Source organism: Sciurus vulgaris, assembly GCF_902686455.1.
Source record: "Sciurus vulgaris genome assembly, chromosome: 14".
NCBI lineage: Eukaryota > Metazoa > Chordata > Mammalia > Rodentia > Sciuridae > Sciurus > Sciurus vulgaris.
This window is the reverse complement of record NC_136475.1, coordinates 17,724,938-17,797,026: the sequence shown is the minus strand read 5'-3', so window position 1 is coordinate 17,797,026 and position 72,089 is coordinate 17,724,938. Positions and strand designations below refer to the sequence as shown.

At 37.2% G+C, this 72,089-nt stretch overlaps 1 protein-coding gene across 1 annotated transcript; it reads left to right on the top strand.

Moving 5' to 3' along the window:
• Positions 1-23,649: 23,649 nt before the first annotated feature.
• Positions 23,650-49,228, top strand: SLC5A7 (solute carrier family 5 member 7). Its single transcript, XM_079109990.1, has 8 exons — positions 23,650-23,870; positions 26,850-26,963; positions 27,735-27,890; positions 34,197-34,345; positions 38,010-38,153; positions 41,217-41,370; positions 43,774-43,991; positions 45,517-49,228. Exons 1-8 carry the CDS (start codon positions 23,693-23,695, stop codon positions 46,144-46,146), a joined length of 1,743 nt encoding a protein of 580 aa, XP_078966116.1. The 5' UTR covers positions 23,650-23,692; the 3' UTR covers positions 46,147-49,228.
• Positions 49,229-72,089: the final 22,861 nt, after the last annotated feature.

Sequence of the window (72,089 nt, the reverse complement as noted above, 5' to 3'; positions counted from 1 at the left end):
AAGAAAAAGAAAACTTAGGTGCTTAAACTAAATACTATGAAATGAAGTATACAATTTGGGCAATTTTTTCTTACAGTTATTTTAATAGATTTCTTTTGTATTGCACTATGACTTTAAAAGGTAAAAAAAAAAATCAAATAATAATCCACAAAATACTTGTTCCAGGTATCATATTTGCCTTCAATTAAATTATGTAAACCAGAAACCCTGAAGCATAAAATTAAAATCAAGTAGAACATTTTAAAATTTCATCCTACAGAAGTCTACATCATTTGCTACTACCACAGTCTTCTTTTTTCCATAATTAATCTGAAACTCTGGACATTCAGTATCACAATACTAAGTTCTTAATGGTTTAAGTAAAAGCATTGCACAAGATACTGGGTGGTATCAAAGATTTTGTAGAAATTAAAAAGTGGATCCATCTCACAAATGGAAATATCCCTGCATTCTTCAAATATGTTAAGGGATAAATGTGTCTTAAATACAATTTCCTGACAAACTACCAATTACTATTAGTGGGAGCATCTCTGTTGAATTCTGTTCCACCTCCATTTTGTTCTGAGAACATTCAAAGACACAGATGAATAGAAAAAAAATCTGTAGTGTTGGGTTATTTTTACCCAATAATTTATTATAAAAATATTTAAAGTTCATAGATAAATTGAAAGAACTTGTTTTAATCAGCTATTGCACTGTTGTGACTAAAAGATCTGACCAGCACAGTTGCAGAGGAAAACTTTTTTACAGGGCTCATGGTCTCAGAGGTCTTCATCCATAGAAGGCTGGCTCCATTCCTCAGGGCCCAAGATGAGGCTGAACATCATGTTAGAGGGAAGCAACTCACATCATGGTGATCAGGAAGCAGAGAGAAAAAGACTTCACTCTCCAGATGCAAAATATATTTCCAAAGCCATGCCCTGATTCCTACCTCGTCCAGCCACACTCCAGCACTTCAGTTACTACTCAGTTAATCTCTATCAGGGAATTAACTCACTGATTTGGTTAAGATTATGACAACTCAATCATTTCTCCTCAAACCTTCTTACATTGACTCATATGTGAGCTTTTGGGGGACACCATATCTAAACCATAGCAGAATTCATTGGATTTTATAATTAGCATTTCATGTTATTTGCAGTTCCACATACCTGCTCATTTATCTATCCCTGTATCAATTATCTACTTTATTTTTTCCAGATCTCAAAGTAAGTTATAAACATCAGCACATTTCACCCATAAACATATCTTTATGCATATCGTTAACTTCAATTCAATATTTGTTTATGCATTTTGAGGTATATTTTACAGAGTAAAATATACAAATGTCCAGTGTGCATTTGCAAAGTTTTAGTAAATCCATATTCACAAACTACTAGCTACCTATTGTCAAGATATCAAATACTTCCACTTTTCCAGAAAATAACTTCATTCTTTTGCCCAGTCAATATCTACTTTATCCTAATAAAGCTGCTATGCTGACATTTTCCACTGTAAAGCAATTTCACTAGAACTTCATACAACTGCACTCATAAATTCTTTCATCCTTTTCAAAATCAAAATGCTTTTTGATATTTTCAATATGGCTTGCTTTCATTGAATATAATATTTTCACAGCCAATTCATGTTGCAGAATGTATCAGTAATTCATTTTTTTTATTGCTGAGTATTATTGCATTGTATAGTTTTAGCAAAGATTGTTAATTCAGTTAACAGGTGGTTGTTTCTTCTTTTAGAATGTTAATAATAATGCTGTCATAAGCATTTGTAAATAAACCTTTGTGGAAACCTATTTTTAGTTTCTTTCAGAAGATACTTAAATATGAATTATAGCTAGGTTTATGTTATGATTATTCTTAAAGTTTTAAGAAACTGCCACACTATTTTTCTGAAGTGGCTATATCACTTTACATTCCTGCCAGTAATACACAAAAGTACCAGTTTCCACAGAACCTTGCCAATACTTACTGTTGTTTGTCTTTCTAAATTTATAGCCACTCTAGTCTCTGCATAGTGGTATATCATTGAGGTTTTAATTTGTACTCTTTAAATGATAAATTATGCAGAACATTTTTCATGATATTATTAGTTTTACATTCCTTGATTTTCTTTGATGAAATTTCTGTTCAAACATTTTGCCAATTTAAAAATACTTTTTCATTGAAATTTTAGTAAGACAATTGTACATTTACTTGCAGTTGTAAGAAACAATGAAGGGAAATCTATGTCCCAATTTTCCAGTTTATTCCTATGATAATTCTTTGTAAAACTGCAGTATAGATGCTAATATTCCCATGTCACAACTAGGACATTGACCATGACAGAATCTACTAATCTTAATCAGATTTTAGATTTACCCACTCCTACTTGTACTCGTTTGTATGCATTCACCAACAGAACCAAGACAACAGAGGACAGGTCCCTTACACCAAGGATTCCTCAAGTTACCTTTTACCAATACCCACCTTTCCTCGGCCTACAAACCCCCAACCCCAGAATCTGGCAACCTCTACTTTTCTCCCCATTTCTAAAACTTTATCATTGAAAATGTGATAGAATTAAATAATACTTTAACCCTTAAGAACTGGATTTTTTCTACATGAAATTTTCTGAGAATTCACCCAATTTACTACATTTTTTAGTGAATTTTTTTTGGTTTTTCATTATTGTGGTATCATTATTGTGGTATGTGTGTTTATACATTTAGCTGTTGAAAGAAATATGGGTGATTTATAGTTCAGACCTTGTACATAGCTACTATGAAAACTCTTGTCCAGGTGTCATATACACGTTTTCTGTGAGATAAATATCCAAGAGTGCAAATGCTTGGATATAAAACAATGACATATAAACTTTATAGGAAACTTTCGTCTCTTTTCCAAGATGAACATTTTACCACAAATGTGGAAATTTTAAGTTTTAAAATTTGGCCATTTTAGGACAGTGTGTGAGGTCTAATGTTTCCCCAGTCTTGCAGGATTTCTTGTAACAGAATTTCTTAGACATTCTATTGGCTGTGTAGTTTTCATTTGCATTTCTCTAATGGCAAGTGATGCTGAACATCTTTTCATATGCTTACTTGCATGCACATATCCTCTTTAATGAAATGATCTTCACTTCCAATTAGATTCTTTGTATTTTTAGTTTAGTTTTTAATACATTCTACAGATTGGTCCTTAGATGGGTATGGTCTCTAAATATTCTCTCCTGGTCTGCAGATTGATTTCTCATTCTATAACACAGTCTTTCATGGAGAAGAAAAATTGCTTACTCTCATTTGGTGAAGCCCAACTTACCTGTTGTGGTCCATGTTTTGATGTCAAGTCTAAGAACTCTTTGTTTAGTTTTGCATCTTGAAGATTTTCTCATATGCACAATAAACATTTCCAGAGATTTTTCAGTTTTAAATTAGTCATTTTAATTGTCTACTAGGGAAAAAGATAGATGTAGGGAAAAAAATATGTCAGCAGAATTATATAATGGATAGATCCAAATTCCTGTCAAGCACAAGAAGAAATCATCAGAAAAAAATTGTCAGAAGTCTGGAAGACAAAAGTTAACAATGATCAAGTAAATGCTGTACAAAGAAAAATTTGCAATTTTGATTTTTTTTATAACTCCACTTTTTATTATTTTAGCTACATAAGAACAAAACTTTTGCATTGTATTGAAGACAAGTTATATTATTTCAAGGCAGATTATTATAAATTTAAAATGTTAATTGATATTCCCAGGAAATCACCAGAAAATAACTAAAACATATGTATAGAAAGAGGAGTCAAAATTCTAAACTAGAAAAAAGAAAGCAGGTATGGAGAAACTGAGGAAGAAATAAGACTTACATGGAAAATTAATACAGGCTAGGCATCTGTAATGCAAAGGTACAAAGTTCAAAATGGTCCAAAACCTGAAACTTTTTGAGTGCCAACATAATGCTCAAGTGGAAAAATTCTGCACCATATAATTTTGTTTCACAAACAAAATTATTGAAATATTGTATAAAATTACCTTCAGACTATGTGGGAAAAAAGTGTGTATCATATATAAATAAATTTCATGCTTAGACTTAGGTTTCATCGCCAAGATTTCTCATTATGTATATGAAAAGATTCAAAAAAAATAAAAATAAAAATAAAAATTCAAAACATTTCAATTAAGTACCCTCACTCTTTCACAAAACCACCAAGGTAAGTTTTCCTTATCCTTTATATTTAACATATAGATAGATTAAACTTAATTAAAATACAGAGATTAGCAGAACAAACTTCTTGAAAGCTTAATCCAATAATATGCTATCTACAGCAGACACAATTGAAATCCAAAGTTACAAGTAGTGTGAAAGACACAGGATGGAAGAAGCTGTTGTAACCATGCATATTTTAACCAAAAGAGATGAAGGTAATACACTGTCACACAAAATAGACCTTAAGTCAAAAACTAGTACAAGGGTCAAAAAGACTTAAAATATTGTCAATTTGCCAAGAAAATATAAAAGTTATTAGCATATATCTGGGCACAGTGGTGCACACCTATAATTCCAGCAACTCCAAAGGCTGAAGCAGGAGGATGAGAAGTTCAAGACCAGCCTCAACAAGTTAGGGAGTCCCTAAGCAGCTTAGCAAGCTCTTGTCTCAAAACAAAAAATAAAAAGTTCTGGGGATGTGGCTCAGTGGCTAAGTGCCCCTGGCTTCAATTCCCACTGCCAAGAAAAACAAAAACAAAAAAACAGAAGTGTGATAAACACAAGCATGCCATAAAAATAGCATTCCAAATCATAGAAAGAAAATATCAATGCAACTGAAGGGAGAAATAAAAGAATGTAGACTCCAATAGTCCTTTTACAATAATGAGTGTAATAGTAAGATTAATAAAGAGAACTTAAACATCATCATAGACAAATTTAACCAAAAAGACCTGCATAGAACTTCCACTCAATAGGAGCAGAACACACATTGTTCTCCAGGCAAAAGTGTCTCTCCCTCTTCCTCTCCTCTCCCTCTTCCATACTTTCATCTTTGTTAATTTTTGTTTGTTTGATTGCTTGCTTTCGACGTTCAAATAAATCTCTGACAAAACATTAGCTGAAAGTAATTTAAAGTTACAGAAACATCCATAATGAGAAATAGTGTTGAAAAATAGTTTGGAAGAGAGAAAATTCAGGGTTGCCACAGGCTAATCACCATCAACTGCCCAATTTTTGACAAACGATCACATGGCATACAGTGAAACCGGAAATTGTGGGTCATTTGAAGGAAAAAAATCAAAATGACAGAAAATGCCCTTAAAGAGGCCAGGATATGTGAACTACTAGACAAGAGCTTTTCAAACAACGCAGAGTTAGAGGAAAGCATGGACAAAGAACTAAAGGAAACCAGAAAAATCATACGCAACAGAAATATCTTCAGGTGTAGAAATTCTAAAAAGGAACTGAAGCAAAATATGAAGTTGAAAACTAATAATTGAAACAAAAGTTCAATAGAGAGGTCCAACAGCAGATTTAAATAGAAGAATCAGTAAACTTGAAGATGAAAATTGAAATTTCAAAGTCTGAAAAACAGATATAAAATAATTAATAAAAGTAAACAGAGCTCCATCTGGTAACAGTGGTCCACTTTATGCTTTGAATATAACCCTTGTGCTGTGCCCCAGCAACTTTACTTTTAAAATGGACATGTTTCTTTCTCTTCCTCTCTCCCTCCTCCTCCCTAATCTCTCCCCTTCCTAATCTCAGAGGGAACGGGATTACCATTCTTCCCCATCCCAGGCAGAATTATCTGTCCCTGAGTACACACCCGCCAGAGTAAGTGACACAGGCTTTGCAGCTGGTACCAGAAGACCTCAGAAATGACTACCTCCCAAATTAACAAATTAATTACAACTCCAGACAGGGAACACTTGGAATGTAGCTTTTGAGTCACCTCTTTAAAAGCCCCCGTTCCTGCTGATGGGCAGAATTCCAGCCTCTGGGACAGGAGTCCCCTGTGTTTCTCCTTTGCTAGCAAAGCAATAAGTTTTCTTTTTCTGTTTGCTCAAAACCTTGTCCTCATTATTGGATTGGCACCAAGGACAAGGACTGAGCTTTCAGCAACAGTCTGACACCATCAAATGAATTAAAATATGCACAGTATAAATCCAAGAAGAAGAGGGAGATAAAGGACCAGAAAAGTTATTAGAATAAATAATGGCTGAAACATCCCAAACTTGATGATAATCTATTCATTCATGAGGCTCAATGGACACCAAATAGTTTAAACTCAAAGAGATCAACAGAAAGACAAACTACAAAGCAACTCTGTTGAAAACCAAAGACACTCTTGAAAGTGGCAAGAAACAACAGCTCATCAGGTACAAGAGAAACTCAATTGGTTTCTTAGCTGATTTCTCGGCTGAAAACTTGGAAACTAGCAAGTGTTTTGACCATAGGTTTAAAGTGCTGAAAGAAAAAAAGATCATTCTATATTCTGCAAACTGTCCTTAACAATGATAGAAAAATTGAGATCTTCCTAGGTAAACCAAAACTGAAGAAATTCACCACAAAGAAATGCCCTGCAAAAGTGTTGAAGAATACAATACAGGTGAGAATTTGAAGATATGAGGATCTCCTTCAATAATAACCACATTGGTAAATAAGTGCATTATTATAATTTTATTCTATGGCTCTACTGTTTGTATTCTACAGGATTTAAAGTACCAATATATAAAAATAATTATAAATCTTTGTTATTGGGCAGATAATGTGTAATAATTTAATTTGTGATTCAGTAACATAAAAGAGAGAAGAGCTGACTGGTACCAACTAAAGTTGTTACCAATTAAAATTAGATAATTAGGACTTTAGACTATTGTGTTATTCCCAAGATAATCACAAAGTAAATAACATTTATTAGTCTGCTCAGGAAGGCATAGCAAAATACCACAAACTGGCTTATATATATATATATATATATATATATATATATATATATATTTCTCTTTCTCACTTCTCTCATGCTAATAGCCTATATATATATATTTTTTTTTTTTTTTTCTTCACAGTTGTAGATATTGAAATTCTAATGCCAAGGTGCCAACAGGTTTGATTTCTGGTGGGCCTCTCTTTCACTCTTGTAGATGTTTGTTCTCTTGCTTTGTTCTCACTCTCTTTTCTCTGTGCATTTGCAGAGAGACAGAGTTCTGGTTTCTACTTTTTTCCTATGGACAATGGACCTGACATAATAGGATCCCACTGTATGACACTATTTAATTTTAATTACCACCTAACAGGTCTGTTTACAAGTATAGTTACATTGGGTGTTGAGGCTGCATCATATGATTTTTAGAGGGACACAATTCAATCCATTGTCCGCCCCAATCCATGCTAAATACATGGCCTTCTCACACTCTCCCCTGTCTAATACCCCCAGATACTTTGTACATGCTATCATTAATTCTAAATCCCGTGTCTTACTAGTAATGACGTGATCAGGTATGAGCAGGACTTGAAGTGTAATTCATCTCCAAGCAAAATTCCTTCCCAGCTGTGGAACTGTGAAAACAAACAACTTCCATGCTTTTAAAATACAATGGTGGTACAAACAGAAGGCAGGCATTTCCATTACAAAAAAGAAGAAACTGGAATGAAGAGAGGGTGATGGGTCCCAAGCAAATCCAAAACCTAGCAAGGCAAATTCCACTAGCTCTTAAGGATTAAGAATAATCTGAAGGAGGATCGAAGATGGTCAACTAGAGGGAGGCTGCATTCCTTGTCTCTCTGGGACTAGGACTCACACAGAGGAAACACTGTTTCCCTGCAAGAAAGTCCTCACTGCCCACTGATGCCTTGCTCTCTGCCCCGTTGGTCCGCAGCAATCACCAGCCCTTTGCCAGTATGTCATCCGCCTTTCAAGTGCAGATTGCTCACTGACAGTGGCCAACTACTAACCAGTTGCCCACTTGCCTGCCTTTTGCCTGCCATTGCCCACCTTTAGCCTGCACATTGACCACCACCAGACGTCTATCCAGTGAGTGCCTGCCATTTGTCTGTAGACCTTCTGCCTGTGGAGTGCCCACTGCCTGTTACTGCCTTGAAGTCCAGTGACAGGGTACCCCTAGGTTTGGTTACACACAGCTGCCACCATCTTGGGACACCAGCCAGGGCCTGAGAGTTCAGGGTCAAGGGGTCTGTAGATTTGCTGCTGTCATCCCTGCCATCTTGGGGAATGGCTGCCTCAGTCTGGGGACACTGGCCATGGTCTGGAAATACATTGTGGGGTACCCCCAGGTCTGCTTGCACCTGAGGTCTTCCTGCTGGGTGTGCTCATGGCTGCCATCTGGCTGCCTCTTTGCAGGGTTGCTCCTTTGTGTGAGCATTATCACTGGTGTCTCCCTGCAAGTCACAACAGCATTGAGATCTTGGGACTGCAGCAAGGCAGAGCCTGGGGAATCTGAAGCCCCGGTCCATCAGATGGCAGCTGGTTCTATGTGGTCTGGTCTGGGCCTGACAAGCCTGTGGAAAGCTGGAAACTGGGGTCAGTTCCCTGGTGGGGTGGAGCACAGGTTAGAGAAACTGGAGAAAACGGGGCTCTTTCCAGCTCAGTGAGTCCTGAAGTGCACAGGGATGGAAGGGACTGGCTACAGTGTATGGTAAGACTGGAAGAGGGCATGAAGGCATCTTGCTGTCTGTTTACCCAGCCAACTGGTCCAGCACCCCCAGACTGGAGCTACCATTAAACTTCATACAACCCTTCCTCAGTGGAGAAGGGAAGCTGAGAAAATTTTTTGAAAATCAATGGAAACAATGGTCAATTTTCCATAGATGTTTTCTCCCCCACCTCACATCTCTACCCTCTTTAGATCCAAATATTTTTCATGCATCAATTTATTGAACAGTGGAATGTCTGAATAGTATATGACAGTTTGGTTGTATATTCTTGTAGTTTTACTTTTTAAAAAAAAAATCTGTATGTATATTTTCTCTCATTTATCTGTCCCCTGAATTCTCTTTCTCACTTCTCTCATGCTAATAGCCAAACTTTTACTCCTTTGCTCTTACTACACATTTTACCTCTGTCCTCCTCCCTCATAAACATCACATCCTACACTACTTCTGAATCTCATTGTTCATCATTTGAAACAGTAAATCCTTTTCAGCATACTTGCTGTTTATATTGTAGACAACAACTGAACACATCATTTCCGTCTATTGTGACAAAACCGTAGACACGTTAATAGGAGATATTTGGTTTAAGGTTGTATATCGTTTGCATAAAGTGCTGTTAATATTGGTTTTCCCCTCAATGGTGAGGTACTGCAAGTCTTCAGGAAGACTATAAGATTGCAGGGTAGAAACTGTACTGCCTCAGATCAAAACCACTAGATGGGAAGACACACAAACAATATGAAAAAACAAGAGAACAAAGCACCTCAAACAAACCAAGATGCTCCAACAATAGAATCAGTAGACAACACAGTAGAAGAAATGTCAGAGAGGGAGTTTAGAATCTACATAGTTCAGCTGCTCTGTGAAGTATAGTATAAGGAGGGAAATCAAAGAGCAAATGAAGGAAGTGAAAGATCACTGCAATAAAGAGTTAGAGATTCTGAAAAAGAAAAAGCAGAAATCCTCAAAATGAAGGATTCAATAAACCAAATTACAAATTCAATAGAAAGTATCACCAACAGACTAGACCACTTGGAAGACAGAACTTCAGACAATGAAGACCAAATACATACTCTTGAAAATAAAGTCAACCATAAAGAGATAGTAAGAAACCATGAACAGAGCTTCCAAGAAATATGGGATAACATGTAAAGACCAAATTTAAGATTTATCAGAATAGATGAAGGCATGGAGATACAAACCAAAAGAATACACAATCTTTTCAATGATATAATATTAGAAAATTTACTAAATCTAAAGAATGAAATGGAAAATCATCACAAGAGGCTTATAGGACCCCAAATGTACAAAATTACAGCAGACCCACACCAAGGCATATATGACAAGAATGACTAACATACAGAATAAGAATAGAAGTTTAAAGGTTGTGAGAGAAAAAAAAAAATCAGATTACATATGGGGGGAAACAATTTGAATTTCAACTGATTTCTCAACCCAGACCCTCAGTGCCAGAAGGTCCTGGAACAACATATATCAAGCTCTGATAGAAAATGCAAACCAAGAATTTTATATTCAGTGAAACTAAGCTTCATATTTGAAGATGAGGTAAAAGTTATGTTCCATGATGAACAAAAGTTAAAAGAATTCACAACTAGAAAGCCTGCACTATGAGAACATTGTCAGCAAACTATTCCATGAGGAGGAAATGAAAAAAAAAAAATAATGAAAACCAGCAAAGGGAGGAACTACACTAAAGTCAAACAAAGGAGAAACTAAGTCCAGCTGAAAACCAAAAATAAGCCAAAATGACCAGGAATACAAAACATATCTCAATAATAATCCTGAATGTTAAGATCTAAACTCATCAATCAAAAGACATAGACTGGCAGATTGGATTAAAAACAAGACCCAACAATATGCTGTCTCCAAGAGATTCATCTCGTAGGCAAAGACATCCACAAAATGAAGGTGAAAGGTCGGGAAAAAAATATATCACTCACATCACTATATAAACAAGCAGGGTTTCTATCCTCATATCAGGTAAAGTGGACTTCAAGCCAAAATTAGCCAGAACGTATAAAGGACATTTCACAGTGCTCAGGGAAATCACACATCAACAAGACATGACAATTGTAAATTTATATGCCCCAAACAATGGAACATCTATGTAGATCAAACAAACCCTTCTCAATTTCAAAAAGCAAATAGATCACAACACAATAATACTGGGTGACTTTAACACACTTATCTCAGTACTGGATAGATTTTTCAAATAAAATCTAAATAAAGAAACTGTAGAACTAAATAGTACAATCAATAATTTAGACTTAATTGACATATATAGAGTATTTCATATATCATCAAGCAAATACACATTCTTCTCAGCAGCACATGGATCCTTTACTAAAATAGACCATATGTTATGCTACAAAGCAGCCCTTGTTCAACATACAGAAATCAATAAACATAATACATCACATCAATATACTTAAAGATAAGAATCATATGATTATCTCAATAGATGCAGAAAAAACATTTAATAAAATGCAGCACCTTTTCATGTTCAAAACACTAGAAAAACTAGCAGTAATAGGAACATACCTCAAAACTGTAAAGGTCTCTATGCTAAGCCCAAGGCCAATATCATTCCAAATGGAGAAAAATTAAAAGAATTCCCCTGAAAAACTGGAACAAAACAGGGATGCCCTCTTTCACTACTTCTCTTCAACATCGTCCTGGAAACTCTAGCCACAGCAATGGGACAAAGGAAAGAAATGAAAGGAATACGAATAGGAAAGAAGAACTCAAGCTATTACCATTTGCTGACAACATGATTCTATATTTAGAGGATCCAAAAAACTCCACCAGAAAACTTCTAGAACTAATAAATGAATTCAGCAAAGTAGCAGGATATAAAATCAACACTCATAAATCTAATACAGTTCTATACATCAGAGATGAAGCCCTGAAAGAGAAATTAGGAGACAGCCCCATTCACAATAGCCTGAAAAAAATTGAAATACTTGGGAATCAACCTAGCAAAAGAGGAGAGAGACCTCTACAGTGAAAACTACAGAACGCTAAATAAATAAATTGAAGAATACCTTAAAAGATAGAAAGATTTCCCATGCTCTTGGGTAGGCAGAATTAATATTGCCAAAATGGTCATACTATCAAAACAGTCATACAGATTTAATACAATACCTATTAAAATCCCAATGACATTCCTCATAGAACTAGAAAAAGCAATCACAAAATTCATTTGGAATAATTAGAGACCCAAAATTTCCAAAGCAATCCTTAGCAAGAAAATGAAGTAGAAGGAATCACAATACCAGACTTAAACTATTCTACAGAGCAATAGAAACAAAAATGGCATGGTATTGGCACCAAAATAGACACATAGACCAATAGTACAGAATCAAGGACACAGAGACAAACCCACATAAATATGATTATCTCATACTAGACACAGGTGCCAAAAACATACATTGGATAAAAGAGAGCCTATTCAGCAAATGATACTGGGGAAACTGGAAATTCATATGTAGCAAAATGAAATTAAACCTCTATCTCTCACCTTGCACAAAAATCAACTCAAAGTGGTTTAAAGACAGGCACTGGAACAGCAACCCTGTGCCTAATAGAAGGAAAAGTAGGGACCAAATCTCCACCATATCAGCTTAGCAACTGACTTCCTTAACCAAAGTCCTAAAACACAAGTAGTAAAATCAAGAATCAATAAATGTAATGAACTCAAACCAAAAAGCTTCTTCTCAGAAAAGGAAACAATCAATAACATGAAGAGAGAGCCTATAGAATGGGAGAAAATCTTTACCACCTGCACTTCAAAGACTAATCTCCAGGATATATAGAGAACTCAAAAAATTTAACACTAAAAAACCAAATAGCCCAATTGATAAATCATCTAAGGAACTGAACAGATCCTTCACAGAAGGTGAAAGATAGTTGATCAACAAACATATGAGAAAATGTTCAACATCTCTAGCAATTAGAGAAATGCAAATTAAATCTACTCTAAGATCTCATCTCACTCCAGTCATAATGGCAATTATCAAGAATACAAACATCAATAAGTGGTGTCAAGGATGTGTGGGAAAAGATACACTCATACATTGCTGGGGGGACTGCAAATTGGTGCAACCACTATCGCAAAAGCAGTACAGAGATTTCTTAGAAATCTTAGAGTGGAACCACCATTTGATTCAGTTATCCCACTCCTCAGTTTATACCCAAAGAACTTAAAATCAGCATACAACAATGACAAATTCACATTAATGTCTATAGCAGCTCAATTTACAATAGCTAAACTATGGAACCAACCTAGATGCCCTTCAGCAGATGAATGGGTAAAGAAAATATGGTACATATGCACAATGGAATATTACTCAGCCTTAAAGAAGAATGAAATTATGACATTTGCAAGTAAATGGATGGAGCTGGAGAATATAATGCTAAGTGAAATAAAGCCAATCACAAAAAACCAAAGGTCAAATGGTTTCTCTGATGAGAGGATGCTAATCTATAGTTGAGGGAGAGGAATAAAAGGAACTGTGTGTAGAGGGGAGTGAGAGGAGAGTAGGGGTAGTGGGGATGAGAAGGACAGTAGAATAAGATGGACATTATTACACTATATACCTGCATGATTGCATTACTGGTGTGACTCTGCACTCTGTTCTGCTAGAGGAAGGAAAAGTTGTGTTCCATTTGTGTACAATGTGTCAAAATGCATTCTACCATCATGTATAAATAATTAGAACAGATTAAAAACTAAAAGAAAAGAACAATCCTCTTTAATTTGGTGCTGAGCCCTGTAGGAGTGGCCACATTATACCCATGACCAGAGGTCTTCACCAGAAGCACATTTATTTATTTGGGTACTGGGGATTAAAATCAGGGGCACTCAACCCTGAGCCACATCCCCAGCCCTGTTTTGTATTTTATTCAGAGACAGGGTCTCACTGAGTTGCTCAGTGCCTTGCTTTTTCTGAGGCTGGCTTTGAACTCTCAATCCTCCTGTCTCAGGCTCTGGAGCCACTGAATTACAGGCATGCACCACCACACCAGGCTCAGAAGCACTTTTAATTTTCATATTTCTGTCAACACTTTATTTTTGATGACTTATGCATTCTCAAAATTAAAACAATCCTTTTCTACTGCTTTCTTTTATTAATAAAGTTCTTTCCAGAATTAGTTGTACCCCAAATCACTTTGAGGCCATATATGCTATTTCTTGACACATCTCTGAATTCTTCCTGACTTTAGCCATTTTATAGTTCCAATGCTACCTCAACAGTTTTAGCTATTTGTTACAGCAGAAACTCACATCATGGTCCAGAAATCTGTATTGTTCAGATCGTGCTACAATAACTGAACCATAGACTAGAGGACTGAGACAGTGAGCATTCGTCTTCTTCAGTTCCAAGATCAAGGTGTCAGAGGTTAGATTCCCAGAGGCCTCTCTTCCTGGCTGGAGGCAGCTGCCTTTTCACCCAGCCCTCATGTGATCTTCTGTGGATACGGGGGTGGGAGAGGGGAGGGGAGTGCTGGTGCTTCTCCCCTAGTCCTTCTAGAAGAAGATACCACCTGTGTGGCCTCATTTCGCCTCACCTTTTCAATGACTACTTCCGTACAGAGTTACTTTGGAAGTTGGATCTGTAGTATATGAATTGGGTAAGAAAAAGTGGGAATAAAACAGGTTACCACAAACAACATCCACTGAAGAGTACAGGCAGTACTGGAGGAAATGAAGGGGAAAATCTATAAGAAGATAGAAAACAAGTGGCAAGCATTAGAAGCAAATCCTTTTTTTTACAGATGATTACTTTAAATGTAAGTTAATTAAAGTATCCAAACAAAAAGGGCAGAGATTGGCAGAATAGATTTAAAGAAACATATTGCTCCTCTGAGTGGTAGTTGCCTTTACTGAGAGCAATGAGGGGGTGGAGAGAAACTGTCTACTGTGGAAGAGGTTTACTTCTGGGTATTTTGGACATAAATATAAGTGTTTGCTACACAACAGTGTGAATGCACTAACTGACTGCTCACTTCAAAGAAGTTAATTTCATGTTATGCAATTTTTACCTCATGAAATTAGTTTTAGAAAGAGCAACAAAGCCAGTATTTGGATATGAAAAAAATAGATAAATGAACTAAGTCTTTGGAAGAATATAACAGAATCTGACACCAAACCTTCCCATTGCCCAAGACAAATTACTCAATAGTGAACCAACAGAAAAAATGTGACCAATTCTCAATTGAGAAGATAATAACAGGGAACTTGACACAGTGGCACTGTAAGTAGACAAGAGTATTAAAGCATTAACTCTTCTTAATTACATGAGAAAAATGTCATGCTGCATGAAGGGATATAAAATGTAGCAAAGGTAGGGTTTTATTAGGAGAAGACAGAAATTCCACAACCATAAATGCAATACTCAAAATTTAAGATGAATCGAAAGGGGTAATAGCAAAAATAGTGATCATGGAAAAAAAGAGCAAATTTAAAGACAGATCAATAAAAATTTTCCAGTCAAAAGTTATATGTGTGTGTGTGTGTGTGTGTACAGTATACATATGTATATGTGTATATATATGTATATATATATATTTAAAGTTACATATATATACATACATATAACAAGAATAACACCAAGACCTGGAAGAAACATAGAGAAATAATAACCTGTGTCCACAAAAAAAATTCTTGTTCACAGCAGCTTTATGCATAATCATTAAAATCTAAAAGAAATCCAAAAGCCTATTAGTTAGAACTTCAATAACCAACCACACAATGAAATATGACAATAAAAAGGAACAATTATCTACCCACTTAACAACCTGGAACATTCTCAAAATTATTATGCTAAATGCAAATATGTACTATATCATTCCATTTCATGGGGTTTGAGCACAAGCAAGATTAATGAAAGAAAAATCCAAACATCATTTTTCTCTGAGGGAATAAAAGTGGGGATTGATTCAGAGTATAAGGAAAGTTCTGGGGCAAGAATAATGTTTTAGAACTTGGTCAGTGTTTGAGTTACTCTGATGTTTGCATTTATTTATCATATAATACCTTCAAGATTCCTGCATTTTGTTTCATGTAAATTCTGCTTCAACAGAAAAATATGCTGTGTGTATAGGTATTGAACTTTAGCTAATGATACACTAGGTGAAATATTTAGGGGGAATTGCATTTATGTCATTTACTCTGCTATGCATCAAGTAAATGAAATAATTGATAAATGGATAGAAAGATGGGTCAATAGTTATATGAGATTACAAAATATGAATGGTTGAATCTAGGTACTTTGTATACAGGTGCGAGCATTGATACATTCCAAACTTGATATTTGTTTGAATATTTTCATAACAAAAAGAAAAATGTCCAAAAGGAAAAATAACATACAATTTCCAAGAACCATAGTAAGAACACTAGCATTAGAGAAAGTCATTGAATTTAGAATATATTATTCATCATTGTTATACTTTCATAGATCTCAGCCAAATAGCTCCTATATAACTGCCCATTTTAAAAGTTTGAAGATTGATTTATCATATGCAAATTATCATAAGGGAACAAGAAAACAATTAGTTTATGCTAGGCAATTGCATTTAAATCAAAATGATTTGTATCCAAGTGAATAATTATAATGCTATTGTCAGAACTGAATAACAGACTGTTTAATAAAATAACAACAAAACAGTTTCTCCCCCACAAATTTTAATCCCTATTTTTTCTCCATATTTCTTGCCAATAATCTTTTCATTTACAACTTTGCTTTTTCTCTTCAACTTTTTATTATAATATTGCAAAAGTAGTATAAGATATAAAGATTTTAAATGAAAACTATGTACAATTTGGGAATAGAGGAAATAACAAACTGAGTGTAGGATCAGGCAAGATGGTACACACCTGTAAGTAATCCCAGGAACTTAAGAGGCTGAGGCCTCAGTAACTGAGGGCAGTTTTAGTCAGCTTTTTGCTGCTGTAACAAAAAGATCTGACAAGAACAAATAGAGGAGGAAAAGTTTATTCGAGGACTCATGATTTCAGAGATCTTATCCATAGATGTCTGGCTCCATTGCTGTGGGCCTGAAGTGAGGCAGAACATCCTGGTGGAAGAGTGTGCTGTAGGAAAGCAGGTTGGCACATCACACCAGGAGGCAGAGACAGAACTCTCCTCATCACAACAAAACATAAACTCCAAATGCACACCCCAATAACCTTCCTCCTCCACCTGCACCCTACCTGCCTATAGTCATCACTCAGTTAGTCCCTATCAGGGGATTAACCCAATGATTAGGTTAAGGTCCTCAAAACCCAATCATTTCACCCCTAAACTTTCTTGCATATTTTCACACACGAACTTTTGGGGAACAACACATATCTAAACCATAACAAGGTCCTAAGCAACTTAGACTCCCATCTCAAAACAAAACAAAAACAAAGAGCTGGGGATATAGCTCAGTGGTAAAGCACCCTGTGTTCAATCTCCACTGCAGAAATAAGGAAGGAAGGAAGGAAGGAAGGAAGGAAGGAAGGAAGGAAGGAAGGAAGGAAGGAAGGAAGGAAGGAAGGAAGGAAGGAAGGAAGGAAGGAAGGAAGGAAGGAAAGGAGGGAGGAAGGAAGGAAGGAAGGAAGGAAGGAAGGAAAGGAGGGAGGGAGGGAGGGAGAGGAAGGAAGGGAGGAAGGAAGGAAAAAGGAAGGAAGAAAGAAAAGAGAGAAAGGAAGAAAGAAAGAAAGAAAGAAAAGGGAGGGAGGGAGGGAAAGAAATGACAAAACCGTGTAGAAGCTTAGTTTATACAGTTGTTAAGAATCATTCATTTGGGTTGGAAGGGACTCTTAGATCTGTCACCAGTGGACTGCGTGACCTATGAAAATTAGTGCAAATTAAACCTACAATAATGTATATGTACATGACCACTAAAATGGCTACTTTTGTTCTTTCTTTCAAAATCTGTTTATTACCACAGCTTTGATTGAGTGATTTATCATATATTTATATATTTTAAGTGTCTCTCTGTGCTGAATATATAGCATTATAATGATTCACTTGGGTACGAATCATTTTGATTTAATGCAATTGGCTAGCATATACTAAAATTTTCTCTTCTGGGAAAGTAAAGCAGTTTGAGGAATATAAGTTTTGATTAGTTACATTCCAGGCATGGTGCTAAGTGTCGAGTATATCAGGATGAATGGAGCATGACTTTCCCATTTTCAGAGTTCACAGGATAACAGAAACAGACAAACAATCTCAGAAAATTGATGCTGTGTAGCAAGAACAATGGAAGAGTTGTCCCAGAGAGGAACAAAGTACCCAGAATGGGCTTCAACCAGGACCATTGAAGGTTCTCTCCAATCCATATTTGTGATGAGTCTGAAAGAATGAAAAAATGGTTGAGTTCACATGAGGTGGCCCAGATAAAAAGGTCTTCCTCCAAGAGAACTGGGAACAGTTGGCAAGGACAGAGTGTCAAACAAAGGCAGGAGAAGCCACTGAGAAATAAGCAGCTCCAAGTCTCTTCCACAGGTACCTCTATGCAAAGCATCACTGCCACGTCTCCCAGCCCTACCCACGACGGCACCCCCTGGATTTAGTTATGATTGGTTAAAACGCCCTTAGTCTCTGATGTGGTATACAGAATGTATAAACTCCTGAACACCCTGATGTTATTTTTAGCAAAGTATTTCTTTGTGGGCAGACGCACCAGCTGTGTAATAAGCTGCCATTACAGCTGGGCCATCAGCAGCTTCAACAATGAATCCAAGTGACAATGAATAGAGGAGACCACAGCAACAATTGCTTACCATGTACTATTGAACACCACTAGGAAAACACCCATTGCACTTGGTGTTTTAAAATAGTGCACTTCTTGACTTATAATGGGGTTACATCCTATGAAATCCATTGTAAGTTGAAAATGACATATCAAAATTTTCAAAACCGCATTTAGTACACTCAACATGCTGAACATCATAGCTTAGCTTAACCTAATTAAACTGTCTCAAAACACTTATAGTAGCTAACACTTGGGCAAAATCACCTAACACGAAGCCTATGTTATGATGAAGTGTTGAATGTCTCATGTAATTTATTGAATATTGTACAGAACACTATAGAACATAGGCTGTTTATCCTCATGATCAGGTGAACTGATCTGAAAGCTGTGTCTTCCTGGCACTGTCCATTTCTAGAGAGTGTACTGCATCAAATTTCACTAGCCTAGAGAAAGATCCAAAGAAAAGTAGAGTTTCAAAGTGGATGTCTATCACTTTCATACCCTTGTAAAGTTTACAAATCATAGATCAAACCATTGTCAGTCTGGGACCACATATATACAACTTCAATTAATCCATACATTACTATGAGATCAACAATAACCTTGTACATTTTTTATTTCCACTTTACAGATAAGGAAATTATAGCTTAAAGAAGACAGAATAGTTTGGTGAACTATTCACCAAATCAGTATGAGCTAAAATTGTCTGCTTTGACTTGAAAGTTCTTTCTACTCCAAAATGCAGTAGAGTCTCCCCAAATCAGCTGATCCTCAGGATCATTGGGAAAGTTTTGAAAGAAAACCAGATTCCCCAACCTTTGCTTGAGATTAATCAGAATTCTGTAAAATTCTGTAGGGCCTCAAGAACTGCAATTTTTAAAGCATGGTATAATCCCAATGATATCCCCGGTTTGAAAATGACCAACCAATTATAACCAAAGTAGAACATAATTGATTCAAAATTACGAAAGTTTCAAGTTAAAATTGTATGGGGAAACTGGGACGCTATGAAGGGTAAATGACTTAAGGAGAAGTGGGTCCTCAAAATTCAATTTGTATTTTGATTTATATTTGAGTTATTTTCAAAATGTTTACACAGTTATGACCTTCTTAAAGTTATGATTAATGTTTGGGAAGAAAATTGTTGCTGATGCTGCAACAGATCATATGTTGTGTAGCAAGATCGCAGACTTTAAGCTCATTAAGGACAGGAATTTTTTGTTTCGATTATGTGTATATATACCCAGTACCTATCATGATTCTTGACACATATCGGTCCTCCCAAGTGTTTGTTGAATGAGCAAATGTTTCCCTCTCCAGGAAGAATAATTCAGTTTAACTAAGACCTTTCATCTCTGCTTCCCCTAAAATCTGTGTATACACATACACAAAGCATTTATAATAGTATATTAAAGTAAAGGTTTTGCTTATTTCTTCTTTCTTTTCAAGGATGATAAGTTGCTAAGGGCAAGGGCGATATATCACTTTCTACATGCATTCTCAGTACTTAGATCAATGCTTGGAACATAAAAGGCACTTAGGAAATGAGTGTTAAATAAATGATTTGTAAATACAAAACCTGCTTTTTATCCTCTAAAGCTATAATTGATCTCCCATTGACTTCTATTTCCCTAACTAAAATCATGATGACATATCCTCAGGAGAGCAGTAGAGGAAGAGGTGCACATAGAAGACAAGAGAGACCTGCGTCTGGGAGGGAACACATGAGTGCACATGCAGGATCATCTGTAGATCAGACAGGACTGGCCAGATGAGGAAATGTCTCCCCAGAACTAGACTCAATACATCAGAAGTTGTCATTTTCAACTGGTTCTTTTCATCATGAAGGACAACAGCTCTGCCAGGCCAGGTTATTTTTGGCCATGTTCAAGGTCATTGTCCCTACTCAGATCTGGCACTGAGTCTAGAGTCTGGCATGCCCCGCTTTTCAAAGTGGATTAGGTCCCCCATTCCCTCCCTTCCCTAGACCGTGAGCTCTGGCTGCACTCCGGATTCTCATACCTAAATGCCTGGTGATGTTCTCTGAGGACAGGCACCTCTTCAGTCCCTCTTTGCACCTGAGTCATACTCCCTGACCTTAGCTCTATGCTCTATTTCAAGATGTGCAATTGCACAAGCGTGTCCTGCTACAACCGTAAGCTTTGTGTCATCACCATCTTTCAGTACATTCTGGAAGGAACAATGTAAATGAACATGTGGCTAAAGTCCAGAATCAGAAATTGATTATAACTGCTAAAAACAAAACAATGAATAAATGACTGTCTTTTAAAATACATGAGTAATTATATGATATTCCATCTCTGTCTTCCCTTGGTCAGTTCTTTAAAATTGTTCACTTTTTTTGACCTTCCTGTATACAAATGGAGTTGGTTCCCTTGAAAGGCTAAGTCTTCCAGAAAAGCATTTAGCTAATTACAAAAGCCAGTTGACATAACTGTCCATGCTGGCCTTCTGCCTTGTCTTAAATTCTCTTAACTCAAAGAAGGCTGCTAGATACAGTGATCATTTATACGGAGAACAAAGAAAAGAGATAATTACATAAATTTGAAAAATACTTTCTCAATCCAGTGTAAAACAATGGGAGATAGTCTGAAATTTAGCCTAGAGGGAGGTGGACAGTAGCTAAGATGTACTCTTACTCATTCTATCAGTTATTTAATGTGAACATTTCACTGTTTAATAAACTGTCATAGTGGAATATGGAAAGATGTGAGAAATTGGCCCCAGGGCTTGTACCTTTGTGGTGTGTGGCTCTTTTATACTATTCTCTCTTTCATACCCTTTTTCCTTAAAACCCACATGCATATATACATATACACAAATATGTATATGTAAATATATTTACACACATACCTAGACATATGAAGACATCTATAGATATATATTTATATTCATGAATATGTAAATAATCTGGGTAAAAAATACACATATGTAGGTATATAAATAGATATATTGTAAAGTAATACAGCAAATTTTTTGCAAACTATAACAGGATGTTTAAGCAGACAAGCAACTTAGCTGGCTCAGTAAGGAGAGATATCCTGTCTTGCTTGTGTGTTAATTTCCTATTTCTGGATAACTCCTAGAGTCTTTCATTGTAACCTTATTTTCAAGAGAAGGGTTATGAATGTTTTTAAAAAAGAATAGCTTCCCAAATCTTCCTGAAGTGTCTCCTTAGGGATTCCATCAGAAAGGATGCTGAGATCAGCCTCCACAGAGGCCCACCAGAGATAGGGCTATGGGGGAGGGGGGACGTGGGGGGATTGGTCTTCATAGAGAAGGTTCAGGAAACTGGCTACTGGGAGTCTGGGAAGCCAAGAATGTGGTCCTCTCTCAGGGTCTCAGTGCTTTGCCTCCTATCACTTGTAGGGAAGTTAGATTAGAAATGACCTTAGAGAATTACACTCTCCTTTCTTGGGGAATGGCAGTGACTTGCCGGGAGGTGGGGAGACCAGCCAGCCCTGGTGGCCGGGAGTCCAGTCTCGGTCCCCGCCCCGGGACCCCAGTCCCCTTCGCACCCACAACCAGCGCGAGGGCACAGTCCCCAGCACACGCCCCAGCACCACTTCCCTCTGACGTCCGCCTCTGAGATCTGAGATCGCCCCCGCCTGCCGCTCTTATAAAGGGGACTTTTCCCAATACTTGAATTGATCACCACCTCGCCCCGCAGCACGCCCTCCACCGGCGCCCGCACCTGTCAACTCTGTGCGCTTCCAGGATCGTGGCGACGCGGGGTGAGAAGCAGCCTCCACCCGCTGACCCGGGTCGCCTGGCCCTGCCCCCGCAGCAGGCACCCTGACCGGTCCCCACCGGTCCTCACTGCACCGCGCACAGTGCTGGGGCGGCGGCTGGAGAGCAGCGGCGGCGGAGGAGCGCTTCCCGGCGCCACGACCATTCCAGGTAGGAACAGGCGGCTTCCCTCTCCGGAGCCGCTGAGCTGCTCCCTCCGGGACGCTGTGAGCGCGGGCACCCGCTGTTTTAGAGCGAAGGGAGGTGGCTCTTTGGCCTCTCGGTGGGGATGCTAGGGCGGCTCAGCTCGCAGGCACTTGTGGCTCTCCAGGTGCGAGCGGCTAATGAGTGCAAGATAACGGCAGAGGGGCGCAGAAAACACCCCAGGGGCCGGGGGAGCCCTCGGACCCGGAGCAGGAGAAAAGAACTTGCCCACCGGGTTGCTCACCATGGCGCAGCCCACCCAGACTGCCGCGCTTCTCTTGCCTCCTGTGCATTCCTGGGAGGTTAGTAGTTTTGCCCAGTGTCTCATCACCCACCTGCCACTTGTGTGCACAAATATCTGAGTTTCCACCGGAAACTTCTCTGTGTGAATCGGGGTGCATGTAATAGCCCTGGCCATGAGGCTAATAAAATAAAAGAGAACAAGAATTACAGAGCGCTAAGACTTTAGACCTTGACATCTGTCTTTTAAGAGTTTTGCGTTTTAATACCTTTGACCCTCTGCTGTTTTCAGGCAACACCTTTTTTAAAATCATTTTCTTATAGATACCACTAATGGGGGTGTGTGAATTGAAGGAAGAACAATGGAAAAACGAGAGGCAGAACCTTTAAACCTCAAGAATATATTTAGTTGTCGCAATAACTTGAACCACACAGGAACTTGTTGAAAATGTGGAGTTGATGCATTTTTAAATAGATTCTCCCACAGTTTGTTTTCTCCCTCCAGATACTTTCAGGTTAGATACTTTTTGGAGCCATTTTCTGAAATCTTGTAAAAGAATGAAAGAATGAACACATTTTAAAAAATTCTTGGTGTATCTCTTGATGATAAACCAATGATACTGAATAATTCTAGAGTAGTAACTGTTTTAAAAGGCAAATACAATCACACACTTCGGAAATGATTTCTTGACAGAATTACTGAGTTAAGATTCAAGACAAGGTTAATGTGAAATTGAAAAAGAAAATTAGGATACACCAAGAGTTCATGGTTCTATTTGTTAAGCAGCTCCCTCTGCCCTTTTTTTTTTTTTTTTTTTTCTGTTTCTTGAAAAGTCAGGACATTATTAAACTGTTAAATAGGGGTAGAACAATATAGTGGACACTTGTTGGCCATGACCAAATTCACATGTGACTTCAGTGCACTCTTTTCTTTAAGTGGCACCGGATCTCTCAGGAGCCAGCTGGCTTATCCTGGCTGCCTGTGTAGGCACAGTGCTAGGCCTGCTATTTTATAATGCATTGCTGTCTTTTCTCCAGAAGTCTTAATGAAGTAGCCAACTGCGGAGGAATCTGGACCCTTAGTTAAAAATGGCTTTCCACGTGGAAGGACTGATAGCTATCATCGTATTTTACCTTCTCATATTGCTGGTTGGAATATGGGCTGCATGGAGAACCAAAAACAGTGGCAGCGCAGAAGAACGCAGTGAAGCCATAATAGTTGGTGGGCGAGACATTGGCTTGTTAGTTGGTGGATTTACCATGACAGGTAGGTGCTGGTGCTGCCTGCTTGGTGCAATACCTGCTTTCTTGGCTTCTCTGAATATTCAGCATGTGGTTTCAGAGTGTCATTGCAAACATTACTCTTTGTCCTTCAGGGATTCTTTAGGCTAGCTGGTTATATATTTTTAAAATAATGAATATTTACTTGAAAACAAAATGGTTTCAACTCAGTTGTACTTGAACAAAATGATTTTGTAACAAATCACTGGGCCAAATACCAATGGAAAATAGTCTGGGCTCTCTGTTCTATTTAGTGGGTGGAAACAGTAAAGACAAAGAGGTGGAGGAATGAAAACATGCCCTAGTCTTATAAGTCATGCATTTGTTAATTAATATGATAGTGTTTTAGCGTGTCCAGTAATACATGCATGAAGTTGTGACTTCAAGTTATCTTAAATGACAAATGCCATTGAATCCTAACTAGCGATGGGTTTTAGCCTGAATAAATCAATTCTGGGGCAATACGATTGCAAACTGATTGATGCTTTGCTGGGAAACCTAATTTTCCCGTTTAGTAACTAATTTCCTTACAGGAAGACAATCACATATTATGACTCTACAACAATGAAAAAGAGATTTCCAGGAAACTTGCTATAAAAGGGAAACGCCAGGGTGTGTCCTCTCTGGAATCCCCTGGCCACCATCTGCAGCTCTCTCCCTTTCAAACCTGCTTTGTTTTAGGAGGGGCTGGTATTCTGTCTTACTTTGCCTTTGCCCAGAAGTGGTTTTGTATGCGGGACGATTTCTTTCCTTTTTATATTCATCTTAGTCATTGAAAATAATTTTGAGAAACAACTTAAGATTATACTTTCACTGATAGCACCTCTTATGAGCTTTAGTGAGCATTTAAACATTAGCAATATAATCCAGACTAACAGGAACTCTGGGTTCTCATTAGAAAAATATCCTATTGAAAATTTACAGAAGTACTCTGAAGACAGCATCCCCGTTCTGAAAGTCTGGACTTTGTCCATCCGTAACCTACAATGTTCTATACACACAAAGATTTTACCTTCCAGGCATTTACAGTCTCTGTGTTTAACTCTTTGCCAACTATAGATGATTCATTCGTTCTTTGTAATAGCACTGTGAGAGGGCTCTGGAGTTAAGTGAAGATCCTGGTTACATGGTTAACCAGGATAAAACCCAGGTCTTCTGGTGGCCACACCCCTGGCCCTTAGGTACTGTACCACATGAGCCCACTAACTGGCCTCACTCTATTTCTTTATAAAGCTGTTTAGTTTGCAAATGGGTTTAAGGAATAAACGAACTGCTGTATATCAAAGTATTTTATTCATTACATATTATTATTTGCAATAATAATAATATTGTTCTATTACTCTAGTTTAATATTCTATTTAATATGGTCATAAAAACATTTCAGAATTTGTTCCTTTACCATCTAGAATGATTTTTTTTCAACCTAATTATTAAACTATATAGGAAGTATTTGAATGACAGTATTTCTTATAAAGTGTCATGGTCTAGCTTGGTTTGTGAAGTTTCTCTCTCCCTCTCTCTCTCTCTCTCTCTCTGTCAGAAGATCCTTGATTAATATTATTATTCATTTAAAATCTGAACCATGTGATTTAAGCCTTGTCAGGTTCATTCACTTACATGTATTTCAGAAAAAAAAAATGTTTGAAAATGTTGATTCTTTAAAAATACATACAGTTTTTAAATGTTCAAGTCCTCACTCATTAATTAAGCATAAAATAGACAAACATGGACAACAAATTCTGGCATAGAAAGAACTAGATTTATAAAAGAAAAATGAAGGAAATTAGTTTAATCACAGTAATGGAGTCTTTACTTCTATAGTATAAAAGGCACAATTGTTCAAGGGCCAGGTTTTTTTTTTTTTTGTTTTGTTTTTGTTTTTTTTTTTTAACAAAGGACAAGAGAGCTACATAGTGAAAAATGATCATTAATAAGCTCTGTGCTTGTAAGCCCATGCGACCTTTAACTTTATGCAGCAAAATAGTGCTGGTGTGTTAGCAGCTCCAGGTACCTAGCTGGAAGACCAAGTCTCACGTTCTGTGTCTGTGAGAATTCCTTTCTTCTTCTGTCCTTTTTCCATACCCAGTGGGTGTGTGTATCAGGTGGGGGACACTTTCTACAACTTCAGCAGGATTTCGATTGAGAAAAACAAATGATGGTGTTTGTTACTTATTAACACCAGATTTAAAAGCCACTCTGAAGATGAGAGTGTTTGCTAAATATGAATCTTGTCCATATCAAGATTTTGTGTATAGACTTTCCTTTAAATGTACTTAAAATTACTATGCAGGAACGTCTTTTCATATTAACCTTTTAAAAAGTAATATTAACCCCAAGACACAATCGCTTCTTTGCTTTGTGTTATATCAAAAGCTAGATAAATTCTGGCGTGTAAGCAACAGAAGCACTTATCTATCAAGTACTTATGTATTAAATGCGTGCGATTATTTTACTTATACTCTATGAGAATTTAGAGAATTCCTTAGAGTCAAATTTTACTTTTAATAGGATGATTCAGCCTAAAATTTAGTGTCATATCTGATAAGTTTTTTATAAACCTTTAATGCTCAGAATCTTATGTACATTGTACATGAATAGCATTTTGATTATATTCTTGAAGAATATAAGCTGCAGAGATGTAAAGTCCTCTAACCTCAGTTTTTCAGCAAGGATAAAATACTTTATTATCTTTTTAAAGAAAGCAGTACTTTGTAGATCATGCTTGGTCCAATCTCAATTTAACAAAAACTTGCTCTCTTCAGTTCCTTGACCTCCCTCTTTCAGCTATTATTCTACAGAAATTTCATATATCTGAAGAAGACATACGTCACAGAATGTCCCGGTTTGGAGTAGCCGCATTGAATGACCACATGGGACCCGTGGCCTGGTATTGGACAGTCAGACCTAGAGAATGACATGTAAGACAACATCATGTGTCGTGACCTCTCTTTTCATTCTATTTCAGCCACGTGGGTTGGAGGAGGGTATATCAATGGGACAGCTGAAGCAGTTTATGTACCAGATTATGGCCTAGCGTGGGCTCAGGCACCAATTGGATATTCACTTAGTCTGGTGTTAGGTAAGTGGAAGGTTAAATCTCATTGACTCATTTGGTAAAGCATAAAGAATAAAAGTCTAAATAATAAGTGGGATAGCAAATCAAACAATGTGAATAATTATTGTGGAAATATGTCACCATAAATTTCTAAGTTGGTGTTACAAGAAATTGGTTTGCAGCAGAACACTAAGGCTTAGGTAATATGATCTTTTGATTATGGAATATGTAGAAAAAAACCTTTTGATCTTATAACTATTAAAACAGTGAATTTTGTAGCATAATCATTTTATTTCTTTCAAAGATACTATGGACATATCATTAAAAATGAATCTACTTTATTGCACCTGACGTTTTTTTATAAATTACACTTATAAAAGGCCAAGAATATTATGTAAAAGAGTTCCTCTTTTGTTTTCTTTCTTTCTTTCCACTGAAATTGCTTCTGTTGGATCTTGTGCTTATTCAAATGTCTAAACATACTGAGTAATACAAATGCACCAAGCCATCTCAGTGAACACTGTCCTACTCCATATTCTTAAATTTCATATGCCTCAGTCATACCATCTTGTTATCCATTGGACACATTCATTAAATGCACTAAGGAATTTATATTAGATTGCTAAATTCTTCTTGGTAGTGCACTTGCAGTAGATTTCAGATGCGTTCCTCAATATATACAGTGTTTTAAAAAATTCATTTCCCTTGAGAAATTATAGCATAGTGAAAAACTGGCAAAAACTATTATATTATGAATTTTTAATGTTCTCATAAACACTCGTGTAATTTTTTTAGGTGGTCTGTTCTTTGCAAAACCTATGCGTTCCAAGGGATATGTGACCATGCTAGACCCATTTCAGCAGATCTATGGAAAACGCATGGGCGGGCTCCTCTTCATCCCTGCGCTAATGGGAGAAATGTTCTGGGCTGCAGCAATTTTCTCTGCACTAGGTAAGCTCCCATGGAACATTGTTCTAGCTTCATTTCCAGTTTCCTAAACATCAGACCAGCAACCTTACTTTCTTCAGTCTTGCCCTCTTAGAAATTATTAACACCATATCCTAAGTCTTATTCATATTTACAAACACTTAATTGGAATTCTACATAAACTTGCAGTATTGTTTTAAGGATTAAGTCCAATCTCAAGTGCATTTGTTTTTAACTTGAGTCATGTAATTAGAGCAACAATCATGAGTCATTTTATAGGGCTACAGGGCTACTTTTATCAGATGTGTATGATTTTGAACAAAGCATCAGTAATTAAGCATAACTAAAGGGTGCAGTTTAGGGGTGAGGGCGAAGACCAGTTGGGAAGTGCTTACATCACCTGTGTGAGACCCTGAGTTCGAACCCTAGCACCATCAAAAACAAAAGTGCAGTTTATTTAAAAGAATTTTTGCTGGGCTCAGTGTTGCACGACTATTTTCCCAGGGACTTGGGAGGCTGAGACAGGCGGATCACAAGTTCAAAGTCAACCTCAGCGATATATCAAGGCCCTAAATAATTTATTGAGATCCTGTCTCAAAATTTTAATATATATATATATAAAGACTGGGCATATGTCTCAGTGATTAAATGCCCCTGATACTAAAAAAAATTAAAATAAAAAAAATAAACTATTGTCCATGAGCCAGTTAGGGAGAATACTCGTGATGAATAAATTTAAATCAGTGAGTCCATTTCTATTTCTTCTAATAGAAGTCTTCTTTATATGAACTGTGAACTTTTTTATATTTCCTGTTTTTTCTTCTAATAACTGCCTTGTTAATTGTTAGGCATAGGCAAGACTATCTAAATTCATCATTTTTAAAGCATTAATATTTCTAGAGATGTTGGCTGTTTACATAAAATACATCTAATCAAAAGTAAATATAAAACCAGTGTGAGTCCCAACTGTACATAACACTCCCAAAGAAATATCACCCACCTTCTCCTGATGGAATAGGCAAATAATGTAAGCACAATCATCTAATGTGTGATATTTCAATAAAATGGCATTTCTAAAAAGCACAATGCTATGGTTTATTAGTAGAAAAATGTAAGCATGAGAGGATGTAACTTGGATTTCCCTGCCAAGTTAATGTCTTCTTAATGATTAATGGAAAACTTCCCCGCCCCTGAGCTCCTCCTTCACCTCCAATCTGATCTTAGAGACAGAGACTTAGAGGTGAACCTGCTGTGGCCAGATGATTATGACTGAGCAGACTGAGGCTGCTGAAGCAGCTGGGAGACGTGGCACCCCCTTGTTAAGGTGCACAGACTTCCCCTGCTGCAGACCTACCTTCATCCTGCAGGGTGTTCATCTCAGCTCTAAGACCTATCCTTAACTGCTCCCACTCCTACCTGGCTCCTCTATCAACCACGCTCCACCCCACCCGCACCTCCATCCACCTCTGCCTCTTCCCTGCCACAAACCAGGCCACGCCCAGCCTCACTCACCTTATTAATTCGACCATCTCCCTGTTTGCGGGTCTGCCCTCCTACTGTGAGCTCCACAAGGCAGCCAGACTCATCCTTCCATATTCTAATCATATCATGTCCCTTTGCTTAAAACCAAACTTTTATTTATTTATTATTTTTAATACCTTCAATTTTTCGTTTATTTTTATGTGGGGCTGAGGATCGAACCCAGTGCCTCACATATGCAAGGTAAGCCACAATCCCAGCCCCAAAGCCAAACTTTTAAACAGGGCCCCTGAGTATGACCTGGGTCTTCTCTCCTCTGATCATCCCCTATCCCCAACCTGCCCTCTTCCTTCTTTCTGAGCCGTGGTCCTCTCTTGCTTCTTACTGACACTTTCAAGCACAGGTGTCCCTGCTCTGGAATCATTTCTTCTCTTTTTTTCCTCTCTCACCATTTGTCTCCCTACTCACCAAGTACCCCTTTAGGTCTTCTCAGAAGTGGCCCTTACAAAGAGCAGTGCTCCAAACTTCCTAGGAGCCTTCCCTGGCGGCTTTCTCACGGACCTGCAATTTTTTCTTCATTGGGCTTATCATCTCCCTTTGTATGACAATTTGTCTGTTTATTTCATGCCCAATTTTTTTACTGTACACAATGGATGATGAGTTTCTTGAGGACAGGAATTGTGTCCTGTAAATAACTATAATCCTATTGCAAAGGAATGAATAAATTATTTTTAGTTATACTTTTTTGACAAAAGAAGATGAATGTTGCTTTTTTTTTTTTTTGTTTTCTCCCCAGTGTAATCCCATTACATCTCGAAGTAGTTGTATACACATTTAGGGAGCTAGATCCTAACCTTAGACTCAGTAGAGGCTCACTTATGATCCCAGATCGATTTTTTGCTAAGAACTTGTACTTGGCCTTTGGATTTTCAGTTTATTTGCACGATTTAGAAAGCAAGAAATTTCAGTGGAATCATGGGAGATCTTCAGGCTCAACTGATCAGAAGCAAATGTGTACCATCCCACCGAGTGTTGAGGTCTTTCTTGAAAATCAGCAGAGTTGGAAGGTCCTCAGCTTTCCTCAATGAGCTGTGTCCATGTTTGCCTTCTGGACATTCATCTAGATGAAATTTTCCATTTTTCTTACGAATGGAAATACAACCAGACTTTAAGGGGTCAGAACAAAAGGAAGAGAAGACGAATTTCCTGCTATGTTGTGTGCTCTAGAAAATAAATCCATCTTCTGGTTTTATTATTACCCTCTCAGTTTCTCCAAAACTCCCATTAACATTGTTTTCTTGGTGTCTGACCATAGAAACAAGGTGACTTGATGTGGAGATGAAGAGAATTTGATGGTTACAATATACAGTAATAACTCATTGGAAAAAGTCATGCTGAGATGGTACAAGATCATAACACTCTCCAATCATTGCTGAGCTTATACCCTAATGAAATTATGTGTAAAAATATACCTCTCTTCCCACCTTGCTCTCATTAGCTGAGAAGCAAGGGGAGTTTATTTGTCATTGGTTTCAATACCAGAAAATTTTGGTTTTAAGAACAAACTACCTGCTGGGTATCAAAAAAGGAGTGGGTTAAATATCTAACAGAATACAAAACGTTCACTCTAACTGAATAAAAATCAATTTATATAACAGAGTCCTGAAAGAAGAAAATAATTAATGAGCTAATGTTTCCAAAGTATTTTAGAAATAAAAAGCAAAACTTTATTACAATTAGTTTCATTTGTATGTATTTCAGTATGTATATAAAACATGTCTCTTTTTCACATTAATACATGTATATCAAATAACATATAAAATCGTTACTGCTCTTGTTTGAAATCTGTGCTCTGAAAGAGTGCATATGTTTAAATCATTACCCATGTTTTCTTCAAAGATAATAGCTGGGATAAGTCAGAGTCACTGTTTATAAGAAATAACTTGGACTATTAAGAATAGACAAGTGAAGATTTATTACCACCTCACTGTGCATATGCATGGTTCACTGCTGAAATATAGGAGAATTTTTCAATGATTACTGCGAACGTTTATTTAAAGTTATACCTCTGCAGACCAGATACTTTTTAAATTGTATGTTTCAAGTATAACCGATTACATCAAAATACTTTGAGGACAACTGTATTCACAGATGTCAACTGTGTGGTAATATCTTTGCCTTTTCTTCCCTGTCTCTGTTTTTCTTTTTCGCCCTGAATAGCCTCTTTTGGATTTGGTTCAAGGTAGAATTTATCCTCCTCGTATTCTGTCCCTTGCTCTTGAGGCAAGGTCCAAGGTCTCATAGTCCAGTCCACAGCTCTCTTAACATGAAACGCCCTGTCATCACGAAGGTTCTCAAAGCCTCCGTGCGGCTTCCTTTACATCTTCATCCTGGTAAACCATCTCACATTGATAAATCCTGCGGTTTATTGAATTGGTTTCTTGAATCCTGCAGAATTCTAGTGCCATTTGGTGGGGGTTACCAGGGATTGAACTCAGGGTCACTCAGTCACTGAGCCACGTCCCCTGTCCTATTTTGTATTTTATTTAGAGACAGGGTCTCACTAAGTTGCTTAGTGTTTCAATTTTGCTGAGGCTGGCTTTGAACTCTTGATCCACCTGCTTCAGCCTCCTGAACCACTGGGAATGTATGTGTGCGCCACCGTGCCCAGTTCTAGTGCCCTTCTTGATTACTATGCAGCTCCTGGCCTAAGGTTGATAGGACAGCATTCTTGCCATCTTGTCCTGAGAGCGAAGTACAGGAGAATCTTAAACTATCTGTTTGGTATACACCTTTTAAATGTATACTTCTACTACTAATAGCTCATGTTAAGAGATTTTTTTCATAACTTTATATTTATTTTTGTTACTACGTAAGTAGAGTATAATTCTCAGTAGAACTGGAAGTATACCTTTGTTTTACTCACTACCATTGATATAATTTTTCAGAAAATTTGTTAGATAAAAAAGTCAACCCAATCTTATCAGTGATAAACAGGAAGGTGACTTCTTTAAGATCACTGAGTTATAACCATATGACGGCATCTACAGGGACTGCAAATCTCAGCCCAGTGATCTTTCTTCTGTAATTGAACTTCTCATATTCACAGGGTGATAACTTACACATGTTATTAAAGTGGAGCATGACACCCAAAGAAGAATGGCAAAGAGTTGCAACTAGAGTTCCACTATCAAGAATAGGATTTCAGGGGCACAAAAGAACCTCTTAAATATCTATAAAGTGATAACTCAGACAGTTACCTAAAGTCACTTATAGTTGACCTCTCTCCTTTGTCTTTCATCCTGTGACTCCTTAGTAGATGTTTCTTTTCATTGGTTTTTTATTCAGGAGAATAATGTTATATTATTACCATGGCCAAAACACACACAAAAAATTTATATTGGAATCTTGAGTCAAAATATTTTAATTGCTCCTTAAGGATAATGGAATTTCATCCCTGGTAGGTTGTAAATACTGTTATGCCAATTAAGCGAGAGGAGGAGGAGGAGGAGGAGGAGGAGATTGTGAGACGGCTGGCTACAATTGATGATATAAAAAAAACCACAGATTTGTTTCATGTATGCTGGCATATCTAATGTTACTACTTTGAAGAAGATGGAATATAGTTTTGAGAAAAATGGAAAAGGAACTAATGAGTTAAGAAGCAACAAGTGAGTTGTGAAGTCATCAGTCCAAGAATTGCTCCAAATTTTCCATACCATTAAATTTTCAGTGGAAACATAGGTACCAACAAATACAATAAAGAAGTTGTAAAGTAAAAGAAACATAAATTTGAATTCTAAGAAAGAATTTAAAATTTAATGATGAAGATTACCTAAAAATAGGATATTCAACATTAGCGTTCTTCAGTATATTGGTATCTTAGGAGTGGAACTTGTATGTTCCACAAGCAAAAAAAAAAAATAAAATGATCTTTCATGACTTTGAGGGAGAAAAAGTTGATAGGTAAGTTTTGACAATTATATGATTTTCTCTCACAAATTTGTTTTAATTTTGGACACCTTAGAGGATTTGTCAGCTATAACAGGCAAGCATAGGGCAAAATAAGTGACAAATAGTTAATGAATAATCATTGTAAAATTGTGGAAATGGGCGATCAGCTTCACAGAAAGGCTTCTTTTCCTTAGGGATGTGACTAGATATATTGCATAGGACTAAGTCAGAATTTCAGATGGTGAAATCATGAATTCATAGAATGGAATTGAATGTCTCAGTAGTTCAGAGTGTTCAGTGACATTGAGTTTCAGGTGTCTCTCATATATCTGAATATACACAGAGAGAGATACACTGTTTGATGAGATACAAAGGTCTCAGTGTAAAAATTCACTTTACTTTTTTTCCTGCAAGCTAAGTTCTAAAATTGTTTTCTTACATTTTCTTTGTATGACTTTTTAAATAGAAGTCTCCCCAAACAGTTTAGCTTAAACTGTTCATGATGATCTTTGAACTGGAAGTCCCAGCTTAACTAGTAACAAAATTCCTTTCAGAATTTGTGATAGAATTCATGAGTTTTCCCTTTTTATCTGATGTAGTGTCTTACATCCAATAATGTCCTAATAGTGAGACTATTTAAACTACTAGTATAAGCCCTATTTGATCACCTTTTAGTATATTGATAGGTTGTCTTTGCAAATGTTTTATAAATAAATGGTTCCTATGCTGAAAAAAAACATCCACGTTAGCCAAGATCATCCAATATATTGTAAATGACCAGGGAAACGTACCTGCTGCAGCAGAACTCTCAGTACAGACTTGCCAGAAAGCAGAAGCCACCCCAGCACCATGACCAGGGTCTCAGGGTCTCACTTCTTTTTTTTTTCTTCCGAGTAGGAGCCACCATCAGCGTGATCATTGATGTCGACGTGCATGCCTCTGTCATCGTGTCTGCGCTCATCGCCACGCTGTACACCCTGGTGGGTGGTCTCTACTCTGTGGCCTACACAGATGTTGTTCAGCTCTTTTGCATTTTTGTAGGACTGGTAAGTGGAGCCTTGTTCAGATTTGCCTCCTGGTCCTCCTCCTCCTCCTCCTCCTCCTCCTCCTCCTCCTCCTCCTCCTCCTCCTCCTCCTCCTCCTCTTCTTCTTCTTCTTCTCTCTCTCTCTCTCTCTCTCTCTCTCTCTCTCTCTCTCTAACAAAAGATAATGTGGTATTCTATCTATACCACCTCAACAAAGAAATTAGTATTTTCCATAATGAGTAATACATAGCAAGTTGCACACTATTTGAAATTTTGTATTTTTCTATGATTAGATAAAAACCCTAGTTATTTTGTTAGATGTTAAAAGACAAGTGTGTGCTATGACTAATTCTTAAAAAGATCTAGGTCTTCATTTTCTTCATCCCGATTTGATGGAAACTTTTGTGTGATCCCTTTTGAGAGTTGATTACATCGCACTTTCTTTACAGTTAAGAAAACTAAAGCTTTGGTAGCAACCCACACAAGTTTATTGTCCCGTCCTTGTGTTAGTTTAGCTATTAGACTGTTCATAGGACATGGAAATACTATTGGAAGCATATTTTATTAGAAAATATCCTATTGGAAAAACAGTAGATTTCAAATATTAATGGTTACTATTGAGGTCAAAGAAAGGGCTCAATTATATAAGGAATCATATAATCTATTCTTAAGTCATGGATTAAATTAGGTAATATAGGTTTGTTATATTAAGAAAGAGCACTATGTAATTATAAAATTTAAATACTATTCATCTTACATTAAAAGCATCTCTTAGACACATTCTAGTTGATGTTTATTCTTTGCACTCACATCTTAAAACAGGGAGATTTTAATTATGTGTATAATAATATCCATCCCTAAGACACATCAAAAGAAGCATAAAGAAATGGAACGTCCACTCTTCTAGGGACCATTGCGGGTTCACATACATATCGTCAACACATACATTATGTCAGGTGTAGACTCTGCAGGGACAGAGCCCTGGTCAAAGGTTGCAGACAGAGCCAACCGTCACTAAAGATGACTCATTTTCTGAAAGAGAGTCAAAGTACTCTTCATTCTCCTCGTTTTTCTGTATTCTTATAATAAAAAGCTTTTGGCTCTGTTTTAGTTTTTACACTAGACACTTAGAGATGAAGAATAAATCCCATACACAGTTTTTTCAATTTTCTAGCATTTGTAATAATATCCTAGAGGAAACTTTAAAAGAATTAACTAAAATTAGATTTACAGTTTAACCCTAAATTTATATACACTAGCAAATATTATATTTCCTCTTTTTTCTCCTGGACATTTTATTTGCATTTCATGGAATGTAATTCAGTCATATTTTAACTGAATTTGAGAATATTTAATCTGCTCAAGGACTTCTACTTTTTTATTTTTAAATTGCCAAAATCAAGTGGATGGTGCAGAAATTCTGATTTTAACTAAGTGTCATCATAAACTTCATAAAACAGAGAACACAGAAGTAAATCTTCTTTCACAAGGAAAGAAGAGAGGTTAGTTTGGCAATGGCAGCTCTCATAATGGATGCACTTGTTATTCCAAGAAACATAGCCCCAGGGGATGAATCTATTCATGGATGATATATGTGATTTCTCATTGCATTGCATGAGACCCAGCACTTAAAATACACAGGTACATAAATCAAGTATGCAGATATAAAACTGGTAGGTCAAATATATGTAGAAATATACATTAGAATGTTTTTCCGTTACAAAATGTAATTAAATCGACAAGAAATGAAGATAAGAATTGACAAGAAATCATTATTGAATTATCTGAATGAGACTAAATATGCTTTATTTCCCAAGCTTTAATTGCTGTACATGCATATGCAATTAATTCATCAGTTTATAGTTTAAACCACCTTTTCTTCTCCATTTCTCTGACTTTTTGGGTTTTATGATGACCTTGGAGCTCCAAAGCTATAAATTTCAGATTTCATTTGCAGATTCCTCTGACCTCTCTGTTGACCTCCCCTTGACCTTCTTCTGGTGACTCTCTTCATTATCCTATTCAATGCCAGTATCTTTCCATTCCCAATGTCACTGCTGGACTTCAGACCTTTATCCAGGGACCACTGAAACCACGTGTGGCCCTCCCATACTACTACCTTCTCTAAATTTATTTTTAATATCTAGAGTATTAAAATTCAGAGGAAATTTCACTGACTTTTTTTCTTTTTTAACTCCAAAGAAATTCTAGTATGAATTGTAGCACTTGCCTGTAGTCCCAGTGACTAGGGAGAGTGAGGCAGGATAGTCGCAAATTCAAGGCCAGCCTCAGAAACTTGGTGAGACTCTGTCTCAAAATAAAATAAGAACAACAAACAAACAAAACAGGGCTGGAGATGTAGCTCAGAGGGTAGAGCACCTCTGGATTAATTTTTTTGGGGGAGGTGGGTACCAGGGATTGAACCTAAGGATACTCAACTACCAAGCCACATCCCCAGCCCTTTTTTTAGATATTTGATCTAGAGACAGGGTCTCACTGAGTTGCTTAATGCCTTGCTAAATTACTGAGTCTGGCTTTGAACTTGAAATCTTCTTGCCTCAGCCTCCTGAGCTGCTGATATTACAGGCGTGTGCCACCATGCCCAGCCCCCTGGGTTAAATTCTTGGTACCACATAAAGCACACTCCAATGTGAGCTTCCACTTAAATACAAAACAAAATACAAATCTTTTGACTTGCAGTTCAAGGTCCTCTCCACGTGTCTGTCTTTATTGCTCCCATTTCCCTAAGTCACTCCCATGCCAGCAAACTTTGTCACCCAACAGATGTGGGCATATACACACATACATAAAACATATACTATTAGTCTTCCACTGTCAATGGCTCAACTTGGGAACTTTTTTAGTTTGTTTTTATTTTTTGTTTTTGCTTTGTTTTGTTTACTTGATTATGGTGCATAAAGGAAATATGTTCAGTAGAAACCATAATTTTAATTTTGATTTTGGATCGTTTCCCTGGCTACCTATACACAATGCAATGCTCTCTCTGGTGTTGGGCAGTGGCAGTAAGCCACAGCTCCTGTCAGTCACATAGTTATATGGGGAAACAACTGACACTCTAGAGTGTACCATGTTGCTAAGCTACGGTGCATGGTAGGTTAGTTGGATTCAATGCAGCTTTGTAACATGTTCAACTTATGATGAGTTTGTTGTTGTATGACCCCATTGTAAGTCCAGGAGCCTACGTTCTCTTTTACTCTTTGCCTGGTTTCCTCCATACCATCTCCCTTTGATTCTTTTTTCTTCTTCCTATTAGTACTGGGCCCATTCTTCAACTCTTGTGTCACCCACAAATTTCTCATTTGAATCTTTCTTTGTCATCTTAATGGATGGATATCTTTCCCCAATTCACACAAAACATAAAAGTGTGTGTGTGTCTCCGTGTGTCTCCAACGTAGTATTTTCTTCTCAAAGATTTCAGGTGACTGGCGACTATAGTTTATAGGACATGGCATAATCAGGCAGAAGTAGATAATAAGTTATTTCAGTTTTTCTAAATCTGTTTCATGATGTCCCATAGAGAACATTGTTTTAGGTTCTTCTCTGAATAAGGGGAACTACTGAGCCATGACCCTACATGAAAAATAAACTAGGTGTATCAATCTTGCAATGTATTAATCAAGTTAAGAATCATAGACTAATTCTCCAATGTTGCTCTTTTTTCCAGTGGATCAGTGTCCCCTTTGCCTTGTCACATCCTGCAGTCTCTGACATTGGGTTTACTGCTGTGCATGCCAAATACCAGGAGCCCTGGCTGGGGACCATTGAATCCTATGAAATCTACACATGGCTTGATAGTTTCCTGTTGTTGGTAAGTGATGCTCTGACCTGAGGAATGTAGCCTAATTGTCAATCAAAGACATTTTCAGATTTTCATATTTATCCTTAAAATTTTACCTGCTGGCTCTTGGCCTTTTCTGTATAAGCACCACGTACTGATTTTATCGTTGGAGCCCCATCATGGTCATTTCTGAATTGACCACTCTCTGTTGGAAAGCTGGTGCTAGGTCCTGTCTGTGGAGCTGCTGGTATCAGCATGGAGAGCAAATCAAGTCTTCAGATAACAGCATGCATGCTGTCAATGTATGGTATGTCCACATTTCTGTTGTGGTGGAATCACATAAGTTAAGGAATCCCTGACCCTCCATCAGAGACCTTCTCCAATCTGAGAGCTAAACAGTCTGAAAGTTTAAACTTGTATTTTGGATTAAGCCATTAAAGGCCTGTTTATTCCAAAATAAATCGTTCATCCCATCTTGAATGATGGAGTAAGTAAATTAGTGGCACCATAGGCCCCACGTGCGTGACCTAAATTGGGATGGGAGGTGTCCTTCAGAAAAGATACCAAAGATGCCTTTGGGAGTCGGAGCAGCCTGAAAACAGGCAGAACCTTGAGGCAGTGAGAGGAAGCATGGAGGACATCGTGGCAGATTACAGACTGAGAAAAAAGGAAAAATAAAAAAAAAAAAACAGATTTTATGATTTTACTCATTAAGTTATGTATGAAAATAGTACACTTTATTTGATTTCAACTTAAGGAATAGGTTAGTTTTTATTTTAAAATGAAGGGGAAAGTGGTTATTTGTGTCTCTTTCTTACGGGAGTAACGGTATGTTAAGACATTTGGTTGATGGCACTTTTCCAAATTCTAGCATTGCCTCAACACTGAAAAAGTGAGTGTGTCTTTCCCAGTAAAGCATTTTCTAGGAAAGAGGTAGGAAAAATTGGGGGAAACTCTAATTTCAATAGTGAATTAGAGGGCTTCTCTCCCTTGAGATTGTTAAGAAATGCCTTGATCTTCATTTTTTCTGGGATAATTAATAACTTGAATGGAAAAAAGTAATGGATGGTGTATTATGTGTGCAGTTATACCTGAATGGCAGGTATGTTTATGGCTACAGGGAGATGATGAATCTTTGAAAGGTAGGCATCCAGTACACCACTGTCTGAAGTAGGGAGTAAACAATCACTTGAAGGCCTGAGTACTTTCCCCTACACCACAGTTTTAATATCCTCAGACCACTCATTAACATAAAAGATTTTATCCAGTGACTGCTAAGTTTCTTCCAGCTCTAAGCCCTATTCATGATTCCAAATGTAAGATAAATTGAAGGAAAATACTAAATGTTGAATGAAGAGATGAACGAATTATACAAATAAGCCTTGAAATGTCTCATCAATGGTCTCTGATAGTCTAGTTGTCTTTCATAAATCCCTCCATGAAAATAACTGGTTAAATCTTACTGAGATACTGGCAATCTCTCCCAGTCCCCCTGTTCCTACATAGGCATGGCATTAGACCTATAACCTCCCTCACTTGGTCTATGGTTCTAGTCTTTCTTGGTCTCCCTGCCAGCAGTCTTCCCCCTTGTCTGTCCTCCAGTCTCATTTTCTAAAATGCCATCCATCTTAAGGCTTCTATGACAAATTTATTTTCACAGTTTTGGACGTCTGAGTTCAGGTTGCCAGCACAGTTGGGTTCTTGCAAGGGCCCTCTTCCAAGTTGTAGGCTGCTGACTTCTCATTGGGCTCACATATGGTGGAAAGAGGGAAAGGGAGCTTCATGGCCCTTTCTTAAAAGGGCACTAATCCAATTCATAAGGGCTCCACCCTCAAACTTTAATTATCACTCAAGAAGCTCTGTCTCTGAATACCATCACAGTAGGATCTTAATGCTTAGGGACTAATTCAGATGCCATTCCTGTAGGTTTTCCTGATTACTTTGCAGCTGTCCCTCCTTACCAAGCTTTCATCTCCAAATAATTCTCATTTTGGTTCCCATACAGACTTCTTAATAAGCTATGCAACCAACTGCGCTATAGTTCAACGTGTCCTTTTATTTTATGTATCTGAACTTTTTTTTTATTATATACCCTCAATAAGAATAATAAACTCACCTCCAAAGTGCATTCATCAGTTGCTTACACATTCTGTAAGCAAGTATGTTATGTCATTTAATTAAAGCACCATATCAAACTTAGCTGTAAGGTAAAAATGAGTCTAAATGAAATTTAGATATTCTCTCTGACACCCCACTCTATTCTCTATGTTCTTGAGCACTTTGCAAAACACCATAATGCATTGACTCTTCCAGAAGAAAGAAAATTCCAGAGCAAGAACCATGCCCTTTTCAACGTTGTGCTATAACAACCACTACATATCTGGTATAGGATTAGAGTCTATAAATATTTATTGGGTTGTATTGATTCTGATTTCAATTCACATTTTCAGATTCTTAATCATTTTTTTGATAAAATTTATTGTGGTTCAAATTCCGGATGAGAACCAACTGAGGTCTTCTGGATAGTTTTAAGGCAACTTAAATCAGTACATTTAGGAAAAACAAGGATGGTCTTGTGTAATTTGAAAGGAAAACAAATTTAGGAAACTGTCCACAATCAAAAATATGACAATAATGTTGTCTTAGTCCCTTTGGACTGCTGTAATCAATTACCATAAAGCAGATGGCTAAGAAACAACAGAAATATATTTTTCACAGTTCTGGAGGCCAGCAATTGCAAGATCTAAGTACTGGCAGATTTGGTGTCTGGTGAAGACCAAACTCTCATAGAAAAGAACTTCTTGTTGTGTTCTCACATGGTAGAAGGGATTCATAAGGGCTTTACCCTATGACCTAATTGATTCCCAGAGGTCCCTGCCTAATACCTAATTTCTTCACCTTGGAGATTAGAATTTCAGTAGACACATGGAGGATGACAAACTTCATATGACTGCAAACGTAATCATAGCAGCTGAGATTTCTGGCCCTACTTCTGACTATTCTAAATGCAATTGTTATAAACCTCTTATTTAAAAATAATAATGAACGTCAATTTCCTTCAATTCACCCTGAATCCCTGGGGTTCTCATGCAGATTCTGGGTGGAATCCCATGGCAGGCATACTTCCAGAGGGTCCTCTCTTCATCCTCAGCCACCTATGCTCAAGTGCTGTCCTTCCTGGCAGCTTTCGGGTGCCTGGTGATGGCTCTGCCAGCCATACTCATTGGGGCCATTGGAGCATCAACAGGTAAATCTCTTGCAGCTTCACCATCATTGCCAGTTAATTTGCCAGTTTCCTCACCCATTGCCTTCCCCGTTTTACTTCCCTCTTACCCTCACTTAGTAAATGCTTCTTCATTCATGGTTCCATATATGCCTTTGCATGGTGTTCAGCAAATTGTGTTGTACTTCATTGATCTCCATGTTTTTCGATTGCTTACTCCATTGACAAACATGCCCAATTTTGTTATATTATCAATTGCATCCACTTCTGTCCACAGCCGTTCTCAACCATGGTACACGCTGACCTTACCTAGGGAATGGAGAGGGACTTTTTACAAAACATCCACTTCTGGCCTACTCCCAGGGTATTTATTTTAATAATCAAAGATAGAGCCAGACTCCAGTGTTTTGGTGTAGCCTTCTTGGTGAATCAAAGCTAAGCCAAAGTTGAGAGCCACCACTTAGGAGAAATTTACATGTCCTCATCATGACTACCCACAGACCACTCTGAACTTGAGAGTCTGGCTTTATAATTTCAATAGTTTGTTCAATGATTTCTTTTTTTCTTGGAGAAATAAGTCAGTATGTGTATGGATTAAGATAAACTGAGAAACTAAATGGTAAAAGAAAAAAGAGAGGGAAAGAGAGAAAGGAAATGTTTATTTCCCTGTTAGCCTTTATGTGAAACACTTCTAAACTCTCACCTTTAATTTGATTGAATTTAATCACTCCTGACCCTTATGTTCCTTATATGGTGGAAGAGGGAAATAAGCTCCTTTGAGCCTCTTTTATAAGCATATTGATCATATCACACAGGAGAGCTCTACCTTCACAAACTACTCATCCTTCAAGGTCGTAATCTCAACACTTCGGGGTTAGAATTGAAATAAACTAGGGGGGCATAAACTTCAGACCATAACTGACATAATGGTAGCAATGGAGATGTTCGCATGTTCAACGTTTTCCATATTTTAGATTCATACTTCTGACTATTCTAAAAGTGATTATAATACAACTCTTAAGAGCATTTAATTAAAACACATCACATTAATCCAATTCAAAGGAGTTACCTAAGTAGCTATAACTAAAACAGTTTAGAAAACAGTTTGCTTTTTATCCCATTGTGTTTTTTAAAGATAACCCAGGGTGATGCTCTCACACAGTGACTATGACTTTCAATTCAAGAGCTATTTATTGGATTATTTAATTTTTGAAAGAGCAGTCATGGTTCATAGCATACTGTTTTCATTCCAGTTGTTGGTTCATGACATAAATGAACTTTCAAAAAGATAGAAAGATCACTGATGAAAGAGCTATGCAGTGTCTGCCTTCTGAAAAAAAAAAAAGATTTATTTCATAAGCAGAAGACAGATCTGGACATTATTTGGAGGGTGCTAGGAAAACAGACTGACCAAAACAGCATAAAGGCAACTTTTTTTTTCTGCATTGGGTTTACTGTGGCAGTTATTTCTGATATCATGCCATCTCTGTTAAGGTTTTAGAGTTGGCATGATGTAAGCATGGCCTTAATGCTAATCATAATGGAAAATGGGGGAAGAAAAGGTGGCAGGAAACCACCTTATCATTATGAAATTAAGGAAGATCAGCAAAGAAAAAAGAAACTTCATCAATATGTGTTTACAGGTTCCTTGTATTCTTCAACACATCCTATAACTAAGCAGTAAAGAAGCTATATATTCTAAGACAAATGTATGCTTCAAGCTTCAAAATCCTCCTGAAAAATCTCAGTTTTATGAATACAATTCTTTAATATATTTTTAGTTTTTGATGGACTTTTATTTTATTTACTGATTGCTTGATTTATGTGTGGTACTGAAAATCGAACCCAGTGCCTCACCCATGCTAGATAAGTGCCCTATCACTGAGCCACAACCCCAGCTATGAATATAATTTTTATTTAAATAAAAATGGTCTTTAATCTAGCATGTCTACTGCTTCTTGTAAGTAAAATTCTACACAAGATGAAATGAAATTAGAAATGTAATGCCAAGATAGCTCCTAAATCGAGCTTACGTACAGGAAAACAATGGATAACAATGGTCATGCTGCTATCTCTTGTACAGGGATAATTAGGCTCTACGAAAAAGATCAAGAGAAAATTCTGTGGTTCAGTTGAAGAGCATGTGTTTTCTTTGATTCCATATGATAAAATATCACATCGTAGAAAAGGGATATGTATCTCATTATTGTACAGTAGGCAGATTTTATGAATGAGACTGACTATAACCAATACCTTTTAGCCAGAACATTTAGTAAGACACTTTCACAGGGCCATCACAAGAACTTTCCACCCAAGCAGGCTTTGTGATTCTAAATTGGTTTCAAAACTACCTAGTAAACATCATGACCCAGATGGATAGAGAAAATTTGCCTCTTGGTTGTTAAGCTTGTCATTTCTACTCTACAGACTGGAACCAGACTGCATATGGGTTTCCAGATCCCAAGACGAATGAAGAAGCAGACATGATTTTACCGATTGTTCTGCAGTATCTCTGCCCCGTGTACATTTCTTTCTTTGGCCTTGGTGCTGTTTCTGCTGCTGTTATGTCTTCAGCTGATTCTTCCATCTTGTCAGCAAGTTCAATGTTTGCTCGGAACATCTACCAGCTTTCCTTCAGGCAAAATGTAAGAACAGGTTTTTTTCTTTTTTCTTTTAATTTGTACTTTATTATTGTTGTTGCTATTACTGCTGTCACTATACTTAATGTGTATGTAGAATATGTATGTTTATAGATCCCTTGAATTCAACCTGTGTAGTAAAGAAGCTATGTATTCTAAGACAAACCTGTGTTTCAAGTTATCTTACCCCTCCAAGTTCAGATTGAGCATCCCTAAACCAAAATGTGAAATTTAAAATGCTCCAGAACCCAAAACTTTTTGATAACTGATATATTGTTACAAGGGAGAAATTTCACACTGTAAAACTTTGTTTTGTCCACAAAATTATCAAAAATATTGCATTTCAGCCTATGTATAGAAGGCATATATGAAACTTAAATTAATTTCTTTTTTAAACTTGAGTCCCATCCCAAAGATAGCTCATTATGTAAGTGGATATTCCAAAATTCAAAAGTGCCTGAAATCCAAACCATTGCTGGTCCAAGGCATTTTACATAAGGAATGTTTAATTTGTATTCTATATTAATATTAATATTCTATATTCTTTATTAATAGATAGTATTCTATGTTAATTATATCTTCTGTAATTCTATATTCCATAAAATTTGATTAAGCATACTAGTTTAGATAACATTGAGCTTATATGTGCTAAAATGCATATTACTGATACATTTTATCATTCATGTTAATACTGGAAGGAAGGAATCAATATAACTATTTCCCAAGAGATTTCATCATGTTGCCATAATTAAATTTCTTGTCTTCTGACAAAAGATTACTGCATCCCAAAATATCTTAGTAAACCATCTAGTCTGATTAAGCACAGCAGGAGACGGAAGAACACTGGTGGGGAGAAGGACTCTAAGTTATTTCATGCATCTTTGTGTAAACTCTGAACCACTCTCCATTTGAACTCCCAGGTCTACCTTGGTCATAAAATATCCTCTCAATGTAATTTTCTTTACTGAATCAAGTGGTTGCAGAATAGCATTCTTTTGTAGTCCCTGAGGAACCCAGAACACCTCTGGAGACTCTTTCTTCCCTAATGAGCTTGGCCTCTGTGTTTTCTAGGTCAGAGGTAACAAAACAGTCCCACTGATTTTTACCAAGGAAATGTCATGGAAAAGTCCTTGTCTATGGCACTAGAAGATGGTTAGCCTTACGAATGGTAGTGCTCCTACAAAGAGAGGAAGTAAAGATAGGCCCAGCTCTCTCAGTGTCACACCAAGACTATTCCCTAATGTATACAAGCAAAATGCCCTTTGCCTCATTGCTCCTGGATGATATCATGTGAGCTCATCTTACTTCTTCACTGTGCATTCAGCCACAGGACGTGGTGGTCTAGCTTCATGTATGTGATACACAGAGACCCCACCCACAAACACCTGGGAAGTCACCAAGATCGTGGGCTTCAGGTATTGTAGGTTAGGTTGGGTTTGTCCTAGGAGCTTCTTTAGACAAGGTGTAAATGGTAAAAATGTGTCTCCATCTTCACCAAAGTGAGTAAACAGATCGGTGCAATTTCTTACAGGCATCAGACAAAGAAATTGTTTGGGTCATGCGAATTACAGTGTTTGTGTTCGGAGCCTCTGCAACGGCCATGGCCTTGCTGACGAAGACGGTATACGGGCTGTGGTACCTCAGCTCCGACCTCGTCTACATCATCATCTTCCCTCAGCTGCTCTGCGTGCTCTTCGTCAAGGGAACCAACACTTACGGGGCTGTGGCAGGTTACATCTCTGGGCTTTTCCTGAGAATAACTGGAGGGGAACCATACTTGTACCTTCAGCCCTTGATCTTCTACCCCGGTTATTACTCTGATAAGAATGGTATATATAATCAGAGATTTCCTTTTAAAACACTGTCCATGGTTACCTCATTCCTAGCTAATATTGGTGTCTCTTATCTAACCAAATATCTATTTGAAAGTGGAACCTTGCCACCAAAATTAGATGTATTTGATGCTGTCGTTGCAAGGCACAGTGAAGAAAACATGGATAAGACAATTTTGGTCAAAAATGAAAATATTAAATTAGATGAACTTGCGCCTGTGAAGCCTCGGCAGAGCATAACTCTCAGCTCAACCTTCACCAATAAAGAGGCCCTTCTCGACATCGATTCCAGTCCAGAAGGGTCTGGGACTGAAGATAATTTACAGTGATCCCATCTAAATAAAATACTGCTTTTGCAAACAGGATAGTACTGGAAAGATTGTTCATGGCACATAGAATACATATTAAAAATATAAACAATGTTCAGGAGAACAAAAGCCTTGCAAAAAATATGAATACGTATAAAGAAGGGATTCAGAGAAAGTAACGTGCAATAGGACAAATACAGACCAAGCTAGAAGGAAGCAGCTATGAATTTTATTTCATTGTTATTTTATTTCTTATCCATAGTAGTTTCAATTTTAATGGTAGGTAGTTTTGTTAGGTATATAGAAATTAAAAAAAAAAAAAACCCAAAGAAAAGATGGCCAGAATATTTATTATTTTTATGATAAAGGAGCATGCAAATGAAAGAGCCTTAAAAAAGGAAATTGGATGATTTTGATCCAAACTTTGTTGGCTAATGCACTGGTGAGTCAGATTAATTGTCAAGCTGAGTCTGAGAATAACTCACAGTTACTCTGATGAATGGTGTAATAAGTAAATCAGTTGATTTTTCTCGACAGGATGATTAACCCCTTCTTTCATGGTCTGAACTAGAACATTTGCTGAACATGCAGTCTCCACCCCGACTCCAGTGCAGGGGATCTGACCCAATGTCTAGGCAAGTTCTCTGATGCTGAGCTACACCCTCAACCCTGTAACCTGTCATTCTTTTAGTAATGGCATATATTATTCTGAGCACAGGCAAAGCAAAAACACAAAAATTATTGCATAGTGGCATTTTTTATGTGCACAATGATAGAAAAGAGAGATGATTTTGGAAAAAGAATCCTGGGATCCTTTGAGTACATCCATAACTAACATATGCATATATAAGATTACCTGGAGCATAGCAAAACCATTAGGCAAACTTACAGCAATAAATCAAGAAGGACATTAAATGGAAAGTGATATGAAGAGTACATTTTTATCTTCAGCTCAAGTATACACAGTTTTGCTGCATGATAAAAGAAATAGTATTTTGGCTGACTATTCAAAACAGGTTTGGAAGTGAAAATGGGCCATATGTAAGGAGCAGTAGCTACACAGCACCATAATGGTGGATGAGAGACACACTACTAAATTAACATGTATTTCACTGAATATTTATTACCAGAAGTTGCCAAAGCACCTTCTCACAGTAAACTGAAAAAACACATCTCACTTATTGTTTTATATTCATTAATGGGGTAACCTAGTGTTAAGGGATCTGCTCTGTGGCACTTTTTCGCATATGCCAGGTTTAGGTGCAGGATAGAAAGTTTATATTGAATTTTAAAATGTGACCAAAAGTGGAAAATAAAAATAAGTTCTAAAGGGAAGAAGCCATCAATTTTAACACTTGATGTGTACATAGTTTTCATGAGGTCAGTCATTATTATTTTACTCCTTTTCTGGAGTTAGAATACATATATATATAAAAAATGGTTTTTATCCATTATAGAATTATAAATTCTTTCCCACCAGTCACACATTATTGAAATAACTAGAGCTGTATTGACGAAATCAAAGTGCATTTATGAGCTGAATAATTTTCTGGGAATTTTATCCAATTAAAGAAAAGCCAATCTGAATTTTGAAATGGAAGCACTTTTTCTAAAAAACATACCTTTTGTGATTCATAAACAAAATGCTAGTAATTCCATGTCTAGCATTAAGTCTATACACTGTGTTCCTGACCCTAGAATTCCTTTTTGTAGGTTTTAATTGGAATTATCTCAAAACAAATTTCTTCTTCATTATAAAACATGAATTAAGTTTCCAAGGTAATTTGTTAAATGTGAAATGAAATCATTTTACATGTTGTAATGTCTTGTATTTTCAGTGCTTTATCCAAAACTGCCGGTAAATATGACAATACGTTCAAAATCTTTTTTGAACAGCATACATACCTAAATGAAGATAACTTTTTGTTCATCAGTTTTCTCAGAATTTACTCAGTACTGTGGAGTACTTGCAAGGGGCATAGTTTTGGAAACTGTGAGGACAGGAATCCAAGATAGTTAGACATGACTTGAGAGGAGAGCCAGGGAAAGGAAATTGATCAGAGGAAAAAACAGATTAAAACATATGACATGTAAAAATATTAACTGATGGGGACTACAGTTCCCGCAGAGTGGAATTCCACGTGTACCATGTTCTCCAGTACACCGTCCAAACAGTGGCTCTGTCCACTCCACCATGGTAACATTCCCTCAGCCCACCGAGGCTCTGCGTCCACCCTCAGCCTCACGAAGCACATCATCCATCCACACTGTAGCCTACAACAGGGGAGCATATTCTCCACAGACATTGCTGTTTACAGTTTTCTTGAGCAACAGTTGCCCAAACAGGGAAATAAAAGGCTTAACATGTCCAACTATTAAAACCAGTTAGATAATTTAATAAATGATGTACTTTCATTGAACCCATTATTTCCCATCTAGTCTCAAACTAGATGTGTGAAAAAGCTTATCTATTTTTAAATTCACTAACAAATGTGCTAAATATTAGCAAGCGATTTTTTTAAAGTGCAAAAAGTCAAAGGGAATGAAACAATCTCAAGATCTTTTATCTGCACATTCAGGCGTAAGCTCCCCCTCAGTTTCCAAGGAAAATGTAGGAGTCCTGCTATGTTTTGTCATGATGGGTAATGTAGATGGTGTTGAATTTTTCTAGCCTCATTTAATGTACCTTCAAACTCCATCCTCAATGAAAATAAAATAACCAGAACATTTTAGGCACTGACTACACTAACATTTGGAGGCAATACCTGTGGCTAAAGCATTAGAGTAAAACACATTTTATTTTCATACTTTTGCAATGATTGTAACATGTTTCTTGGGTAATTTTAATGCTTCCCCCCCGATCCATATTCAAAATATCAAGCTTGTTGTCAGAAACAAGTTTTCAAATACTCAGTGTCAAAAATTCAACTTCATTGCTACACTTAAAAGTAATGAATTTTATGTGAATATCAAATGAACGTAAACTTGAAATAATTAAATTTGATGTAATGGCTATTGGCTTTTTTATTTGAGAGTAATGAATTAGCAGTATATTTTAAACATGAATTATGACTTTTTCCTTTTTAGCTTTCAAAAGAATTTACTCTGGTATAATATATAATTTATTATAAGTTTGCTATAATGTATAATTTATTATAAGTTTGCTACTAAACAGATACATATAATGGTTCTAAAACATATATTTTTGTCTGTCAAAATATTATATAAAGTTATGCTTAAAATAAGATTTGCAATTATAGATGTAAATGTTTTAAATGTAAACATATTGTATTAAATTGTGCTGGTGCAATTCAGGATATCAGGTTTGGCTTTTTGGGGCCCTCTCTTATAATAAATATAAATGGTGCTTGAAGACAGTCATGCAATGGAATTGAAATAAGCCATTTCATTCCTGAGGATAAGCAAATGCTAAATGGAAAAACTGTACCTTGCATAAATCTTGGGCCAGTATACAGTATCATATCTCCTAACAAGATGTCAGTTTTCTTTCTTTGAAAAGTTGTTCTACCACTGTGCACAAGATTGCTTTGAATCAAAGAAATCAGCAGACACAATAGCCATTGTATTAACAAAAAGATGTGAATCTTACAAACCAAGGAACTGTCTGATAGTTGTTGATATAGGGCATACAGCCAATCATTAAGTGATGAACTGATCCTAAGTATGCTATAAATATGTGTTGCATACCTCTTACCTAACACTTTAAGGGGTCTTTAAAAACAAAATCATATATACTCTCAGGAGAACTTTGAAGTCTTATGCTTTATCAAAAGCATTAGTGTCTTGAGATGGAAGGACCCAAATGAGCTTAAGGAGGAACTAAGGAAAGAGTAAGTAATTACAGGAGGGAAACATCACACCAACTGTCATTGTAGACATTCTTCCATGTGTTCATAGTGAGCATGCATTTTTGCCTTATCACAAATCTATACTATAGGGGGAATTATTAGGATCCAGGAAAGGGAAAGTATCAACATCAATATTGGAGATAGTATATGTTAAAATAAGATTTAAACATCATGGGAGAGAGTTTAAATTTGATCATTAACATTCTCCTAAGATAGACAGTCTGGAGAGAGACCCAGTGAGCCTCAGAAAAGTGATGATGATAGTTTATAGCATTTAAAATACAACCATCTGAAGCAACACTACAAAACAGTGTGAACAGTCATGCTGGATTATTTAAATTCTCTAAAATCAAGGAGTAAAGGTGATTCTGTTTTGAATTTTGTTAGAAAACTACAGCTACCTATTTAGAAGAGGCACTGCATGATGTAATCTATAAAGCAAATAGTGTTGACTTATCAATTTGTGATTTAGAAGCAGTTAAACACATAAGCCCGTAGGATTTAGATCTAATGGTAGAGCAGTGGGTGTTCTCGAAAGGGATCATGGTGAACAGACCCCAACCGTGCTGTGAAGGCATTGGGAGCAAAAGCCAAAAGATGACCAAGGAATCACATTCGCTGGCTCTGAGCCTTAATGTGGAGGTTTCTGTGAGAATAATTGAAACACTCAGGATATCTGTTTTATCTTTAAGGCTTCTGATTTAGGCTGTCAAGGTCTCTCATATCTCTAGATTTTTATTATATTCTTATTTGGAAGCCATTCAGGGAATTGCAGCATAACTTGATAACAGTAGTCGAGAGTAGGATTAAAAAAAAAAAAAAAGATACATATGACCTCCACATGGTCTTAGCCAAGTCATATAACCTCTGGGGGCCTTAATTTCCCAGATGGGATGGCAAGTACTTGTCATTAGTAAGTTATATGAGGCACACAAGGTAATGTAATAGAAAACCCTTAGACAGTGTAGAGATGTGGAACAGTAAATACAGTTCTCCAACTGGGAAAATTGTGGAAAAAACATTTGTAGCTATTAGGGAAATCACTTTGACTTTGAACCTTGTCTTTTATCCAACTACTTACCAGCCTAGATTTACATTTGAGGAGGAAAATGGAGTCACTTTTTAAAGTACATTGACAGATAGATCATATTGGTTTTACTTGTTTTTTTGAGGACATAATTTAATAGAATTCTCATGCTATGTGTGCACCCAATTTGTGTTCCTTAGGGGCTTCGGCAAAGTTTACCTCCTTCTTTACATTGAATTTGGGAGCAATACCACCTTGCAAGAGTACTTTGGGACAAGAAGAAGAAATAGAGGAAATCCATTGGAGATTTATAAGTTTAGAAAAGTCAGTGAAAAATGTCTTTACTTTAGTTGCCATGTATATTTCTGATCATGTCCTTAAAAAAAAAAAAGGAAAATTGTTCAAAAAATTATTTAAAAACGTGTAAAAATAATAGGAGATTGAAAAAGTAAGTTTCTAAATTTGAGAACTAGACACAGTGGTTCTTTAAAGTTCATACATCTGTGTATTCTGGGTCAGGGTAGAAAATCAGTGCTAATACCAATCAGGATTTATATGAAATTTGAAAACATGATGGTCAAGAGAGTGTTGCAAACCATATTAGTCTATCTAGGTTAAAATGTTCCAGGCACTGATGGCCATCGGCATAGAAGGCAAGCTATGACTTAAGTGCAGGGAACAATGTGGGCTGAACCCATGCAAAGTCATTCCAGTGCCGAACACATTTGTTTGTGTTCACAGAGCTGGAACACACACAATGGACGTTGCATGATCTACTTCCTGAGAGTCAACATCAAGTGCAAATTTAGCCCTTAGAAAAAAATTTAACCTACATAGGCTTCTATTTTAAAACAACTTCCTTTACATTTTATTTTAGTTTAGCCAGTAAAATTTCCATTAAATAAAAATGTATTTAGCAAATACTTTCCATATTTCAATTCTTTTCAGAGAAAGCCACAAAGACCTAGAAAGTAAGTTTTTAGAGGTCTAAAAAACATAACTTAAAATAAAAGCACCTGATTAGGACCTGGCATATATAGGGTTCCGCCTCCTAATTTTTTTTACCTCTTATGTACAGTAATGTTCTGATGGCAATTTCTTAGAAATGTGGCTAAAAAAATAGAAAAACAACACTGAAAACAATTTTAGTTCACTCTACCTTCTAACTGAAGATTAAAACAAAATTAAAAACCTTTTACAAAATGAAATCTTGAGTGAAAGCCAGTTTTCAGCATTCACACTGAAGTGCCTTTACAGTACACTGTGGAGTTCTCTGGATGATTTTCATTAGGTTTAAGGGAGATGCTGCCTTCAGTCCTGGTTTATCTCCTGTTTGATCTTGAGTGAGTTAATGGATGTTCGTTGGTCTCAGATCATTCTCTGTGAATTCTATAAACTTTGGTAAATGATCTTTAAAGCATCTTTCTGGCTTGAAATTTAACACCTGCATTGGTTAGCATCTGCCTTCCAGTCAGCTCAGACACATTTCAGTACTCATACTAGAATACATTGAATTATTCCAAGGTCTCAAACTTAGTGTTCATTGCTACTTGAAGTATTCCCACCCTCATCCCATTGCCATTCCCAGGTGGTTACCCATGCCACCTCCCTTAGGTAACCATCCACTTTCTCCTAGGAAATAAAGGGGGAATGTATTTTTATAATTAGACAAATAACAGTCATCCACCCATCCACACCCCACTTTCTTATTATCTTAGATGGACTATTTATGTCTATTTGTGTGTTCAGACTATCTCATGATGACAAAAACGTACAGGTAAGTCTTGCTAGAAATAAACCTTTCACATTATCTAACTACTTTGCAAAAACACAAGGCATGGAACAACTCCAAAATACACAACAGGTGCCCCCTTGAAATTGCTGGTCTGTCCCAGTCCACTCTGGAATATCTGCCTCTCAGCCTAAGTTGAGTTGTATAAAATCCATAAACCCTGGAAATATTGTGTTATTTTCTATATGTGTTTCCTCCATTTGTTTATTATTCAAAAAATTTTTATTGGACTCCTGCCATATGCTGTTCTAGAAATTGAAGATACACATATAAGTAAAAAGGTCAAGGTCCTTACTTTTATGGAGTTTGCATGATAGAAGCAGGAATGAGTGCTAAGGGGAGAAAGAGGAATAAGGTAACTAATGAAGAGAACAAATAGGACGTAATGGCTGGAGAGATGGAGGAGGAAGGACACTTTACATTGGGCAAGCGTGGCAGAACTCCAAGAAGAACTTGCTTGAAATGGAATTTGAATGACCAGAGACAGTCTGTAGGTGCAGAGGAGGATGGATCTGGTGGGGAAATGGGAAGAGCACCATCACTCAGAGAGAAAACAGAAAGTCAGTTCACACTAGTTTTCTTTTTTACCAGTGTGCTGCCATCTTGGGGGCTGATCCCTGGTTTCTGCATACAAGAATACTCTGACAAGCTTCTTGTTACAGTGTGAGTCACCATACCTTATCCCAGTCTTTAAAGATTGAATCTCTGATTATGATCAACATACAGCATCCTCCCAAGATTTCCTTCATCTTCCCTTTTCTTCCACCATAATGAAATGTTACTCTTTGCTACTTCAAATGCCAAGTGGAAGGGCTGGGTGGTGGCTCAGTGGTGGAGTGCTTGCCTAGCATGCATCAAACACTGGGCTGGAGTCTCAGCACCACATATAAATAAATAAAAGGTCCATGGACAACTAAAAACATATTTTTAAAAAATTCCAGGTAGAGAAATTTGAGAAAATACATGAAATTGCATGTATGAAGATATAGTAAAGGGGAAGAAAATGAAGGCAGGATATTATTGGAAAACAACTATAAAAGGGACTGAAAGACAGAACAAGAACTGAACTGGGGCAGTGGTTATCAACATGTACAAGACAGAACAAATTGGAGAGAGAAGAAGCAGATTCTCTAGAAGCTTCAGCAGGCAAACTTCAAAGATTTAAACCTATTAGGGTGTGAGAACACTAATACACATGACAAAACCAGAAGGAGCAGGTATGGGAGAGTGATTAATTACTTTCCTATATACAGTGTTGCCTCAATATCCATGGGGGATACTCCCCCTTTACCCCATGCATACCTAGACTCATGATGCCCCAGTCCTTTATATCCTTTATATGTAATGGCATGGTATTTACATATAGCATATTATACATACACACATCCTCCCTTATAATTTAAATCATTTCCTGCTTAATTGCAATGTAATTGCTGTGAAGACAGTTGTTATTCTTGTGTTGTTTATGGAATAATGACAAGAACAATTCTGTACATGTTTAGCACAGACACAATTTTTCTCCATCGTTGGTTGAATCCATGGTCATGGAATTGGCAGATAGGAGGGCTAACTGTAGTCAATTTAAGCTGTTTGTATAAATTATACATGATGGAATCTAGAAATCATTAGAAAACGTGGTTCAAGTGCTCAAATCTCTCTAGATTCCAGACTCATGGAATGAGCCTTTTACCTAGAACACTGGTTCTTAATCTTGAATGTACATTACAGACAGGTAGGAATATTTTACAATATATTTGGCCAATTGATTCAGAATCTATGGAAGCATTGACTAGCATCAGTATTTTTCAAAATTTTCTTCACCTCATTCTCATATGTAACCAAGGAGGAGCTGGGAATTGCTGGGCTGTAAAGAAGAAGTGGCTATCAAAGGACTGGAAATTAAAATGTAGCTGATTTTTTTTCAAGGAATAACAAAGCTACTTTTAATACTTTGGGTGTGCCCACAGGGAAAAAAAAAAAAGAAAAACACTGAGAAAGGGTAACTCCCCCACCCGCAAGAGTGGCCCAGGGGGAGAGAGGCCACCTGAGGGTAAAGAAGCACATGAAGGACTCAGGGAAAGGAGACTCAGGCACAGGGAATGCCATTGGTGCTGGGACCTGTGAGTACCTGTGTGCTTATCTGCTCCTGCTGCATGATCTCTGAGTCCCTCTGCTTTGGGGGTGACACCCCAAATCCTGTCATCTTGGCGCTTTCCCTTAACCAAGATGCTCTGCGTTTCCACATTCTTCTGGCGGGTGGGCGAGCTTATGCTGGTTACCTCAGGCCATGGAGACAGCAGCTGTAGCTGATTGTTTCTATCCTTGTCCTACAGATGACCTTCAGAATTACAGATTCCATCTATAATTTCATCTAGCAAGAATAATAGCTATTTAATAAATGGTCTTAAGAGTGAGAAATGCTAGAAAAAGGAGAATGGGGCATGTGGAAATGAATAAAAAGGCAAACAAATCCAGTTTGTGGGGTCAGGAAAGGGTAGTTAGCCCTTATTGCTTAAAACGCATTCAAATGACAAAGTTCCACGCAAATAATGTGTTAGTCAACTCTGTGTTCAGATTACCCAGTAATTACCAAGTCCAACTAAAGTCAATCAGGACTCCTCGGGGAAAATGGCTGTTTCCACTCTGTGACAAGAGTGGTCAAAAGGAGCCCAGGACTTTTCATACTAAATGTCAAACTATGAGTCTACTGAGATTTGGTCAACAGACAGCGGAGTCATAAGTGAGATGTGCCCTGTGGAGTGTCTCCCACCCTCCACCTAGGAAGCACCAGGGAGCCAGTTAAGATGCCCTCCGTCCTACAGGCAGCAATCACAGAGCAGCCAGGGGAAGAGCTCTCTGCCCGCTCCAGTCTGGCATCTCCACTCTTGCAGGAGTGAGCTGTACCAGCTGTGGAAGTGCACACTCTGGGCACATGTGGTATGGACAGAGATCAGGTAGCCAGAACAGTGCTGCAGCAATTAAACACTAAATTGTCTTTGGAATCACAGCCAATGAGGTAGGGCTTGACCTAAACTCTAAATCCAGACAAGGTGTCTACCTGCTAAAATAGATCAAAATAGGACACAGAGACTGAAAAAGCACAATATTCAAACTGTCCTGAACACCTTGAAAACCCATCCGTCATACCAAGAACCAGGAGAATAACAACTGGAATGAGAAGATACGCCAACACTCTGATGAATGAGATGTTGGAATTACCTGACAAGGATTTAACACAGCCATCCTGAAAGAGCTTCCATGTGCAAACACAAATATTCTTGGAGAAAATTTTTTTTTAAATTAGAAAATGTGTCCAAAGACACAGAAGATATTTTTTTAAAAAATGGGCATTATAGAACTAAAATTATAACAGAAATGAAAAGACTAGATGGACCAAATAGCAGAATGAATAATGCAGAGGAAAGAATCAGTGAACTTGAAGATAGAACATTAGAAATAGATGAAACTATACAACAGAAAAATGGATAGAAAAATAAGTAAAGAGTATAAGAGACCTGTGGAACGACACTCATACCAGCAGAGCCTAGAGAGGGAGGAGAGAATATGATTGGAAAAAATATTCAAAGAAATAGCAATTAGAATTTCCTAAATATGGCATAAGATGAACAGATTAAAGAAACTAAGCAAATAAACTCAAAGAAGCTGATGCTAAGACATATCATTTTGAAACTTTTGAAAACAGAAAACACCAAACAGGTCTTAAGCTTGGCCAGGGAGAAATGATATATTGCTATAAGAGAACCTGAGTTCAAATATGAGTAGATTTATCATCTAAAGGCATGAAGGCAAGAAGAAGTGACATGAACTGTCTCAAGCACAGAAGGGAAAACACTGTCAACCATGAATTCTATTACCTGGTGAAAATAGCCTTCAGAAATGAAGGGGAAATAAAATCATTCTCAGATAAAGGAACCCTTCATTTGATTATTGAAGCAATGATTACAGCATTTGGTGTAGTGCCCATTGTGTGTAAGGGAAATACATTGAATAATTACATCTTGTAAACGGAGACCATGAAGCGACCCAAATAGAAGTAAACTTTCTACAGCTCATTCACTCTAAAGCACAGACACAAGCACGCTAAGATACCAGTATATATACACATATTGCGAGACCTACAGCATCACTTAGAACATATAGAAGGTAGGATACTCAAAGGTACTATAAGTAAATAAAAAAAGACTTCTTAAAAAGTGTTCAAGCAATCCATAGGAGGGCAGAGACTCTAAGTTAGCTAAAACAATCTAGATGAGAAGCACCGATTGGTGTGCCTTTACTAGTGGCAAAGAGAAACTTGTGGTGATAGGTCAGATCTGTTCTGTACTTTAATTGTGGTAAGGTTATGCAAATAAACACACTTGATATGACTGCACAGAACTACTAGGAAATGAAGTTTCCCTGGAGAAAGTGCCCTGGAGAGGGCTCATTTTCTGCCACTTCATGCTATAACGAACTCTGTGGCCATTTATTTTTTCAGTTGTTTGATTTGATCCAGAAGTATCTTAAAACTTCTCTTATGTCCCTAAGAATGCCAAATGACTACAGTCAGTACTAGGACTCTCATTATGTCCAAGGGTGTCAGTGGCATAAGAGAACATCCTTATTTTTTATGTTTCAAGAGTACTGAAGCCTTAGACTCGAAGATATTTCTAGGTCCTGAAAACCAAGACACACAGGGCTATCTGAATTTTGGATTTTATTTAAATACCAAAAGGATTAAAATTAATACCCACACTCATTACCATTTCAAGGAGACTTAAATGATGCCAAACACAGCTGACTCCTTGCCCACTATAAAAAAGAAAAATTGTTCTTACTCATCCATGGTGCATCAAATGCCCAAGAATACTATGTCTGCACAGCATCCCCATACCTTTATGTAAGCCAAGTTCCATTGATTGCCATTTGATCTTATGACATATTACAATAATATTGTCTCTCATCATCTGATAGTTGAGCATCTCCAGGGACACTACTGTTTTGGGGTCTAATCATCTTAATTGATTTTTAGCCCCTTACCTGTGGGGAAAGCATTGCTGAGTTTTTCAGTGTTTCTGCGGACCCTCTTACTAGCACATTCCTTACACTTCTGGTCAAGAGTAGATTCTCTGGACCTTCTCATGAAATATTATTATGATGATGCTTTTCTGGGGATTTTGGGCTTTTCCAGGAATATCTTAGTATATTCACTCCAGAAAGCCTATTCCCCAAATTTTTTAACTTCCTCCCTCACTACCAACATGGCAATTCTGAAATTTTAAACTCCATTGAGCTAAGTCAAAACATTTCTAGGTTTATAGGCGTCATTCTAATAGTGAGTTCATATCACTAAATCACGTATCTCAGGATAGTGCCTCAAGGAGACCAATAAACAAGATGTCCATCAGCTACTGCCATCAGCCACTCCAGTGCTGACATGGTAGCAAGTGATTGAAGTGTCCACTTTGTAGAGATGGAGGCTATCAACAGGACAATAACACGACAGGCTTCCTCTTAGAAAGGCTAATGTGCACATCACTGCTCAAGCTTCTGATCAGCAGCTAACAGAGAATAAGCCTGAGTCCTGATATAGCATCATTCCTGGAAGAAACCAACAAGGCACCTGGTGGTGAGTCAATTTCATGGGCTCCTTTCACACTGGAAGAGCAAGCAATTCATTCCGACAAGAATAGACACATACTCTGGTTATGTTTTGACTTTCTTGATAGCATCACTATGTCAGGGATTAAAGAACATTGCTATGCCAATACAAGATCCCTTATAAGTTGATATCATACTACCAGGGCACTCACTTTATAGTAAAAAAGGTATAGGAGTGGGTCTATGACCATAGGATTCTTAGGTCTACAGTGTTTCTTCCAGACACTGCCTGTTGTACAGAAATTGACTTCTAGAGGGCTAACTAAAGCTTCTGAGGTACCATCTCACAATTACAGTGTGCCATCCTCCAGAATGCAGGTATACAGCTTAATCAAATAATTCTATATGGTACTGTGCTTCCAATGGAAAAATAAGTGGAGCCTGGGATCCAAGGGAATGGCCCTTCTGACCACCTCTCCTACTGACTCAGTGTACCTCATTCCTGTAGCTCTGCGTTCTGCAGAGTTGGGGATTTTAATTCTCCAAGAAAGAAAACTTCTGTCAATGCACACAGTGAGATTTCTATTGCATGAAAAACCAAGTTGCATTTTATTAAGAAACCCCAGAATTTCCTCTCAAAATTTCTGACCAACTTGCCTATTATTCCTCATATAGAAAGGAATTCGGTCACCTCTGTTTTCCTCAATCCCGTATCTTTACCCTGTACATGGGGTATGCAAAGCAAAGGTGGCAAACTTACAAAAAGCCATTTTAAAGTTTATGAAAGGGAGAAACTAAATATGCTTCAATTATTGTCCAAGTATACTTTCCCAATACCATATTTAGGTGAGGGTGCAAAATACAAATGTTAACAAAAAGTGAAAATGCTCTTAATTTTCCAGGCAACAGGTGTCACTTGTCAAAGACAAACCACTGACATCATCTACATGGTCAAAAGACTCGGTATCTCTGCATTAATCCTTCCCTCTCACTGAGGGAGCAGCCTCCATGAATGACCAAGTGAGCTCATCCAAGGCTCATGTGGACCTTCTGGGTTTGGTCTCTTGCCTGTAGAAAATGATGTTGGTTTCACATTTTACAAAAGACATAACATAATTCAGGAGAAGTGTCATAATCTATGAATCTTGTAAATATGTCAGAAGTTGAGTTGAACAGAAAGATGGAAGCAAACACAGGATTCCCTGCCTTTGCCTTTTTAATTGCTTACTAGAGATATTTCTGCTAATCTGTGGTAAGTAGCAGCAGTACTAAAGGTATCTGCCATTCTGACTTTCAGTGATAACATATGTACAGAAGCCAACTTATACAACCCAAGAACGTTTTTTGCTTATGTTAATTTAGTTGTGAGAAAACTTTAAAATGCCTAGAGACTCATGGACCTCAGATTTCTTTCCTTAATGGGATATTATTAAGTTCATGGGATGGAATCATAGTTCCACACATCATCCAACCAGTACATGCCATGTGTAGTTGGCCAAGAGTAAAGACCACTGAGGCTAGTAACTGTGCTTCTGGATCAGCAAGAGAATAATTCATTTGGTTTTACGAGTTTGGACATGTTTATTATTGAGTAGTGGTAAAAATGAAAGATCAAGCAATAGTAACAGTTCCAAATAAATTTATTGTGAGGTGGAGAGTTTCATTTAGAAAAACACATTCTAAAAATTTTCAAATGTAATTATACTAATTATTCAATTTACTCACTGTATTGCTTCAAGGGTTTTGCATGAATTTGATTATGATTTTAGAATCAATTTATTTCTTCATAGGTGATTTTTCATATATACATTTATGGTTGCTTAAGCAAAATTCATTCACTAACAATGATAAATACAATCTCAGCAACATATTAATTTGCAACATTGAAAGAAAGAAAAACTATTTAATGCAAAATATTATCTTTCAAATAATGTCTTAAAATAAGATAGCATATTAGTTTTCTTTCTTTAAATATTTTTGTGAGACATAGAAAAGCTAAAATTCATAAGTTATGGGAACTCCTGCACTTCCCAACCTATTGATAGGCAAGGGGATTATACACAATTATTTTGCCTACATATTTAGCATGTAATACCATTTAAGGAGATAAGGATTAGAAGGTTTGTAAGTGTCCTTTCTTGAAAATATTTTGTCAATCTGTTACTTATTAAGAGAACTCAAGGTTACCATTTTGAAATTATTTTCCTTGCTATAATGATTCTAGTGATTTCCTTCACCCATTTTAAGTGTATAATTCAATAGCTTTTTAGTATAGTTACAGAATTGTTCATTGTCCATTGCAACGTAATTTGAGAACATTTCGATCAACCTAAAAATCAAATTTACCCAGCTGCAAGTAGCCTTCACTGCAACCTCCAGCACCAGAAAACCATTAATTTACTTTCTGAGGTAGCTTTGTATAGCTGCACATTTCATAAGAATGGAATTATACAGTGCTTTATTTCTTATGTGAGTGGTAAATTATTATTATTTGTGGTTAATGGATATTGTGCTTTTATATGTGAAATAATTTATAATAAATAAATAAAATTTTAAATCAAAATATCAATACAAACAAAATAAAAATACTCATGTTCTCTGATGAGTTGAAACTTGGAAAATCTTTAATAAATTTTTGGTGAATTAAAAAAATCTTTCCAAGTCTTCCTTAATCATACCTGTTTGCACTGAAATGCACTGTGTATGAAACAATTCACAGCTTGTTTTGCTTTCTGTGAAATGTGATATTGTAAAGATCAATTAAAATAGGGGGTTTTGTAAACTATAAATAATCACATAGGAGAAAGTTCTTTTATTATTTCTCCATTTTTTTTTTTCTTTTTTTTCTTCAAGAAAAATGTGTTTCAAACTGGGAAGTTGTAATAACCTGGTTAACAGCAAAGGAAAAAACAGGAACTGATAGTAGAAGAGTATCATTTTGTTTTACAAGCACTATAACTCAGGGGACTAAAAAGACCCATGAGAGGTTTGCCCCACAAACACTATTACCTAACTTTTGAATGATGAGACATAGGGAGCATTTTATTTAATTGAATTCTGAATCTGACAACATTATATGATAGATTAATATCTTTTCTTTTTACTCATGAATCTCATGAACACACATTTGAAAGCACAAGAAAGAATATACAAAAAGAAAAAGAAAATGGAGGGAGATCTCATGGACCAGAGGGACATATCTTTGGGGGAAAAATGACGGCAGGCCCCTTTGAGAGTCTGGCTTTTATATGGCCTTAGCACAGCCAGGTCATGGGAGGAGCTAGTGACTTTTCATGGGCAGGGTCAGATAATGGAAGGAGTTCAGGGTGGGAGGAGACAGGGAGGTAACCATATCCCTCAACATTATTCATGCACTTACTGTGTAAAAATATTCTAGTCTTGTTCCTGGGGTCTAAGAATGTGAATATTTAACAATTATTTTTGGTGATTCTGGTTATGAGGATAGTTTGAAAGATGATACCCAGTCCTGTTTATAAGGTGATTTTACTGCCTGGAAAAATCCCATTCTAATTGCAATATTAAATGCACTATCATTTATAAAAAGAAAAAATATATGTGTGTATACCTTTACATATATTTAATGTACGTGTTCCATGTATATGTACAAATATATAAATGTATAGTGTGTGTGTGTGTGTGTGTGTGTGTGCATAGCACACATATATATCTTGTCTCATGTCTGGGATGCTAGTTTTATAGAGGAATATTCTCCTCATTTAATCTGAAATGTTTCATACAATGGTTCTTACCTGGTTTGCACATTGGAATTTCCCAATAAGGTTTGTAAAAACCCAGAGGCCCAGTTCAGTCTGCAGACTTCTAAATGAGAACCTCCTACTATAGTCCCGGCATCAGGATTCCTTGGTCTCAAATATTTTCACTAACATAGACAACTATCTTTGTGAACCTTGTAGAATAAATAAATTATCATTTCCCTCTCAACAGGCCCACTTAGTCTTCAAGAATTTGAAAAAACTTTTATTTCAGAGAAACAGTCAAGTGAAGTATAGATATACAGTGAAGTATAGATATATTATCTTCACTTAAATCAGAGTGTAGATTTTCTTTTTTACTTCAAGCTATATGAGTGACAGAGAGTGACTCAGGGTGAATTTTGAGTGACAGTTTTGCTCTTAGAATATACAAACTTCAGTGGAATATTCTGCAAGTTCCTCGTGCTGAGTAGAGTGAAGTGTGAACAAGAGTGAAGCACAGCACAAGGCCGTCAGTCTCCAAACTGAAGACGAGGTCACTGGAGCTGACACATCACACTCAAGGAAGTGACACATCACAAACCAAACTCTCTCTAAGAACAATCTCCTGTTTGTCATGTGGTATGGAAATAAAAGAAAAGTTACCGTGAATGCAGCATTGAAAGAGTTTTTCAAAATATGCTTGGGAGGCCATCAGGAGGCAGGACTTGTTTAGGATTCCAGCTGTTAGGTAGGTTAGTTAACAGTGAACAGATGTCGGGTGGGGGACAATGAAGGAGGACAATGAAAGAAAGAGATTAGGCCTATCGTGAAGACAAATTTAAAAGTCATTAATCTGCAACAAGTAAACATTTGGGGAAGGAGACCTGGAATACCTAAACTTCCTCAAGCTATAGACAATCCCTTGAGAGAATTATTACTTAAAATCATGGGGAGTCCTAATTGAAGCACACGAGCTTTAGAAAAGTGGGGTCTGTTATGTCAAAGCCTCCCCCGCTGTAATTAATTCTAACCCCTCAAGGGAAACTGCTGTTTCCAGACCATGTGTCATTATTTCTAATAATTAAATTGCCAAGACCCTCCTATACAACCCAAACTCTGTCACATCCAGATGCTCTGGCAACCACAGCAACAAGACCCCCACAAAGAAAGTTTATTGAAGGGTATTGAAGCCACTTAAAGGAGCAGGAAAATTGAGGGAGACTCAGTTTTCTTAAAAACTCAAATTCAGAGCACACCTGTAATTCCAAGTGTTTGGGAGGCTGAGAGAGGAGGATCACAAGTCCAAGGCCAGTCTCAGCAATTTCGTGAGCCCCCAAGCAACTTAATGAGACTCTGTCTCAAAATATAAAATAAAAAGGGCTGGGAATGTAGCTCAGTGGTGAAGTGCCCATGGGTTTGATCCCCAGTTAAAAATAAATTAATTAAAAATAAACAACCTAAAACCCCTCGAACTTGGTGAGCACTGGTTCATTCATGCAGTTTCTATGCTGTATGTCACCTTCACTTCTCATTCTGTTAAACTTCGGCTTGGTACACTGTTTCCCTTGAATTCTTGCTAGTGAAATCACAAAAACGGGCACCCAAGGACCACAGCAGCTGCCCAGATTCCCGGCCCCCTGGGCCTTGCTCTGTGAAATGGCTGCTGCCTAAGAATATGAACTTGGGTCACCTTTATCCTTCAAATGCAGACCTTTGCATTGTGCCCAGAGACTCGAGATTCTTTTCGAGAGGTTATTGGACTGTTTCACGGACATTTTCACTAACTATGTGCGTTCTTTCCTTTATCTTCCATTGGTCACATAGCCCCTGCACCTATTCTTAATTTTAACAGTTTCCCCACAAAAGAATTTTCAATGACTTTGCATTTCATTCAGTATAAGTTCCTGCCTTCTTCAGAACACTGATTCAGAGCTCTCTGAATCTTTGTTAGTCCTTCCTACTTTTGCAGTTTCTGAGTTTGGATTGACTCAGATGGATATCAAGGATCTTAAGCATAGTAACTGAAAGCTCGGTCCTTGTCCCTGATGCCAACTGGACAAAGAGGACATGGCTTTAAGAAAAATGAAAAAGAAGTTGTATTGCTTTGCTTGCAAAGGAGAAACAAAGGATTCCTATCCCAGAAGCTGTGATTCTGCCCATCAGGGGTACAGGGGGATTTTAAAGGAACTAGTCAAGGCTACATTCCAGGTGTGTCCCGACAGGGTGTTCCAGGGCCCTAGGATGGCCTGTTAGGATTCACTTGTTAATTTGGGAGATATTCACTGCCTAGATCCTCTGGCAGATATCTTCTTCCTGTGGAGCACAGATAACTCAAGGTAATCTTGCACCCCCGCACAGATTAGGGAGGGGGAAAGGGAGAAGAGGAAAAGGAAAACATGTCCCTTTAAAAAATAAACCTCAGGGCTATATTCAAAAGGTGAAGTGAACCACTGGTACAGTACCTTGGTTTAGAAACCAGTTATTAGGGTACGCTATGAGTACTTAACATTTTATCCTTTACTTTTCATTGCTTTTTGCTTTTTACTTCTGATTATAATTTTTAAGTTGGATAAAATAAAAATAATGAACTTTTGTAAACTTTGCTAAATAGTGGATCTTGGAAAATTACCTATAATAGACTCAGACATCTAATTTAAAGCTTAATTCATATGTTTTGAATTTTAAAAGCAGTTTTTGTTTGTTTGTTTTTGTTTCCTTCTTTGTGCACAGCGTGGAAGGTCGGGGTCAGGGATGCTGGAGTGTACTACCACTCGAATCCTGACGCGAGTACTTGCTCAGGGTTACTAAGTCACTTCACTTCTTTGAGCTCCATTTCCACCTGTATCGAATGAGCATTGAGAAGTCCTTAGATTACGGCCCAGTCCATTGCAGGCTCTTCCTGTTCCATAATTTTCATTATGTCTTTACATAATGCAAAGAAATGTCCTTGGAGTGGGAAAGCAAAGCAAAGCAAATGGCGCTTACTACTTAGTTTTCTGTGGGGATGGTGTCCTCGACCCCCAGCTGTTTGACAGAGGTGAATTCTATTGGTAGGGAATAGACATGAATGGTGGGGACACGAGGTTAAGGGAATAATTATATAAACTGGGCCAACTGTACTGGCTTCCGCATGCTTTCTTTTCTAAAAATTAAATTATCTTCAGCCCTGCTAGTTTAAGTCAACAGGATATGTTACGTTCCTCAGCAAATTCCCTGTCATCTGCAGGAGAAAAGCAGGCTCAAAATGCCAATTCGAAGAACACAAGTTGTCCTGAACGGGGGGCACTTTTGTGACCCTTACACAGACCAGATCCCAGAATTCAGGATTAAAGTATAATTCCCCCTAACCACAAAATCTGTAAGAATGGGTTTCAATTAGAACCAGTTGGCATGATCTAAAGTGACTTAGAATGCCATGCACAATGGGGACTTGAAAGTCTGCTGTCATCCTGCTGTCAGTCAAAAGGCAAGAGCCAGACTGGAAACTTCCCTGGGACCCCAAAATAATCTGGAACACAGGAGGAGCACTCCATCCCTCTCCCTCTCTTAGAGGATCTGCTCTCTCCCTTCTAATTAACTCATGCCTATTACTCTGAGTGACATGTTTAAAATCTTTCTGGAATGATTACAAGAATTGAGATTTGAAGTAGGACCTTACCACTGCCTCAATTTTGTGGAAGGCTGGTGACCTGTAACTCTGTTAACTTTGATTGTCATCCTAGTTCCTAGTTCGTGGTTATAAGGAACAGTTGGTAAGACACTGTGAGATCTGCATTAATTTCACTATTAAGGTGATGCTTCTGGTATACCTGTGTGTTATAACTTGGATGTGAGGTGTCCCCTCACATGTGAGACAGCACAAGAAAGTTCAGAGGAGAAATGATTGGGTTGTAAAAGTCTTAACCCAATCAGTGATTTAATCTTCTGATAGCGATTAACTGAGTGGTGACTGAAGTGGTGGGTGTGGCTGGAGGAGGTGGGGATTAGGGCGTGGCTTTGGAGTACACATTTGTATCTAGTGAGTGCAATCTCTCTCTCTGCTTCCTGATCATCATGTGAACTGGTTCTCTTTGCCATACTCTTCCACCGTGATGTCCTGCCTCACCTTCAGTCTCAAGGAATGGAGCCTGTTTTCTATGAATATCTCTGAAACTATGAGCCCCTAAATAAACTTTTCTTCCTCTGTGGTTGTTCTGTTCAGGTCCTTTAGTTACAGCAGTGAAAAAGTTGACTAAAACACTGTGGTTGGATTGTATGTATGGTGAAAACATCACCAGAGAAGATAACTACATTAGTTTGGGACAGACTTAGTGGTTCTCTTTTTTTTTTTTTTTTTTTTTTTGTATTGGGGATTGAACTTTGAGTTCAGAATTTTCCTTTTGTACAGTGACACATGCCTGTAATCTCAGTGATTCAGAGGCTGAGACAAGGAGGATTGCAAGGTTGAGGCAGCCTCAGCAACTTAGTGAGACCCTGTCTCAAAACCAAAAGTAAAATAAATGATGTGGATTTGGATCAGTGGTACAGTGGGTTCAATTCCCAATACTGGGAAAAAAGAAGGAGAAGAGGAGGAAGAAGAGGATGAGGAGAAGAAGACAAAGAAAGAAAAAAAGACAAAAGATGAAAGAATTAAGAAAGGAAGAAGGAGGAGAGTAGCAGAAATTTAAGCTTGTTGCTTCTGCATTGTCAAATGCTGTTTATAAAACTAGTATTAAAAAATTTAATTGATACATAATTATGCATCTTGATGGGGTACAATGAGATATTTCAGTATCTGTATACAAGGTGTAGTGATCAGATCAGGGTAGCAGCATGTCCTCACTTATATGCGGAAGCTAAAATTGATCTCATAGAAGTAGAGAACATAAGAGCCCTTACTGGAGGCTGGGAAGGGAGTGGGGGAGGGGAAGCAAGAGAGGATACTAATGGGCATGTGGGGTGCAATTGGTTAGAAGATATAACTTCTAGTGTTCTCTAGCACAGTCGGAGAATTAGGGCTGAAAGCACTAATAGTATATTTCAAAGTAGCTAGTAGATATGACTTTAAATTTTCCCAGTACAAAGAAATGATAGGTGCTAAGATGATTCTGCTGTCTTTGAGACATCTCCAATCCTGCCCTTCAAGCTAGGTCTGGAGGCTGCCTTCCCTGGAGTCCAGATCAGCTCCATTAGCAAGTCAGTGACTACAGTGAGCTCCAGGATTCTTGCAGAGGATTACCATGGTTTTTCAGTGATGCTGGGGACTGTTCACAGCTGTTGCCCCTTTCTAAGTGTGTTCCAGCAGGGCAGTGCTTTGAAAGTGCCTGCCCTTTTTAGCATCAATCTCTCAAATTCACTATTAAAAGTGAATAGGGCTTGAAATTATGTAGAGGGAAATTAGAGGTGGGAGGGAGTGGGGACATGAAAGACAGTGGAATGAAAGACAGTGGAATGAGACAGACATCATTACTCTGTGTACACATATGATTACACATATGGTGTGAATCTACATCGTGCACAACCATAGAAATGGGAAGTTGTACCCCGTTTGTGTACAACGAATCAAAATGCAGTCTGTAAAAATAATAAATAAATAAAAAGAAAAAAAGAAAAAGAAAGCATTAAGTCACTTTCCAAAAAAAGTGAATAGGGTCTGGAGTTGTAGTTCAGTGGTAGAAAGCTCGCCTAGCACCTGTGAGGCACTGGGTTCAATCCTCAGCACCACATAAAAATAAAATAGAGTTATATAAAAAAGAGTATATGAATCAATTAAAAAACAACAAATAAATAGAATGAAGACCAGTAGAATAGAGGAAGAGGAACAGGGTGAGGAGGGTGGGAGGAAGAGAGGAAGTGCTGGGAACTGAAATACAGTGAATTAAATTCCTATTTGTATGATGATGTCAAAACAAACCCCACCCTTATGAGTAACTATAATGCACTGCAAAAAAGCATTCTTAAAAACTAAATAGACTTAATTTGATGCTATTGAAAGATATCTTACTTTAAAAATAAATATAGGTTAAGTTTCCTTTATTTAAATGCTTGGGAACAAAAGAATTTCAGATATTAGATTTTTTCCATTATGCATATACATAATGAAATTTCTTGGGAACAGTACCCAAGTTTAAACACTTTTAAAATTCATTTATGCTTCATATACACCTTAAACCTAAAGAAGGTAATTTTATACAATATTTTTAGTGCACCTGCATTTAGATCAACCTTTCACATGAAGCTGAGTATGGAATGTTGTACTTGTCTCTCAAGTCAGCAGAAATTTTTGAATTCTGGAACATTTTATATTTGGGATATTCAACATCTGTATATAACAATTTGGTTAATAACTATATGATATATGTACGTACATAATTTTAAATAATTAATTAATAAGATTAATTAATAAGAATTAATAATTCTTTAGTTCCCTTCCCCACATTTCACTCATCTGTTTCCGTCTCCAGCAGCTTATCCATGTCCCCAAACAAGCCTGTCAGTACTTAGTAGCCTACACTTAATGCTAGAGGGTCCTGCAACACATACTTTGGTTAAAAAAATAAATAAAAGCTTGACTCTTTAGGTAAATCTTCAGAAAATATTATAACTTTCTGCTGGCCAGCTCTTTAAATTAAATCACATGCAATTTTAAAATAGAATCCTAACAGACACCAGCACTCTGATCTTACAAAAACCCTTAACTTAGATATCTGTTCCTTCTCAGAACATGTTTGTTTCATTTACAGAGGAGTGGATAAAGTTGCATGACTAATTGCTGTTTGAAAAACACAGGTTGTGAGTTTTTTGTAAATCTATCAACCTTTCCAGCTGTAGATAATCTTAATTTTCAGCCCTCTATCAGTTTTCTACTATATTAAAATCTCACTCTTTTGACAGGTAATATTTGATATAAAAATTGCACACAAAAGCTCTTTCTGATAGAATTGCAACAAGAAACAATAGAAACAATTTTTATGAGTTTAAGTATATTAATATTTCAATATATATGTATATGAAGTTGTTACATTTTCTTATTTTCTCAGTAATGTGAAAAGATAAAGCTACAGATATATAACTATAACTATGTACATATACAAATATATGTGAACGTATATATTTAGACTCTCATTGACTAAATTAAAATGAAGGTTCTGACAACATTTCCTTTCACAAAGGCAATTTACTAAAAAACTGAAACATTAGTCTAAAGGAGGAATATATTAGGGATCTAGCTGCCTCTGTGGCCCATTGTGCCATTATGTTAATATCGTATGTATTTTTTTGACACTTAGCCCATTTCAGAAAAATCGAAGTGAATTTTCTGCTGAAACTCCTATTGTATGGTTTTCTGGGGCGCTAATACAAATGTGCCTGCTACAGCTCCTGGAAACCTGTATTAAACAGTCCTGATACTTGAAGGAGGCAGGTGGTATTAACCCCAAATTAAATTCCAACAATAGCTTTGAACCCTTATTTGAGACAGTTGAGTAAATGTTTTCCACCTCCAAGTATTTCCAAACTATACTGCTTTGTGTTTTCTTGAATTTGAAGTCAGCTAGTCCAAGGAAGGAGGAAGAGTAACTAAAGATCTGTATGAATTGTTCACACAGGGCTCATAGCCTGCATCTCTGCATCCACTTATTAACGGACACATTCACCAAACTCAACATGAAGACTACAAAACATGGACTCAGCTCAACAAAACTAAGAGGTTGGCTAAATAGGGGCTGCCTAATTTACATACTTAGCACAGAATGACAAAAACAGAAAAATGTTCCCTGGGGGACTTTGGAAGAGCAGATCCTTAATAAGCTCATCATAGACAGAGGGTGAACACAAGCCTAGGGAGAGACAAATGACAGACATGTATAGGTAGAGCTATTATGGACACAGCCCTCTTCCCGAGTAACTTCCCAGGATGGGGATTCAAAATCCTTTTGTGACTGCTCTCCAGGAGGCAGTATAGCAAGGGAGAGAGCAGGATCGAATGATGCTCAGGCTGCCTTCCCCAAAGCAGCATCTTATATTAAGGAAACCTAAGATTGAGAAAGCAATTTGGTCAAGGGAAGAAGTCAGTCTTCTTTATTGGAATACATTCCTCCAGGTCAGTAGAAAGAATGGATCTTTTCAAAATGTAATTTCTTCTGCAGGATGTATTTTTTTATGACAGTCTACACACACACACACACACACACACACTTCAGAAGAAATATTTGGATAGGCATGAAGATTTGTGCCTATGTAAATATGCTCCAGGTTGCTTTCACAATTTGCTGGTGCCGAGCGTTACCTTTCAGGAGGCATGTTAATTATATTTGGTATTTGCTTATCCCAAATGTAATGGACAAAATGAGAAGAAACAGATTTGTTGTTGTTGCTGCTGTTGTTTTATTTTCTGCTCCACAGACCATAAAATCAGTATATAAAATAGAAAGCAAAATTATGATACACAAATGCTAGCAGTAGGCCTGAAGGAATGGTTTTCTCTAGCTACAAACTGTAAATGTAAGACTGTTTTGTTTATGAAAAAAATATTAGTTACACCTTCAAATATAATGTAGAAATTGATTATAATTTATAGATGCTACTCTGGTTCATGAGAGCTTGCACAATGTTTGCAATCTCCAAGTAGAGTAAGAGTTCAAGACAGATGGCAAGAAAAGGGGATGTTTAGAAAAACAGATTGATCATGTGCTATTTCAGTAAAGGCCTAGGTTAAAAAGATACTCCAAAGTTCTGGGCCATTATAAATCTGGTAGGCAGCCATGGAAATAGGAATTTAGAATTTTAAAAAGTTAGCTAAAACAAAGGCCTCCACTGGCCTTTGTTAGGTTAGAAGTTTGAGAGGCCATTAATAAAGTCATTAATGAATGAAGAAGAGTTATAGAAAGTTTTGTCAATTATAGTAACAAGAAAAGGGGTTAATAAGAGGAAGATTTTTGATCTTCAAATAAAGAATATGTTGGAAGAAGAATGTTGGAGGTGATGCATCTGTGAATTTCCCTGATTTGATCACTATCAGTGTATACATGTATCAAACCATCGAATTGCATTCCATAAATTTGCACAATTATTTGGTCAATTTAAAAATAAAACAAAAAAAATCAATAATATTTAAAAGTAGCAATGAACGGTAAGACAATTCGAATTTGTTCTCTATTCCCCAGAACATGAGATGTGAGGTAAATAAGGAGGTTCCAACCTAGGAAACTGAAAGAGTGTATGGTCTTTTAAGAATAACCAGGATTCACTTTCCAAAAATGTAAAAGATTACAAAGTCTTCTTAGGGGAAAAAAGTAACTTTGAAAGACATAAAGTAGGGGGAAAAACACATGATGATGGAAATACAAAGTACCAGGGAATGAGATTTAAGATATGAGAAGTCTACAGAGTCTTCCCTGACTCAAGTTAAAATGACCGTGTCTGGGAGGCTTTGCTTCCCTGAAAGAGAGACATGGATGTATTCCATATCTGTAAGGAAAGAAGTCTCTAAACTCTCCCCAGGAAAGAAGTATGTGCTCCCCAAAATCTGGAAAATGCAGTATTTTGTATTTATGATATTAGGGTAGGATTTACTTAAGGAGAGATTATCAAATATATTGGCAATTTGCAAAATATGTGGAGCAGCCACAGGTGACCAGTGCTCACAGTCTTCATTACCCACTTTATCACTACTGAATTCAATATTAATAAGCATAATAACTCCAATGAGAAGTTCACCTGATGACAACATCTGCCACCCATGCTGCTCCGGCCCGCCCGTGGCCTCCAGGTGCTCCAGCAGCTGCAGCCCTTTGCTCAGGGCCTTGGGCGCTGGGTCCCCCTGCGGGCGGGAGCCCAGCCGTGTGGCCTGAGGGCACGCAGCCCTATGGTCCTCGCACTCCTGCAACTTCCAGGAGTTTCACTTTTCGAGGACCTCCCGCATGCTCCGAAGTCTGACGCCTCATGCAGGAGGTCGCTGGGGCTGCTGTGCAAGCGCAGCT

Bases quoted from the DNA above. Each gene is read 5' to 3' on its own strand.
- SLC5A7 (XM_079109990.1), top strand. From the start codon at position 23,693: ATGGCTTTCCACGTGGAAGGACTGATAGCTATCATCGTATTTTACCTT. The intron at 26,964-27,734 runs GTAAGTGGAAGG...TAATTTTTTTAG, and splicing joins TTCACTTAGTCTGGTGTTAG to GTGGTCTGTTCTTTGCAAAA. The intron at 43,992-45,516 runs GTAAGAACAGGT...AATTTCTTACAG, and splicing joins AGCTTTCCTTCAGGCAAAAT to GCATCAGACAAAGAAATTGT.